The 72,089-nt window shown below is 32.9% G+C and overlaps 3 protein-coding genes, 1 non-coding gene and 1 pseudogene across 4 annotated transcripts in view; 1 reads left to right on the forward strand and 4 right to left on the reverse strand.

Annotated features, from left to right (window-relative positions):
• LOC120082194 (glycosyl hydrolase 5 family protein-like) overlaps positions 1-4,160 on the forward strand; it is a 4,459-nt gene extending 299 nt beyond the window's left edge. The window contains exons 1-3 of the mRNA XM_039037460.1: positions 1-451; positions 528-775; positions 2,914-4,160. The exon at positions 1-451 is cut by the window's left edge and continues 299 nt beyond it. Coding sequence (XP_038893388.1) covers positions 44-451; positions 528-775; positions 2,914-3,949 — 1,692 coding nt within the window. The 5' untranslated portion in view covers positions 1-43 and the 3' untranslated portion in view covers positions 3,950-4,160. The remainder of the gene's footprint in view (positions 452-527; positions 776-2,913) is intronic.
• On the reverse strand, positions 3,997-4,068 carry TRNAT-UGU. Its single transcript has one exon. It is a non-coding gene; the product is annotated as a tRNA-Thr (tRNA).
• A 6,997-nt stretch (positions 4,161-11,157) lies between the features above and the next one.
• LOC120082235 lies at positions 11,158-12,054 on the reverse strand. Its single transcript, XM_039037511.1, has 2 exons — positions 11,572-12,054; positions 11,158-11,404 (listed from the first exon to the last, which is right to left on the reverse strand). The coding sequence occupies exons 1-2, from the start codon at positions 11,752-11,754 to the stop codon at positions 11,222-11,224; spliced, it is 366 nt and encodes a 121-aa protein (XP_038893439.1). The 5' UTR covers positions 11,755-12,054; the 3' UTR covers positions 11,158-11,221.
• Positions 12,055-25,566: 13,512 nt separating this feature from the next.
• LOC120082094 (protein JINGUBANG-like) lies at positions 25,567-27,186 on the reverse strand. The gene has a single exon (XM_039037318.1). It carries the CDS (start codon positions 27,130-27,132, stop codon positions 25,804-25,806), a length of 1,329 nt encoding a protein of 442 aa, XP_038893246.1. The 5' UTR covers positions 27,133-27,186; the 3' UTR covers positions 25,567-25,803.
• A 7,927-nt stretch (positions 27,187-35,113) lies between these two features.
• On the reverse strand, positions 35,114-49,852 carry LOC120081131 (annotated as a pseudogene).
• Between the last annotated feature and the right edge of the window lie 22,237 nt (positions 49,853-72,089).

Below are 72,089 nucleotides of genomic sequence, written 5' to 3' on the forward strand. Positions count from 1 at the left end.
TTTCCAATTATAAAATAATCCCACCTCAGTAGTTGAATTGAAGATGAAGGAAACAACTAGATCGATGAAGGGGTTGATTTTGTTTTGCTCTGTCGCCGCCGTGTGGCTTCAGGCGGCCGTGGGGCTGCCGTTACACACAGATTCACGGTGGATCGTTGACGAAGAAGGGCAGAGAGTTAAACTAAGATGCGTAAATTGGGTGTCGCATTTGGAGGCGGTGGTGGCGGAGGGGCTTTCAAAGCAACCCATCGACGAGATTTCGAACAGAATCGAGTCGTTCGGATTCAACTGCGTGAGACTCACTTGGCCACTGTTTTTAGCCACAAACGATTCTTTGAATTCCCTCACCGTCCGACAGTCTTTCCAGCGGCTGGGACTGGCCGAAGCCATCGCCGGAATCCAAGCCAACAACCCCTTCATCATCGATCTTCCTCTAATAAAAGCTTTTGAGGTAAAATAGGAAGCGTTTTGAATATGGCTGTGAATTTCATGGGTTTGATTGATTTTGAGTATGATTTTCTTGGCAGGCGGTGGTGGGGAAGTTGGGGGAGGGGAAATTAATGGTGATATTGGACAATCATATAAGCAAGCCAGGGTGGTGCTGCAGTAACTTCGACGGAAATGGGTTTTTCGGGGATCAGTATTTCAGTCCGGAGTTATGGATTAAAGGCCTTACTCGAATGGCCGCCATGTTTAACGGCGTGGCCCATGTTGTTGGGATGAGCCTTAGGAATGAGCTTCGTGGCCCAAAACAGAATGTCAACGACTGGTACAGGTAATTTTACACTTCAATTTTCAAATTTTTAATAATTAATTATTTTATTCGATATAAATTTTAATTTGGGAAAAATACCTTTGGGTCCCTAGTTTGTATTTAATTTTTAGGTTTCAAATTGTTACACATCCTTAAGTTTTGAATTTGGTTTTAATTTAGTCCCTATGCTACAATTTTATTGAAAACATTTGAATTTTGCTTCAATTTGGTCCCTATGTCTCAATGTATATATTTTTAATCTAAATATTTCACTAAATACTCACTTTCCGTCTTTTGGAGTTAATTTATCTTAATAAATTAAAAATTGTAAAAAAAATTATAATTAATTAAGTTTTACTATTTTTATCACTTTTAGAATTAAATTTAAAATTTCACTTCTAATTATTTTTAACTAATTAATAAAAATCAACGTCAATGATCGAAAGTAAGTATTTAATGAAAAAATTGAGGTTAAAAATTTAAAATCATGAAATCCATGGACCAAATTGAAACAAAATTCAACTCTCAAGGGTAAAATTGTAACATTTTGAAACGTAGGGACTAAATTGAAACAAAACTCAAAACTTAATGATTAAATGTATAATATTTTAAAACCTAGGGATCAACTAGAAACTAGAGCCAAAATCTAGGGACTAAAAAGGTATTATTCCCTTTTAATTTTATGTCTAATAAAATTGTAAGGGTCTGTTTGGTAAATGATCTAGTTTTATATTTTCAAATTCATGAGTTCAAAAAATATGTATTTGACATACAACTCAGATTCTGTTTCTGAAAACTGTTTTCAGATTCTATGATCCAAACAGTTTAAATTCTGAAAATAACAATTTTATGTTTTCATTATATCCGAATTTTGAATTTTGAATTTTAAAGTGCAAAGTTATATTAAATAAAGACAAAAACACTTACAACTACAATATGACGTGTTATAAACTCAATTCATTTTTTTTAAGTAAAGTATGTATGAAGTAATTTATTATGAATTATATAATATTACAAAATAATAATTATATACAAAAAATTAACATAAAAGATGTTCGTAAATAAATTATTAATATTGATCGTCAACTAATATTTAGTGGGTGACTACAATCAATTTTATGATTTATAAATATAATATCAATCCTATTTCAAAAAATTATTTATTAAAATTAGAATCTAGTTTTTAAATCTGCTACCAAATGCATATATAAAAACACGAAATACAATATTGTTTTCATTGAATCATTTGTTTTTAAATTTCTATTTTCAGATTCTTTATCCAGTTTTAAGCTTTCAATTTTGTGTTTAATAGATTTGTGAATTAAAAAAAAATTGAAAATTTAGGAACTAAATTTGTAATTTTAAAAGTTTAGGAGTTGAATTTTATAATTTAACTTAATTGTAAATAAAGAAAAAGAGCATTGATGGTAGTGATTAATTAAGATGCTAATCGAACCATGTTCAACAAATATAGAATTAAAAGAAAAGTAAATTTACCTATCTAAGCCTAATTTAGTATATAAAGGTGTCAATTATTATTCTAAAAGAAGATAGTTTGATCTTCTATCGATAAATATTTTAACTTTCAACCTATGACGAAAAAAATATAAGTATCTAATTATGTTCAAATGGACAAAATTGTTGCTATCATTGACATCTCTCAGCTCAAGGGTGATTGTAGACATATTTATCATTATCATATATATTATACTCGTATGGATGTATGATATATTATGCTAATGATTGTATAAATATATATCTACTAGTGTTTGGGGTAATTTTTTTTAATAAATAAAAACCACTTTTCTATAAGCATCTTTAGAAAAATTATTAATTTGGATTGTGTTTTGGAATAACTTCAAAAGTGATTTTAGACTATTAAAAACTTTTTTAATGGGTAAAACATACTTTTGTCCCTAATATTTGAACTTAATTTCTATTTCGTTTTTGAATTTTCAATAGTAACACTTTTAGTCATTGATATTTAAATTTCGCTTCTATTTAGTTATTCAAAATATTTCAAAAGTGACATGTCTCGTCTCCTAAATTAAATTAAAAACCTCAAGGTCCAAAATCCACTTTCTAGTCGATTGTTGGATTTGCAAATCATATAAACTAAAAAATTTATTTGAATGTTATGAATATTAATGTTGCATAAGGTACATGCAAAGAGGAGCAGAAGCAGTTCATTCAGCAAACCCAGACGTTCTCATAATCCTCTCAGGACTTAGCTTCGACAGAGACTTATCTTTTCTCAAAAACCAACCCATAAACCTCACATTCACAGCCAAATTAGTATATGAAGTTCATTGGTATGGTTTTTCAGATGGATCTTCATGGGAATCAGGCAACTCAAACCAAGTATGTGGAAGAGTAACAAACAACTTAATGAAAATGTCGGGATTTATATTAGAACAAGGATTTCCTCTGTTTATAAGTGAATTTGGAGTTGATCAAAGAGGAACCAATATAAATGACAACAGATATTTGAGCTGCTTCTTGTCTGTAGCAGCTGAATTTGACCTTGATTGGGCACTTTGGACACTTGTTGGAAGCTACTATTTAAGAGAAGGGGTTGTTGGTTTGAATGAATTTTATGGAATTCTTGATTGGAATTGGTGTAGTCTTAGAAATTCATCTTTTCTTCAAAGGATTTCTGCTCTTCAATCTCCATTTCAAGGTCCAGGATTAGAAGAAAGAAGGCAATATAATGTGATTTTCCACCCATTAACTGGGTTATGTGTGGTGAGAAAATCATTATTAGATCCCTTGAAATTAGGCCCATGTGTTGATTCAGATCCTTGGTATTATACTCCACAGAAGTTTTTGACTCTTAAAGGGACTTATTTTTGTATACAAGCAGAGGAAATGGGGAAGCAAGCAAAACTGGGGATTATATGTACTGTTTCTAATGCTAAATGGGATATGATTTCTGATTCAAAAATGCATCTTTCTTCAAAAGTTAGTAATGGGTCCATGGTTTGCTTGGATGTGGATTCGAGCACGAATGAAATTGTGACCAATTCTTGTAAGTGTTTGGGTCGGGACTCGGCATGCGACCCGAGTAGCCAATGGTTCAAGCTCGTTAATAGTACGAGAAGTTTGGGCAGGGCAAGGTCGATGGTTAGTATGGTTGGTTCATCTTTGGGCAATGTTGTGACAAAATTTGTAGAATTGGGTTATGGAAGTACGTAAAGAAAAATAGTTGAATTGGAAAGAGAGAATAAAAAAGAGAGAAAAAGTGCCCCCATGCAGGATCGAACTACAGACCTTCAGTTTACAATACTGACGCTCTACCACTGAGCTATAGGGGCATTTGATGCTAAAAGAGATTTAAACTTTAAACTGTTTATTTAAATAATTTGGTCTATTTATTAAAAGGAAAATAATTCACTGCTTCTTAGTATATTCAATAGTATCATGAGACTGAGTAGTAGAGGGAATATTAACACAAAATTGAGTTGAAAACTAATTGTTTTTTTTCTTCTTCAGTTGAATATATATGGAAGTGGGAGGATTCAAGGCATTTTGATCGATAGTATATATTTTATCTCAGTTAAACTATGTTCATTTTAAAAAGACTTAATACATGTTCGGGACTATTTAACAAAATTGATTTATAAACAAGTGATTTTATATAATCATTTGAATGTTTGGTTCTACATTTTTAAAAGTGATTTTTCATGACTTAAGGACATGTTTGAGATTGACTTTTAGAATAATTTTTTTGGGTTAAATTGTTTAATTATAATTATTTTTTGTAAAAGTGTAACAAATCATGTTAATATTTGATTCCATACTTTACAAATTATTTAAATTTAATTAAAAGTATTTTTTAAATTATTAATATATATATATTTTTAAAAAAGTAGTTTTAGAATCACCATATTATTAAAAAAAAAACGATTATATTTGAGATTGAAAAAATTAGCAGCAGAGAAAATTATATAGAGATGAAATTTTAAGAGAAAAAATAGAGACCTTAGAGAAAATGTTCAAAGAGAAAAAAAAAAATGTGAGACAAAGGAGAACTTTAGACAGGGATAATTAGTAGAGAGACAGAAATTATAGTGAAATAAAGCTACAGAGATATAAAAATTTGGTGAAAATGAAAAAAAAAATTATGAAGAATAAGTTATAGGAAAATGTAAATAAAAAAAAAAGTTGAAGAGTTAAAAACTATTGAAGCGAGAAAAAATGAGAAATGATTTTTTTTAAAAAAGAATATAATCCAAGGTAAATATTATTGGAGAAAATTATGGAGATGGTAAAAATTAGAGATATATAAAGATAAAAATGGACAAAAATTTTAAAAAGAAAAATACAAATCTTCTAAAAAAGTTTAAAACAAAATAAAGTGAAATAGAAGAAGAATTTTAAATATGAAATAATAGGTTAAAAAAAAATAAAACCACTCGTAATCATTTATCACATGGAATTAAGTAATTTGGATATCTCTAAAATCATTTTTACATTGTTGTCCAACATCATAATTTTAGATAAAAAGTTTTTTTAGACATGTCAACATTTCAAACCCACTCCAAAATATGACCATAATGTTTTTATATCAAATTTGATTAGAAGTTAACAAATTCAAAGTCTAGTAGAGGGGTACACTAGTTTTTGAAAAGGAATTCCTAAAAAGAAAAGAAAATGCAATTTGGAAAAAAAAGGAAAATTCCATAGTTATATAATTAGGAAACACAATGAAATGATTTGGACTAGAATTAAAAAAAAAAAAAAAGGAGGAAGATTAAAGGGCACTACATATATATATATTTTCCAATGCATATAGGGATTTCCCAAATTTGGAAGGACACATGAAAATTCAACAATGGGAACAAATGAGCCAAACTAGTCTTAATGCAATGATCCAAAGAAAAAGAGACAAAAAACAAAACACAAAGGAATGATGAAGTCAAAAATAGGCCACATTGGAAACCCCACCACTTACACAATATAACCTAAATATTCCTTTCACCGCCAACTTGTACTCTTTAAACAAAACCCCCAAATTTCCACCCTCTTTGTTTTTCTCCCTCCCAAGTTATATCATTTCAAAAACAGCCTGGTTTTTTTCAACTTCATCAACACTTCTTATCCTTATGCATCTTTTTTCTTTTCTTTTCCTTTTTTTTTTTTTTTTTTGTGCTTTCATATACTTTCCCACCACTAACCATGGATAATTATTATGAACCATACCTTATACCATTATTATTTGTGGTCCCTAATGTTACTTTTTTACAAGATAATTTTTTTTAGCTCTTTATCTAGTAGCTAGTGGGTGTGAATAGTATAGTAGATATCACACCGAATTATATGTGTTTCACTCTTGAACAAGAAATTTTTCATTTCAAGTGGGAGTTGTGGAGGACGAACATAAGGTTGTAATAAATTTGTCTCCTTGAATTGATTTTGATTCTCTAAAACTAGAATGTGGTTTGAAATTTCTTAAAAAGATATGAACATAGAGAAAACATTTCTAATCTTATTAGGCGGACCCTCATTTCAAAAAAAGTTCAAGCTTTTTGAGTCTATAGCTTTCCTTGTCGGCTTTATCCTTTGTCAAGTGGTGCATATGCTTATGTTGAGTACATGTGCTATCAAAGAAATCGAGCTTTAAGCTCTTGGTTTGCCAACAAGCCATCAATAATCCTCTATCACAATTACTATATGTTATGACATAAACAATCAACATGTATGTAGTTCTCTAATTGTGTGTTAGATGTTAGGAATGATTCAGGCTTTTTGGCTATATAGTATAAAATATTCTGAGAAAAGTTGTATGTTGTTTCACTTGGAAGATTTTGAAGTGCTAGAGAGATCGTTTATTCACCAAAACTTGAATGTGAGCTTCCAAATTGTGGTTGTAGTGGTAATAGAAACTTTTCTCACACACATATTATTATTACCTGGTTCAGGTTAATCACATTTGCACGTAAAAAGAAATAAACTTTTACTACTTTCCTCTACAATTATTTTTACTAAAAGTTACCATTTCTCTAACGTTACATTCCCGTTTTCTTAACATTTTATATTTGCCTATATTGGCAACATTTCATTGATTGTGGATCTAAAATTGATTTCAACAGATTTATAAATTATTTCTCACTTTATTCTATATCTTTTGTAATTAAGGTTTGTTGTTGTTTGTGAACAAGCTTTTCTTCTAAATTCCAATCCTTTTTTACAAATGCACGTCACGAATAAGGCATTGTACTAATCTTAGGGAGAACTAGCTATTAGCAATTCAGCACTAAGTTCGTACCGTATTTTTCTTTCAAGTCTATTTGTAACGACATTTTATTATCTTGAAAAGCAATAAAGTACATATAAATAGCCCTAAAACGTTTATATATGTTGCACCCCTTTTAAACCCCAAACCGAATAGATCCACGTTCAAATCCGAAATAAGTTAAGTTAGTAGATGAATATTACGTTGTTAAAAATAATTATATCACTTCATATATTCACAATACATGTGGTGTGGTCTTACTCTATAGTTTTCAATCTAAGAAAATAGAATATGAAAGTGAATGAGAAATTTCAATGTGTTTGAGCAAGTGGGCAAGTTGGGCAAGGTACCACCACTAAGCCTTTTTTATTTTTTATTTTTTTAAAATTTTCCATATTATTTTAGTCGGTGGGTGTTCCTCCATCAAAGTTTTCCTAATCAGAAACAGACAACAAAATTGATTTTTCATTACTTAATTAATATTACGAAACTTCTATTAGGAATATTCATGTCTTATTAATGTCATTCAAATCTAATTACTAACTAATTATTTGACCTAATTGGATCATTTTCTCTCCTTTAAATTAGTCAACAACATTTGTTTACTCCAACTTGTTTAATCTATTACAGTTCCTATAGTCAACTCTCTCTTAACCTCAAACTATTATATTAATTCAATTGCTTCTTCTAATTATTCATCGCAGTCATAGTATAATTCATCATCCATATACAAATGCATGAACATGCTAATTACAAGTATAAATATTTGCAAATGGACTTAAATCTAATCTATTGATTTTATATATTTTAATTATGCTCTTCCATTATATAAATAAATGAAGCTTCTCAATTAAATTAATTAGTCTACTCGAAATCAAATCTAAAAGGAAAGATGATAAATTAGAATTTGTTTACTCGTAATCATTTGGATTTTGGTATTTCATTTTTGAAAATTGTCTTTATTTTCACACAATTGATTTTCACATTTCCTATATATATGTAAAGATTTGAATTTTTTTACGGATTTTCAAAAACAAAAAGTAAATTTTTTAAAACTATTTTTTTTAGTTCTCATGGATTTGATTTTCAAAACACTCATAAAATTTAGAAAACACAAACCATCGAAAAAGTGACGTTTACAGACATGATTTTTAAAAACGAAAAACAAAAAAACTAAGGTCTCATTTGGTAATTGTTTTATTTTTGGTTTTTGGTTTTTAAAAATTATGTCTATTTCTTCCTCATTTCTTACAATTATTTGTATATTTCTTAAGAACAATGGTTGAGCTCTTAGCTAAATTTCAAAAACAAAAATAAGTTTTATTAAAAGCTGCTTTTTTTTAGTCTTCAAAATTTGGTTTGATTTTTTAAACCATTGGTAAAAGAGTAAATAACAAAAGAAGAAATTTAGAGGTGGAAGTAATGTCTATATGTTTAATTTTAAAAAAAAAAATCAAATAGTTACCCAACGAAATCTTAATAATAATTTGAATGTACTCGAAATCAAGTCTAATATAAATTACTTATGTCACATAGACACCTTAAGTTGTGGTAATACATTAATATACAATATAATATGGTAAATTAGTAATTGATTTGAAAAATATATATACATATTATTTGTTAAGTTGCATTTTGGTAGACAAGGTGACACATGCATGCAAGATTCATGCAAGCATGTGGCCTAAGATGGATAATTAAAAGAACCAAAGAGCCTGAAGCTCCTTGGTGATATATGTTAATTAAACAGCAATCAATGAAAAATAATTAATAATTAATAATTATTTGGACGTTTCCCACTTTTCCTTGCTAATTAACAATTAATTAAGTGATAAAGTTCATCAATCAATGGAAGATGCTTGAAAGTCGAAGCAAAATATTTAAGTACATGGATATATAAAACGGTGAAAGCTAGAGTACAAAATCCACTTTCTCCAAGAGAGATTGGCTATTAATTAATATTAAATCATTAATAAAATGGCTTGAAGTTTTTAGGGAAACTCAATCAACAGCAAAGTTGACATTAATTAATTAAATTAGCAGCTTCACTCTTCTCTTCATCACATTTAAGATATTACATATAAATAAATAATATAAATAATTGTAACAATATTTAATCATAAAGTTCGGAGTGGGTTGGTGGATTGAGTTGGCCACAACTTTTTCTTATAACTTTTAGCAACGATTTTTAGTAGTAGAAGACCAAATTTCTTGTATTGTTATAAGATGCATTATTCATATACGATGACGAATGTATGTATATATAGTGTTTATAATGTATATATTAGAGTATTGATATTGTTGTTATCAATAGATTTAGAATTAAAAGACATAATCAACTTTAAGCAAATCCGCATGTTATCAAGTAAAAAAAAAAAAAAGGACAAAACTCGAGCTAAAAATTGTACCACACCCCAAGACTCAATTAGACATGTGGAAAAGGAGAGTTCATGCCAAAAGCTCAAACGAACATGTTCAACCTCAACCAAGGCTGATGCCGAATCTTTCTTTCCAATGAATGGGGCATGCATCCGACCCACATGAGCCTGGGGAAGATGAGAGTTTGGGCCAAATACCCAAACTGGCTTACTTGACCTAGGTTGAATCTCACAATTTGATTAATGAAACATTTAAATGCATGGTACAACTCATGGGCTTGAGAAGGGATGATCTGACTCTGAAACCTTGATTTAGACACCCTAGGTCAAGGTTCTCCCATAAATACATCATTATAACAGCAGAAGAAATAAGTTTATTCCCTTCCTTAAAACTCTTGCTAAAACTAAAAGCATTACTTAGGCATTAGAGATGTTGTGACAAATACAACACTGATGTCTAGATTCTCCTTATTTTGGAGGTCACGTCTTCCCTAAATTACAAATTCACCATTGATGTCATGTGAAGATCAAATGTGTTTTTTCATATCCATATTTTGGTATCAATAGATATAATATTAAATTTACCATAATCTATCAATTTAAGCTTTTAAATTTGATGGTGATTTATATGGTATATGAAAGACTGTTGAAAAGCAGTTTGTATATTTAAAAATATTTTGAGAACATTCTTCAATGAAAAGAGGGAAAACAATATACAATATAAAGCCATACACAGAGACACGTGTAGGCAACAAATATGAGAAAGAATAAAAAAAACCTGAAAGGTAAAAACAAGAAAATAGCCCAAAAAATACAAGAGAAGAATGACCTTTTATCATCCCCCTCAAGCGAAACTATGTAACTCTGAACATTGAGCTTGGTACATAAACTGATAAAGTGTGAAGAAAGCAGCGGTTTAGACATTATATTAGCTAATTGATCTGTAGATGGAACAAACCAAACTAGAAGTTATTTGCGAAGAACCTTCTCGCAAATAAAATGGTGGTCAACTTCAATATGCTTTGAGCAATTATGAAGTACTAGGTTAGCTGCAAAGTAGGTAGCATTGATATTATCGCACAAAAGCATAGGAGGATGAAGTGCCTAAACACCTATTTCAGGAAAGATGGATTGTATCCAAACAATTTTTGCAGCTGCATTCGATTGCCCTCTGTATTCAGACTCAACACGTGATCTTGATACAACTTTTTGTATAGTTGATGACCAAGATACTAAATTATTACCCGAAAATACACAACAGCCACTAGTACTCCTACTATCATCAGGGCAATTTGCCCAATCAACATCTGTATAACAAAGAAGAGAACCGTGTAAAAGACAAACTGAGGTTGTTGGTGGACTTTATATACCTCAATATGCGTTTGATGGAATTCCAATGCACTGTAGTAGAAGCATGTAAAAAGTGGCAACCTTATTGACGACAAAACTTAAGTCAGGTTGAGCCAAAGTACAATATTGAAGAGCACCCACAATGCTTCAATATTGCTTTGGATTCGACAAAAAATCACCATTATTGATGGATAAAACATTACCAATGACCATCAAGGTTGCTAGAGGTTTACAGTCTAACATTTCAAGTTTCTTTAAAACATCATTAAAATACTTAGTCTGACAAAGATGTAGAGATGAACTATCACGACAGATTTCAATGCCTAGAAAGTATGAAAAATCACCAAAGTCTTTAAGAGCAAAGAAACATTCAAGGAGCTAACAAACTTTTGAATGAAAGGAAGATTGTTACCAGTAACAAGTATATCATCCACATAAACAAGTACAATAACCAGAACAAAATCAACATTGTACATAAACATAGATGTATCGAACTTTGAAGCTTTAAAATTCCAATCTAAAAAGCAAGTACTTAATTTCATAAACCACTCTCTTGGACTTTGCTTGGGCCCATATCAAGCCTTTTGTAGCTTGCACACACGATGGTTGCATCATATAAACATCTTCATGGAGGTCACCGTTTAGAAATATGTTGTGGACATCTAGTTGTTTGATGACCCACTGATGCTGTACAATAAGAGATAAAACAATACGAATAGTTACAGGTTTGATAAGTAGGCTAAAGCTCAATGTCTCAAAATAGCCAATGTCATACTCTTGATCAGAACCTCTAGCCACAAGTCGTGCAGGTAATGGTTGAAGTTTGATTTTACAAACCTATTTACAACTTATACCTTATACTCATGAGAGCTAGGAACAAGTGTCCATGTGTGGTTGTTAACTAAGGCTTTATATTCTTTTTCCATAGCATCTCTCCATGCAACACTCTTAACAGCCGTCTTAAAATTGGTCGGTTCAGATGGAATGGGTGAAGGCAATGGAACAGAGGATAACCAACATTTTGGTTTGATAATCATTGCATTAGATCGAGTTATTATTGGGTGAATGTTAACGTGTGAGGTTGGAGCAATAAGAGAGGATGAAGCAGAAGGAGAAGAAGTAGAGGAAGAAGGTGAAGTGTGAAGGAAGAAGATGCCAAGGTTGGAGAAAGGGTAATTGGATCGTTCGACTGGGATAAAGAAGGTATGCAGGGTAATGGTGATGATTGACAAGACTGTGTAGCTTAAGATAGGTCATGAACAGAGTCCAAAATTGGAGAAGGAAAGCCTGGTGGATAGGAAGGTGTAGAAGAGGAAGGGGGTGTTAACACCAAGGACTCAAACTGAATAGGAAGAGAAAAATGGTGGATAAGAAAAGGATTATGAAAGTAAAAGTAATGGTCAAGATAGGATTACTTTGTGGGACCAAACGAGAAAGAAGGTTTTGAACAAGGAAAAAGAGCTTCATTAAAGACAACATGTCGTGATACATACACGCAACCAATGGAAGAATCAAGGTATAAATATCCTTTGTGATTAAGACTATAGCCCACGAAAATACATTCTTTTAATCGAAATAAGAGTTTATGGGAATTATATGGTCATAAGAAAGGAAAACAAGTGTAACCAAAACTTTAAAGCAACATATAATCAGGAAGACAACCATAAAGCATTTGACTTTTAGAACCCAAAACTAGAGTAGGAAAATGATTTATGAGATAAAAAGAAGTCTAGAAAGCAAAACTCCAAAAAGACAAGGTAAATTCGAGTGAGCCAACAAAGATAACCTAATTTCAACAATATGCCTACTTTTTCTTTCTATCCGACCATTTTGTTGAGGAGTATGGGGACAGGATACCTGATGAATAATGCCACTAAAAGAAAGAAATGAAGAAACTTTGCAAAACTCACCTCTCCAACATGTTTGAAGGCATTTTATCTTCTTATCAAATTGAGATTCAACAAGATTCTTAAAACTAAGAAAGCAAGAGAAGGTTTCATCCTTTATTCTTAAAGGATAGAGCCAAGAGAAATGAGTATAATCATCCACAAGAAGTAGGAAATAATGAACTCCATTAATAAAAGTTTGAGGGGAAGGCCCCCATGTGGGGGTTGATGCCATAAATCTCGTGAGTTTTATAGTTTGTAATTGTAATGTACAAACAATTTTATTTATTTAATAAAACATGAGATATTTTATCCATTTAGTAGCATTAACCCACAAAACCAATAAACTAACATCCGAGGTTATCTTTTGTAGCTTGAACATGTATGTAGAGTACAGGTGGATCATGTTTAAGTAATAACCTAAATGGTCTATGGTAGATGGATAAGGCTGGATACCTTATCCTAGTGACACTACGAATATGACCCGCTTTGTAGATGTTACAACTGTTATAAAGTGCTACAAATGATCTCATCCTAATCATTCTTATAGAGACATGTGAGCAGGAGTGTTATATACAAATGGGTTTATATAAGAATGGACCATGAAATGAATAGTCATTATATAACGTCGTTAATAATAGAGACTTACATTTCATCAGGATGACCAGGACATGACCTGAATCCTAAGTGAATTGTGAACTCCTGCCTATGATGGCGATTCTTTGATTTGTATGGGTGAGAGTGGCTAGATCGCCGACTTAATAAGCCTACCATTTTGGGGATTCGTCTTATTATGGAGTTGAGAACACAGGTACATAAGATGAAATTCACTCATTCCCTAATGTCAGGGTAAGTAGATAAATTGCTCCCTTAAGGGTTGATTCCAGGGCTTGAACAATGTGGCGCCACACCCTCTCTTGGCCCAAGATGGGTTTGGTCATAGTTGGACTATGACTTATTGTTCATTAGAGGAATCAATGATACTTAAGGAGTAATGTAACTTTAGGGGCAAAATGGTAATTTTGGCCCAGCTGTACTTACGAGCAATTTATGAAGGGTCATCGCACTGTTGACTGGTTATATCCAATGGACACAGAAATATATTTGTAGTGTGAAGAAAGCAACTGTCGGTCTTTAGTAGAATGACCGACAGTTAATGAATATTGGATAATTTAATTAAAAAAGTTGAATTAATTATCTGAGTACCATTGGAGCTTCAATCTACAGGTCTATAAGGTCCCCTCTTAGCTCAACAGGGATTACTGAAAATCAATTTTAGATTAATTTGAATCTTTCCAATTATTGAGGAAATTAATTATATTTGATATGATTAATTTAAATTAATTATATATGATATAATTAATATAATGTATTTGATACGTTATAATATAAAGTTTATATGAGAAGAATTAAATATTTAAATATGATTCAAATATTAATTATATGGATGAGATTCATATAATTAAATTTAGTATAAATGTGATTTATATTAAATACCATGTATCATTGAGAGAAATTAAAACCATAGGTTATATTGTATTTGATACAATATAAAAACTATAGGTTATGTGTTATATTTGATATAACATATAGTTATATATACATATAATAAGTTAGCTATTATATATATATAAATTTTATTATTTAATTTTAATTTAGTTTTTGAAATTAAAGGGAGGGAAATAACTTCCCTCCCTTAAATTCCCTCAGTTTAATGTGGTAAGTAGGGTGGATTTTTCAGAGATTTCATCTTCTTCTCAGGAGATTTCACAGAGACAGCGTGTGTTGTGTGATTGATTGGATATGCCAAAATTCTCCTAAGAAACTTTTTCTCCTCTCTAAATCTTTCTTCCCTTTTCCCAAAAGAAATCAGAGCCCAAAACTCCTGAGGATTCTCTTCCCCTACAGAGAATATAGAGGAAACTTTTGTGGTGGTGTCCTCATTGTCGATCCTTTTGTACGTGATTGTTCGTGATCGAAAAGGAGACTTTCTTGAAGATAGTTGTGTTCTTCAAGGGGAAGTGTTTTCCTAACCCTTCCTTCTATTTTCTAAAGCATGTTGTAATTTAATGTTGAGACTATTGGGATTGATGCCCTAAATCTTGTAGAGTTCTGTAGTTTGTAATTGTATTGTATAAACATTTTGTTTATTTAATAAAATGTGAGATGTTTTATTTGATATTTAGTAGTATCAAACCCAAAAATCAATAAACTAGCATCCAAGGTTATATTTTGTAGCTTAAACATGTATATAGAGGCATACAGGTGGATCATGTTTAAGTAATAACTTAAATGGTCTGTAGTAGATGGATATGGTTAGATACCTTATCCTGGTGACACTGCGAATACGACCCGCTTTGTAGATGATACAAATGTTGTACAATGCTACAAATGATCTGATCCTTATCATTCATGTGGAGACATGTGAGTTGGGGCATTCTATACAAAGGAGTTTGTATAAGACTGGACCACGAAATAACTAGTCTCATTATATAACACCGTTCATAATAGACTTATATTTCACCAGGATGACCATAGGTGACATGACCTGAATTTTGAGTGAGTTGTGAACTCCTGCCTATGAAGGCGGTCCTTTGATTTGTATGGGTGAGAGTTGCCAGATTGCCGACTCAACAAGCCTATCAATTTGGGGATTCGTCTGATTGGGGTGCTAGGAACACAGTTACACAAGACGAAATTCATTCTTTCCCCTAGGTCGGGATAAGTAGATAAATTACTCCTTTTAAGGCTTATTCCAAGATTTGAACGATGTGGCGCCACATCCTCTCCTGGCTTGAGGGGTGTTTAGTCATAGTTGGACTATGACTTATTGTTCATTAGAGGGATCAGTGGTACTTGAGGAGTTAGATGTAGCTATAGGGGTAAAAACGGTAATTTTGGCCCAAATGTACTTATGAGCAATTTATGAAGGGCTATCACACTGTTGATTGGTTGTATCCAATGGACACAGAGATATATCTATAGTGCGAAGAGTGCACCTGTCGATCTTTAGTGGAGTGCTCGACAGTTAATGGATGTTGAATAATATAATTAAATATAATTAAAGGAATTTAATTAATTATTCAAGCATCATTGGAGCTTCAAGCTACAAGTTCATGAGGTCCTATCTATAGCTCAACAAGGATTACGTGAGAATCAATTTTGGATTAATTTGAATCGTTCAAATTAATTGAGGGAATTAATTATATGTGATATAATTAATTTAATTTAATTATATATGATACACTTACTATAATGTATTTAATACATTATAATATAAAGTTTATTTGAGAGGAAATAAATATTTGAATATGATTCAAATATTAGTTATGTGAATTAGATTCATATAATTACATTCAGTATAAATGGGATTTATATTAAATATCGGGCATTAATGAGAGAATAAAAACTATAGGTTATATTGATTTGATACAATATTAAACTATAAGTTATATGTTATATTTGATATAGCATATAGTTTAATATACATTATATGGTAAAGTAGTTATCATATAAATATATATATCAATGTTTTATTAAAATGGGGTGCTAATGGATCTACAAGAGAAAACAAGGAACTGATGGGAAAGTACAAACCTTCAAGGCTTTACTATTGGCAAAGGGTTATACCCAAGTTGAAGGAGTCGATTATGAGGAGACCTTCTCACCTGTTGCCATGCTGAAGTCTATTAGAATCCTTTTGTTCATTGCTTCATATTATGACTATGAGATTTGGCAAATGGATGTCAAGGCTGCCTTTCTGAATGACAATCTTTAGGAGACCATTTATATGGAGCAGCCCGAGGGATTCATAACCCAAGGTCAAGAGGAAAAGGTTTGCAGGCTTAATCGGTCCATTTATGGACTAAAGCAAGCTTCTCGATCTTGGAACATAAGGTTTGATACGCGATCAAATCTTATGGTTTTGACCAAAATATTGTTGAGTCTTGTGTATACAAGAGGATTGTCAACGAATCAATAGTTTTTCTAGATCCTAATCATTGGGAATGATGTAGGTCTACTAACTGAAGTTAAGAACTGGCTAGTAACCCAATTCCAAATGAAAGATTTGGGAGAGGCTCAATTTGCTCTAGGAATTCAGATCTTTAGAGATCGAAAGAACAAAACACTAGCTCTGTCTTAAGCATCATACATTGACAAGATGCTTGTCAAGTATTCGATGCAGAACTTCAAGAGAGGTTTGCTACCTTTTAGGCATGGAATAATATTTTCCAAGGAACTGTGTCCTAAGACGCCTCAAGAGGTTGAGAAAATGAGACGGATCCCCTATGCATTGACTGTTGGTAGCTTAATATATGCGATGTTATATACTATATCTTACATTTACTATGCAGTGGGGATAGTAAGTAGATATCAGTCTAATTCAGGATATGATCACTGAACCGTTATTAAAAATATCCTCAAGTATCTAAGGAGAACGAGGACTACATGCTTGTGAATGGTTCTAAGGATCTAATCTTTACAGGATACACAGACTCTGATTTCTAAACTGATAAGGATTCTAGGAAATTCACATCAGGATTAGGGTTCACTCTTAACGGAAGAGCAGTAGTTTGGAGGAGCATCAAGTAAGGGTGCATTGCTGACTCCATCATGGAGACTGAGTATGTAGCGACTTTTGAAGCTGCTAAGTAAGCTATTTGAATCATGAAATCCTTGACCGATCTGGAAGTCGTTCCAGACTTGTCATAGCCCATCATACTTTATTGTGATAATAGTAGTGTTGTGGCTAATTTCGGAGAGCCTATGTGTCATAATCACGGGAAGCATATTGAGCGAAAGTATCATCTCATCTGAGAGATTGTGCATCGAGGGGACGTGATCGTCACTCAGATAGCTTTGGAGCACAACGTTGCTGATCCATTTACAAAGGTCCTCACGACTAAGGTGTTTGAGGGTCACCTGCAGAGTATGGATCTATGGGACAGACCACGTTTAGACTAGGGTAAGTGGGAGATTTGTACTGGGTGTGTTATGCTCTAGTTTATTGTTTGTGTACTTTGTATATTAGTTTGATTTATATATTGTACACCCCACTAGCTTTAGGTCAAGTAGAAGATTGTTGAGGTTAATGCCTTAAATCTCGTAAGGTTCTATAGTTTTTAATTGTATTGTACAATCAACTTATTTATTTAATAAAGTATATGATGTTTTATTTCATTTTGAGTTGCATTAACCTCAAACCAATAAACTAAAATCCAAGGTTATCTTGTAGCTTAAACATGTATGTTAGACATATGGGTAGATCATGTTTAAGTGATAACCTAAATAGTCTGTAGTAGATGGATATGGCTGGATACCTTATCCTAGTGACACTACGAGTATGGCTCACTTTGTAGATGTTACAATTATTGTAAAATGCTACAAATGATCTGATTCTGATTATTCATGTGGAGACATGTAAGCGGGAATATTCTATACAAAGATGTTTGTATAAGATCGGACCACGAAATGTTTAGTCTCATTTTATAACACTATTCATAATAGAGACTTACATTTCACCAAGATGACCATAGATAACATGATCTGAATCCTGAGTGAGTTGTGAACTCCTGCCTATGAAGGCGATCCTTTAATTTGATGGGTGAGAGTGGCTAGATCGCCGACTCAACAAGCTTACCATTTTTAGGATTCGTCTGATTGGGGAACTGGGGACACAGCTACATAAAAAGGAATTCACTCTTTCCCCAATGTCGAGATAAGTAGATAAAGTGCTTCCCTAAGGATTGATTCCAAGGTTAAAATAATGTGCCGCCACTCCCTCTTCTAGCTCGATAGGGGTTTATCATATTTGAACTATGATTTATTGTTCATTAGAGGGATCAGTGGTACTTAAGGAGATAAATGTAAATATAGAGGCAAAAAGATAATTTTGGCCCAACTGTACTTACAAGCAATTTGTGAAGGGTCATCGTACTGTTGATTGGTTATACCTAATGGACACATAAATATATCTGTAGTGCCAAGAGTGCAACTGTCGATCTTTAGTAGAGTGCCTAACAGTTGATAGATAGTAAATAATTTAATTAAAGAGTTTAATTAATTATTTACGTACCGTTAGAGCTTCAAGCTATAGGTCCATGAGATCCCTTCGGTAGCTCAACAAGAACAAATGAGAATCAGTTTTTGAATTAATTTTAATTATTTAAATTAATTGAAGGAATTAGTATATGTGATATAATTAATTTAATTCTAATTATATATAATATAATTACTATAATATATTTGATACATTATAATATAAAGCTTATTTGAGAGGAAATAAATATTTGAATATGATTCGAATATTAATTATGTGAATTGGATTCATATAATTAAATTTATTATAAATTAGATTTATATTAAATATCGTGGTTGAGAGAATTAAACTATAGGCTATATTGTATTTGATACAATATAGAAACTATAGATTATATGTTACATGAGATATAACATATAGTTATGTATATATGTATATGTATAATAAATTAGTTATTCTATATATAGATATATATTATATTATTTTAAATTAAAATATTTTATTAATTCAATTTATTTTTTAATTAATGGGAGGAAAATAACTTTTCTCCCTAATAATCTTTCAACCCATGTAATGTGTAGGGTTGGTAGTGGAGGATATCTTCATCTTCATCCTATCAGATCCATGTGAAACAGAAGTGTTCTGTATTTTTTTCCTGCAATCTCATTCTGCCTTCAAAAGTAAAAATTCTCTCAAATCCCTTCTCTCACAAAAATAGTCAGAGCCCCATTCCTCTTGGATTCTCATCCAAAGAATATTGAGGTAGCCGTTCGTGGTGGTGTTCATTTGAGGGAATTCACGTGAAGATTAGATCTTGAAAGGTAAGGGTTCTGAAGTCTATTATTTCACCACTTCAACTCGTTTCTCATACTATTCTCTCTCGTCTTTCGATTTTATATCCCTCGACGATTGCACCTCTATACTCGAAACTCAACAAATGATACGATTCTCGATGCATGGTCACTAGATACCTAGATGCATGGTCACTCGATACATGTGCAATTGACACGTGTATACTCGATCATAGCCACGTTATACTCGATACTCGATTAATGTATACTCGATTATTTTGAACGTTTTGAATTCTTAACCCGTTTGAAGTCTATTATTTCACTACTTCAACTTGTTTCTTATTTTCTCTCTTCTTCCGATTTTATATCCCTCGACAATTGTGCCTCTACACTCGAAACTCTTTCAATTCTCTCTATATCAGTTAACATTCATTTCTTTGTTTATATTTTGGTATCATTCGTCTTTTTGTTTGTTATATTTTGGTATACCCGATACTCGATCAATACGATTTTCATTTTGGTTTCATATCTTGCATGTTTGGTTGGAATTCAATTTTTTTTTTTCGATTTTCATATTTTTGGTATTCAAACCTTCTAGAGTTTAGGGTTTGAGTAGGATAAGTCATAAAGGTGAAAAATATGTTGCATAGAGTAAACAAATTGATATTGCACTCTCTAACTGCAGCAATAGTGTGCGAAAACAAAATCTCCAAACACTGGAATTGTATGCAACTACATTTTCAAGTGTTAAGGTTGACGATACCATCTAATCCACCTTCCTCGACATGAAATCTATAACAATCGATTGGATTTACTCGGTGTCGCCTAGCTCTTAAACTCATTATTTCTTCTGCATACTTTGAATGTGTCAATATACTATTTGACCACATTGTTCCCCTCTCATAAAACCAACCTTGAAGTAGACCTCTTATGTATTCTAGCAACCAAGGTATTGGCAACACTCGGGCTTCTTTGGTAATAACATTGAAGCATTCGGCATTATTGTTGGTCATGTTATCATATCGGTTCCAAACTGGTAACACTGTGTCCATCGCTGAATATTAGCATCCTTAAATATCTTGCAAGTGAACCATTGTTATAATTCACTATTTAGACCCAATGGCGCTTGAATTCTAATTCTCGATACGTTCTGTAAGCATCGTTAAAAAAACTTCTAATGGACTTGTCCTTGAAATATCACATCCGTCCATTTTAATTACTTGAATGACCCACTTACAAGTCGGGTGTAAACACTGAATAGTATACAATTTTTTGTTTGATTTTTTACCCCGTAGCTCAAAGTTATTCTTAATGGCCAACATGGCTAACCTCATTTTCACATCACTTTTACTAATGAAAATTTGACCTACTTCAACTGTATCCCCCAACCCTACAAACAACTGTGGTTGCATGATCAAGTCCCCCATTCTAGCATTACTACTAGATGGTAGTACAATGCATAGATTTTGGTGAGGCACACTCCCAACAAAATAACCAAAATCATTTGACAAAATTATAGTTGGTTGTTCTTCATTCACAATAGAAGGACCACTCCTTAAAACAACTTAGGTTGGTTGTTCTTCATTCGTAGCCTCTTCTTCTTCTATCATCAAATTATCATTTACACATGTCCCAACCTCTTCTATTGTCACATTCGGATGCAATACATTCGCTATATTAACATTGATGTTTTCGTTTTTCAGTGAGACACCCGATGGACAAAACATCATTCTCATTGACATCCGCTCCATACATGGGTTGGTCTTCTCTCTTTGGGTAATCAAATGTTACCTCGCGATGAATTTCTTCAATTTTCTCAAAACTTACAAATACCTGCAGTCTAGTACAGTCATACTCTGAGAGGAGAAATTTAACATCAACATCGTCCATTAAGCATACTGAAGGAGAATCAATATCCATCTTATATTTTACCCTTATTATAATCTTGAACTCTATTGAACTAACTTGCATGATCTCATATACTGAGTTACCAATTCATTATATGTCAATGTGCTTGAAACTAGCAAATGCTTCAAATGGCCTCGAATATAGTGTTCTTCTATGTCGTCCCATGTACCACCATAACGTAAGAATATATACTTCTCCATCCTTTAAGAAAAAACAATACAAAAAATGAGCAGTTAGGAAAATTAGTTATTGTTAAATACTCGCTATACTCGATCCTCGATATACGCTCTTCGTTACACGATACTCGATACCTAGTACTCGCCCCTCGATACTCAGTATTCTTAACTCGATGCTTACTGTTTCATAGCTTTCTTTCCCTTTATCCCCACTCCATTGGAAGCTACTCGCATGTCTTAGTGCACAAACTCACACTCACTCGTTCTCTTTGTTACATTCATACGTCTCGCACAACGTCAAAAAAGTAAAAAACATGAGCAAAAAATGAGAAAAAAAACTAGCACATTTACTTACTTGAGGTGTGAGACAGTATATTGAAATGATTTGAATGCCTTTATAACTTGACCTCTGTTAAGAAAAGCAGGTTTTGTGAAGTGGGTTTTTTGGAGGGAAAGAGAGCTCAATTTTCTCTTTTGTGTTTCAATTCTATTTGTTCTTAGTTAATAAAAAAAAATTACTTCACATTTCAAGAATAGTGAGAATTGTCAGAAAAATCCCCAAGTTATGTATTTTCGTACAAGAGCATTAACTACAGTGCATATCCTTCGACAGGTGCAAGCAATTCAAAATGAACAAGTATACATTAATCGAGTATCGAGTGCGGATGGTTATGATCGAGTATACATGTGTCAATTGCACACGTATCGAGTGATTGTGCATCGAGGATCAAGTTCCTTGGTAGTGTCAGGCGCGTAGGGTGCATCTCAGGGGCGAAGCGGTAAAATCATATGTGGATGACATCAGCAGAAAACCATTTTCATTACTTTTTCTATAGGTGGCCATTTTTCATTTGGGCCTCCCAAATGAGGCCATCTGTACAAAAAACCCTTTTGAGTGTGTAGTGCCGGAGGAAAAGGTTGACGATTAGGTTGAGTAGGTTAAGAACGTGGGGGGGAGAGTTGAGTAGGGGTTATAGTTGGAGTATGTATGGGAGTAGAAGGAGTCACGACTAATGTGACTAAATTTCAGAGGTAGAAGATGACAAAGATGACAAAGGTCCTTCTCCAATCGCCATGAAAAGAAAATTGATGAGCTCACGACTCTGATACCATAAAAGACTATTAAAAAACAGTCTGTACATTGAGAGATATTTTGAGAATGTTCTTAAATGAAAAGAGGAAAAACAGTATACAATATAAAGCCATACATAAAGACACATGTAGACAACAGATAGGAGAAAGAATAACAGAAAATAGCCCAAGAAATACTAGAGAAGAATGACATTTTATCGGTATAATTGGAGTAAAGTCTTAGAGTTCGACATTTTATAAAATTATTTTCTCTTAAATTAATATTGAATTTCACTTGTTAGCCGTTTAACAAATTAAAATTTGAATTTTTTAGGAGATACAAGAGGGTAGAACCAAATTTGTAACTTAAGGCCACATATCCAAATATCTAAGGCTGTGGATGAGCTTCTCAGCCTTTTCTAAAATTTCCTCTTTTCACAGCACTAAGGAAATCGAATTGTAAGTGAATATAATATATATATATATATATGGTGTGTTGCAATGCAACCACAATTTGAGTTGGTTGAATCTTACCCGCACGAAGAGTTTTGTACTGCTTCCCAAGTTGTAATGCAAGTTGAATAATGGGATGGGCAAGGCCATTTATTTATCTCTGGACATTGGGAGAGTATATGAATGAATGTTAGAATTGCGAAGATTATTATTATCATTTGTTACGAAATCGACAATTAAAGAAACGTAGAAATAAAAAAGATTAACACATAAATATACGTGGTTCACTAACATTGTATTGACTACGTCTACAGGCAGGGAGAGAACAGTGAAGAATATTTTCAAAAAAATTACATCAAACGGCGTTTTTAGGGTTAGAGAGTTTATATAGCGCACTACTCTAAACCATAGGGTCATAATCGTAAATAACTACAAATAAATAAATAGGCTAAATACGAATTTTGAATAACTACAAATAAATAAATAAGTAAATAACTACTCTAAACTCGGATAGCAAGACCCCATACTTAGTTGTTCGAAGCGCCAACAAACAAATTCAAAGCATTTCAACATCGTTAATATTGAAAATTGAAAAAGCAATAAAAAGAAGATTATATTGTGGGGTGGCAAGCCAGCTAGAAGGCAAATTGGCCTGAGGGTACATATATCTGTCCTTGTTTCCACAATTTTCATTATAATCTTTATTTTGAAGTTTCTTTTGTCCATTTTCTACCCCAAAAAATCCGCATATGGGGTCCCTGACTCCCTCTCTTCCTTTTTTTCTTTGAGTTTCAAAATCAAAGTCTTTCACCCATCCATTTCATTTATTTATTATCTTTGCTTCTTCTCTCTTTATAGATGTATATATCAACTTGCTTACTTTATACGATATACGTATATATTGAGGCCCCCCCTTATGTATACGGTATACTTCACCACCTACCTTGTATACGTCCATGGAACTACTAAGCTAATTCAATTTAACCTTTGGTTTTTTACTACATTAAATTTAGAATATGTGAAAATTTGATGAATCTAATACAAAACAACTTAAGGTGTATATAACGTCGTAACACTATTAATGACCATAAATCTCACATAGAGGTTCACAGTATATTCATTTCAAATGCAAGAAGTACACACTCGTACAATAAAGAGGCTAACCCTACAGGAAAGCAAACACCCAAATATATATGAACGACTATAAGGATAACTTCTTAAAGGAAGAAAATCTTCATCGAGAAATATATGGAATTTTGTTCTTGTAAATCCGAAAAAAATAAAAAAAATATTTTTTTTTCCAAATAAAAACTACTCAGATTGAAACATGTGTTTGACATGTCACATAACAAACTATATGACATTTTGTCGATAAAAAATTTAATCAATTCAACAACACTAACAATATGAATATAATAATTTAATGACGTAAGACTTGAGGATAACATATCTACACGAACCCGAAAAAAAAAAAGTGAGATTCTCCTTAACAATTTATGCTAACTAGAGGAGGGAGAAGTAATGGAAAAAAAAATTAGCTAAGAACCTATCGTGTCATACACAATTTTCACAAAATGTAATATAATGTTTACCTTACTCTACATATGATGGATATTTCTTTTATTTATAATAAATGTTTACATTATTTGTTACTAATTACAACCAAATCATAATTTGATTAACAATGTAGTTTTAGTAATAGTGTTACTTCCAGCTCTCAAATATCTATAAAGTTGAAGGTGGACTAAAAAAAGAGTAATTAAAGTTATATTTGATAATTATTTAGTTTTAAAAAATTGGGATTGTTTTTCCACAATATTTGTTATAATTATTTCCATGTTTCTTAAGTAAAAGAATTGAATGGCGTGATGAAGGCACTAAAGACGTGTCAATCTAGTTGAGATATTTGGGTACGATTATTGATCATTGACCTTTAATACTCTTTATAAAAAAATAGAAAATTTGAATTTTAAGAAAAAATTTATAAAAAAAAATACATTTAACATCATCTTTGAAAACACTGGTAGAAAGAATATAATAAAGTAAAGAAACCTAAAGTGGAAGAGATATTTATCAACTTATTTAAAAAAAAAATTAAAAACCAGAAAATCAAATGGTTAACAAGATTAAAAACCTATTATATGAGCTTAGTCTCACTAATGACTGAAAAAATTTATTCATAGTAAATGATTTTTTCAAAAAAAATAAAAAAATAAAAAGGAAAGAGAGAGCTACCTAAGTATGAGTATGAATTATTGGATCTAATGAATCTAAATATCATTATTAAACCTACAAGTTTGATTAAGTCAGTAAACATTTGAGTCAATTTAATTATTTTGGTTGAATATATATTATTAACCAAGAAAAGGTCGTTCTTTCTCTTATTTATTTCTAGAACTACGTTTAATGTAGAGTAATTGACATTATGGATTTATATTGTTGGTTTAAATATTCATTAATTCTTTAAAAACAAGTGAGAGATGAGTTGATGAAGACCCCAAAGTAAACACGTGAAATTTAAATATTGACAATTAAAAGAATACTACCATTAGCAAAAGTAAATTAACAATAATTACAAGTTTCGAATTTAAGCATTAATAACCAGAAAAAGTAGAAATTACGAATCAAAGCCTTATGAATTACCTACCAAACCTGCAAAAATTCACACTTAAAATTTTCAAAACAATAAAATAGGTTTTTTTTTAAAAAAAAAATGTACAAAATTTTGTTCCTAAAGTGCAAACTTGATTATTCCAATCCATTATCTGCAATTCGTAATATTCGAATTCCGCAATGGACTGTTAATATTCGAAAAAGAAATTTTCCAAGCTTTAAGCTCTCCATCAAGGCTCCCACTACACACAGATACGACACCGTTTAACATCTCCTCCGGCTCCGACACAACCACCAGCGATTTCACCGGTTTTTTATGACCTTCCAGTACTGACAAACAATTATAACTCCCATCTGCTCCACGTCGCCACACCCTCACCGTCCGATCTGCGGACCCACTCAACAACAATTCAGAGACGTAGATCAAACACAGAATCGCATTTTTGTGACCCCTCAATGCTCCGATCACCGCCATGTATTTCGCGCTGTCTTCTCTTTCCCAAACCAGAACCGACCGGTCGCACGCCCCGGAGAATAGCAACGAACCGTCGTCGTTTAACGCCAATGCATTCACCGCCGATTTGTGCTTCTCTAAAGTCGCTACAAGTACATGTCGTTTCTCCGTCTCCGGTTTCTCCCACACTCGGATTTTCCGATCGGCTGAACCGGTGTACACAGTCCCCCTGGCGGAAACAGCCACCGCGTTTACGGCGTCTTCGTGCGCTGCTTTCACCGACTCGATGCACCGGTGGTTGGAGCCTCGCCAGATTTTCAAACTCCGATCCCAAGACACAGAGTAAATCGAATCGTTGTTGACGGCGAGTCCAGTGACAGCGTCGGCGTGTTGAATCCAGAGGACTTTTTTGTGACGACGGACGTTGACGTAATTCTTCGGGAGTATAAATCGGCGAAGGCGGTCGTTGACTGTAGGGAGAGTGTTGACTAATTTGAATTGATTGTTCTTCTTCTCAGGTAAATTCCAGACGCGGATTTTGCCGTCTTGATGAGAAGTGAGGATTTCGCGGTGGAGGAAGGCGATTCCCTTAACGGAACCAGAGGAGGAATCTTGAGCATTGAATGTTGTGATGTGGGAGAAAGTGATTCGATCGTAGACGTTGATTACGTGAGCGGTGGCGACGTAGAGGTAAGCACCGTGAACGGCGAGATGGGAGATTGGGAGCTTGAAAGAGGCGACGGGGAATTGAGAAAGAGTGACGTTGAAGGAATCGGTGGCGGTGGGGAGTTTCTGAAGAGATGGAATGGATGGTAGAGATTGAAGGGAGAGATTGCTCTGGAGACTGGAACAGCTCGTGTCGGAACTAGGAGTCGACGACGATGATGAGTTAGCCGACGTGTCGGAAAGGCTGCTGGCGTCGGAAATTAAATAGGAGGAGGAATCGGGCGGTTTATTATTACTGGGTTCGGCGGAAGAAGCGGCGGCGGTGGAGCAGGGGAGTAGCCAGGATCGTACCCTCATGCCGGCGAGTGAAGAACAGAGGAACCAGGGGAAGATGAAGAAATGGTGATGAAATGGAGTTAAGGGAAAGGTATATATAGAGGAAGAAGAAAGGGGTAGAGGATGGCCATTGAGAAATTGCCACGTGGAGATAAGCTATTGTCTTCACGATACGGTGCGTCCGAGGTAAGAAAGAATTAAGCCTATTCACTAGAGGGTCAATTTTGGAATAAGAAAAAGGGTGTAATTTCTAATTTCTTGGGTCAACATAAATGGTAAATCTCTTGGGTCAACATAAATGGTAACTTTATTCCAAGCCCACCAAAATAATAATACCATTACGGCTAATAATAACAAATTAATTATTAATAGTATCGTATGAGTTACTTTAAATATTTCTGCCTAGATTTTGAACATTTATCGTGATAAAAAAATTTCATATATTACTGAAATATCTCCACTTATCAGATATCATGTCAAACTATTTTAAAAATAGGTTAGAAACTTGTTAACTTTAATGTGGAACCCACAAATATTTATGAAGTCAAATTTATAGTGTGAATAAGGGGAAGTATTATGTTCTTCTATAATACTAGAAAAAATCCATTGATAATTATAAGAATGTATTAAGAGCGTGTTACTTTCCATACTATCTCTCACGAGGAAGAGCACAAAGGCAAGAAGGAAAAATTTTAGCGCATGATAACACGGAGAAAGATATATCACTATATTGAAGTTTAGCCAAAATTTGAAACCCAGAATAGAAAGAAAAAAGACACGGACAATGTAGCATATAAAAGTGTAAGTCAACTAAATAAAATGAAGCGAATAAAATTTTAAAAATTCAAATGAAAAAGATAAAGTGAGAATTTTATAATATTGACGTTGAATAGAGGTTGGATTCCTCGTCCAACGTATGGTAAATAATAAGAAGAATAAAAAAAGAGTTGGTGGTGAGGGTAAAAAAGAAGGGTAAAAGTGAAGAAAGAAAGGGAAGATAGGAGGAATTGAAGGACAAGTTGAAAGGCAAGGAAGACAGGAAGGTCATAGTTAAGCTAATTGCAAGTGGGCGTTGAAAGGGAACGCGGCTATGGGAATAATGAGTGAGATGGGTCTCTTTTCTTTGAAGTTTCGTATACATATATTATCTGTGTTCTTGTTTTTGTTTTTTTGGATGGCGTCCATTTCAACAAATTCCACCTCAGGATCAAATTTAATTATAATATTATACTTTTAATAACTTTCTCAATTTCCAATTTTATGTTTAATAGATTTTTTATAGTCTTTGTAAAGGTGTAAGTCCGTGACTTTTTCGATTTGTTTGCTATTTTTAAGAGTTCAATGACCTATAAGACCCAAAATTGAAAGAATATAGATTTATTAGATACATCTTAAAATTAAAAAATCTATTTGATACCGATACAAAAGTTTAGGATCTGAGTGACAATTATTTTGTTATTATTTTTATGTTTTTGAAATTTATGCTAGTTTTCTCCAATTTTCTTCATATGGTTCACTTTTTTTTTTTTTTTTAAAGACACATCTCAATTCTTCGTCAAAATATAATAACAAAAATAAGTATTCAAAAACTATTTTTTAAGGTCCCGTCTAGTAGTTCATGTTGGCGGTCTAACAAAGAAGCGAAGTAGTGGTCTCTTTCTTTCCATTATGAATGACACGCTTCGCCTGCTCTCTCCTCGTGTCCACTCTTAAAAGTGTTTCAAAAGTTATTTTGTTAATTTTTTTTCCCAAAATGACTTACTTTGAAAATTAAACCCTTGAAAAGTTATTCCAAACACACCTTTAGTTTATTACAATGATTTGCATATTCTTTAAGTACAAATGTTGAATTCTTAGCCAAGTTTAAAAAAATAAAACAAGTTCTTAAAAACTATTTGTTTTTAGTTTCCAAAATTTGACGTGATTTTTTAAAATATCGATAAAAGGTAAATAACAAAGTAAGAAATTTAGAGGTAGAAAAAATATTTTTAAGTTTAATTTTCAAAAACCTAAAATCAAAACCAAATGATTATCAAATTAGACCTTAATTTTCAAACTTGGCTTAAGGCTCGTTTGGATTGATTTTGAAGCGTGTAAAAATGATTTTAAAGCAATTTTAACGGCTCTAAGTATTTGGTAAAATTGATTATATATTAATTTTTACCGAATCACTTTTTTATTTACTTCTATATTGAGTAAAATCAGGTAATTAGTAGCTTTTAAGAATAGATTTAAATTTGCCACCTTCACTAACGAACTTAAAACTCTTTATTTTATCCTTCTAAAAATATGCCTCCACTAACAAACTTTGTTGCATGTAGGTAATCTTCGACGGTTATAAATGAATTTTTGACTAGCCAAGAAGACAAATGACCCTGCATCTTTTTTATCTCCCCCCTTTTATTTTTTTTTTTTTTTTTTTTTTAGTATTTTCTAATGTTAACTTAATTTTGAATCAGTAAATACCATTTTTAGAGTATGGACAAAAAAACAAAAACCGGAAGGTTCATAAGTATTATTTCAATGAAAATAGTGAAGAGCTTCATAATTCTTATATTGAATCACAATAATATTATTATTTTTCATATTTATATGTTTAAAATTAAGATATTATATTTTTTTTTTTTTATATTTATAAGTTTAAAATTAAGAGATTATATTGTTACAAATTTGATGATAAGAAGATTTACTTGAACTTTTATTTTCTTATTATATATTTTCATTATAATTGAAATAACTTTTAGTTGGATATTATTTATTATAATAATCGTTTCTCCTAATATTTTATTAAACAAAATAAATATTATATAAAGTATTGTAAAAGTGTTTAAAATAATAATATGTCTACTTTGGTCAATACAATTAAACGACGACAATTTAGTATTTACTTATCAAATATTGTAAATTGCTCTTTCATTTTCTTAATTGAAATTTATCGAACACTAATCTACTTAATTGTAAAGCTGATTATCTCAATTGACAACATTTTTTTAAAAGTTACAACAATTCTAAACTAAGTCTTAATGTTTTAAAACACAGATAAAAGATAGACAATATATATAACATAGAAATTTATAGGGGAAAGAATTTAGGTCACGTTTATCAATTCGTAATGAAAACTAGTATAATTGTAACCAATTCTTTGACAGATCAATCGTAATCGACTTCCATCACAAATGTTCTTAGATCACTTTTGATCGCATTTGCCTACAATTAAGAATTTTGTCAAATTTACTGTAATCGTTATAGTTACACTTACCTTTGAGAGTCAAACCGTAATGGTAACGGCAACGACATAGTAAATGTGTCAAAATTCATAGTTTTTTCTTTGAGTAATAATAATGGTAATGATAACCATAACCATAATGATAACGGTAACAATACGATGCAATTTTGGTGCAATTCAATTGATCACCATACACTCTTCATTCATATTACATTACTTGATTATAAATTTTCAAATGGGATTTACTTGTCAGTATGAATGCGAAACGTCAATAAACACTAACAAATGTAAAAAAATGAGTCCCACTTTCTAAATTAACTTTCTTTTATTGTAATACACCTTTCGAGTGACTTTAGAAGCTTAATTTCAAAAATTAAAATTAAAGAAGAAAAATCTTTAAAAAAAATCTAAAACAAAAAAGACCAAACTGGACCCTAGGAATTAAAATTGTGACTTTAAACTTTAATTAATTAATTTATAAATATAATGTATTTATGATGATGATGGGTGACATTCAGTTTGTTGATGGTAGCCAATGGGTTTCTTTTCTTTTTGCTTTTTAACATTTTGTCCCTTCTTGGATTACTGTTTTTAGCTGACTTATCCATTTTATATCAAAACACAGAGGACAATGTAATATTAAATAAACTCCAACTTGTACAATGTAAAAGTTATTTTGCTTTTGCTTTTGCTTTCTTATTCTAAGAAGAAGACGAACAAAAAAAAGTTACTTTTGGTTTATTCCACCAAATTATTTTATATAACAACGTAGGATTGTTAGCTTTCTTAAATCCGTATTTAGTGTTGGAATGATTGAAAATATCTTAATATATAGGTTGGTCTTATAATCCTTTCGACTTCATTTGATAAATATTTCGTTTTTTGTTCTGATTTTTAAGAATTAAGCCTATTTTTTTCCTATTTTTTACAATGATTTGCATATTTCTTAAGTACCATGGTAGAATTCTTAGCCAAAATCCAAAAACAAAAACAACTCTTTAAAAACTATTTTTTAATTCTAAAATTTTGGTTTGATTACATGGTTTAAAAAAGTAGATAGCAAATGAAGAAATTTGAAAGTGAAAGTAGTGTTTATAAGTTCAATTTTTAGAAATAAAAAACAAAAAACCAAATGGTTACAAAACAGAACCTTTGTTTTTTGTTTTTAGTTTTTGAAAATTAGCATATTTCCTCCTTATTTCTTACAATGATTTGCATATTTCTTTAAGTACATTGGTCAAATTCTTAGTCAAATTCCAAAAATAAAAATAATTTTTTAAAAGCTACTTTTTTTTAGTTTTCAAATTCTGCCTTGATTTTCTAAACCATTGATAAAAAATAGACAATAAAAGAAGAAATTAAAAGATGTAAGTAGTATTTATAGACTTAATTTTTAAAAATAAAAAATAAAAAACCAAATGAACCATAATCTTATACTTTAGTCATTTCCATTCTAATTCATACTATATTTAAAATGTATTTGCTTCCTTAACTTTTAAAATATTTAAATATTTATCTTAGTCCCTATATATATTTCTTTAAGCTTTTAACAATTCTATTTTACTTCTTAAAATTTAAACAATAATTTGATATTACTATTATTTTGCAACCTAATATCTATCCATTCAAATCTCAGGATCGACTTTTGGATGGTTATAGATATATATTATCGAGTTACACTTAAAGTTAACCACCCAATTTTTGTTTCAACCAGTTTATTTTGCTTCAATATATACCAACATCATCACATTAATAGCAAAATTTGTTATTTCTAAAATCTCATGAGCTAAATAATTTGTTTAAAAGTTCAGAAAATCAAGAGAGTTTTTAATAAAAAAAAAAAAAAACTAAAATATATATTTTATCAAGTGAACGTTCAAAAATCAAAATGAGATTTAAATTATCTTTATACTAATAAATTACTCATAGATATCTCAATCGGTTTTTTAAATCTTTTAACACTTTCAAAAGAGGATAACATTATAGAGTATTCGAACTAGAAATCTTTTAATTTTAATTGTACATTTATCATCTACAATCTAGAGGACGAATCTATTAATTAGAATTAAATGATCCATATATTTGTTTTTTTTTTTTTTTTGTTATAATGAAAGCTACATAATTTGCATATTTTTAATGGGTAAAGTTAAGTGAGTAAATTAAAATGTCTTCCTTTAAGCATGACAATAATTTCTCAAAATGCATATTTTTCTCCAACCACTCATTTGTTTCCTCAAGTTGGCAATTAAAAAACATGATGGATGTAAGCAAAATTGCTTTTCAATAACATTATGACAATCTTTGATTTGTCAATGCCTTTTTTTATAATCTAATATAGATATTGGATTTTGGAATTTCCCTCCTACACATCATAATCATATTTGGATTTTATAGGATAAACCATATTTAATTTTGTTATAATCTCTTTCTATTTCATATAATTAATCTTGATTTATTATTTCCATACATATCTAGTTGGATGATGTAATTATTTATTGCATTGGGACCTTTTCTCAAGGATTTCTTTTTTATGATTACTTTTTCTAGGAAATTGTACATATAAAATAATAAATAATAAAACCTTTTTCCTATGGGTTTTAAGTTTAATTTCTATTCCGTTCTAAATTTTAAAATTTTATTTTTTTAATTTTTAAGTTTTGAATTTGGTTTTAATTTAATTTTTAAATTTTTAAATATTATAATTTTACGTTTGAATTTTATTTCATTTTTTTTTTTTTTAAATTTCAAAATGTACATTTTTAATCTCAATTTTTTTTATTAAGTTAATATCAATATTCAATCTTTAATGTTAATGTCAATTAATTAATTTAAAAAATTATAATTAATTAAGTTTCACTATTTTTATCGCTATTAAAATTAATTTTTAAATTCACTTTATAATTATTTTATAAGAGTTTACCAAAAAAATGAAGGTTAAACGCATAAATCTTGAAAACGAGGAACCAAATTTAAACAAAAATTCAAAACTTAAAAGACTAAGTAACCGTTTGGATTGACTTGAGAAAAAATATTTTTTAAAAAACTCATTTTTATTTAAATACTTTTGATAAAAATCGTTGAAAATACATTTTAAAAGTTATTTTGAGTGGTTCCAAAACATATTCTAAACGCACTCTAAAAATGTAGCGACCAAGAACATAAGAATAAAAAGATATTGTTTTTTGCAAAAGAATTAATAAATAAAAGCAACTTTTTCCCCACACTCTATCAAATGGTCAGTCATTTTCTGTGGAGATAAACCCTATGAGCAAAGGCCCAACATGATTGTGATATAATACATTAAAACATACAATTCAAACAGAAGCTTGGCCACATTTATTCAATTTAATACAAGAGGGACCTCGCTGTAGCATAGGGGGACGACCATTAAACAATGATATAATAGCACAATGAGACCAAAAAATATACATTAATTTAATTTTCTTGTGAAAATAGTTTTTTGTAGTTGTGTAGTTGTATCAAGTGTTTGTTTTCATTGAATTTAAGTACTTGATTATAGGGTTGAAATGAATTGCTTTTTTAGTTGAGTTTAGAGATTTCTAGAACAACCTAAATTATGTTATGTCCATTTTGAGCTGTCACAAACTATAACTATATAATTCAGTCAATTAAGATAGTTTTCTCCCCACTACATGCTAATTCATATACATTAATTTTGTAAGTGCTTTAAAAAAAAAAATTAACTCTCGCAAAATCATTGCAAATAGGTCCCAAATATCTCTCATCAGACTTTCAATAACGATAAACTAGACTTAGAATACTTTCAAGTCCTAATTCATATTCTACGAGATATTGTCGTCTTCCTCATTTTCTACTCACTGTGTTTATCAGCAAACTTTTGTAACAAACTTCTTAGTTAATTGCTAATATGTCTTTAATACTATAATTATTTGCTAATAATATTTCTATCATAGACAATCACCCATCGTTAGGTGAACTAAACAATTCTGTTCATATAAGTTTGGGCAAAACACTGTTTACATGCTGCAGATGATAGTATATAGTGGGGAACAATGCTTTATGGGTGTGTTTTGTTTTGTATATTTAGCTCAAAAAATATGTTAGATTCCTCTGAAACTCAACCCCATATGAAAGAACAAAAAGTTTCAGTACTATACCTTTTGTTTTTACTTTCGAAATAAAGATCCCTTTTTAGACAATTAAACAAGCCACTATTCATCATCCTAGATTATGTCAAATTTTATATATGTTTACTAATCAACATTAATTAACCATCAACATGACTTGTTTCTTAATACATTTTGTTAGAGTGTTGATATAATATTCAATTTATCTTCAATCATCAACTTAAGCTTTTAAATCAATCGAAATGAGAGGTTTGTAATTGAACCGTCTTCTCTGAGAAAAAAAAAAAAAAAACAAACAAAAATGAAGTGTCGGCGTTGGATAGGAGGAGAAAAAGATGATTTTTTTTAGAAGACAAAACGTGATTGAGAAGTGATGGAGAAGATAATGAAATAATACATAGCTTGTTGTCTATATTTCTATCACATGCACACAGGGTCTCATGGTAGGCTCCCCTCCATCAACATCTTATGGTTAGGATTTATGAAAACTTAAACTCGGAGTCATCTACTTGCATTTACTGTCATAGACTTTGATTAATGGAGATGATTGACAAATACCGCAAACGTGATCAAATTCACTTGCGTCTATGATTGGAACGACCTTCAAAGTACTTTCTAAACAAGCTCTACGTTATTTACATTCATTTGTATGTATAATCTACTGATGTTAAAGACTGTTTACTGAGTAAAAATGACAGAATTTGAACTCTTATTGTAGAGGGAGTGATTGACTTTTCAGCTGGTTAATCAGGGAGTAGTATGCTCCACTTTGTCCATGTCCAAGTAGAGCCAAGTCTGATCCTTATTCAATAATCTTACCTTGTTTTATTACAGCTATTGAATCTGCTTTTTGTATAGTTGACAATCAATGAGCGATGACGGGGCTTGTTCTACCAATCATCATCTTTTCCAATGCTTCTTGGACTAAAGTCTCTGACAGGCTATCCAAAGCACTGGTTGCCTCATCAAGTAGAAGGAATTTTGGATTTGGCTCTTGCTAAAGCTATTCTTTGCTATTGACCTCCTGATAACTGAATACCTCTTTCTCCACATTAAGTCTCATAGCCATCCTTCATAGAACTGCAATAATAGGAAATGAAAGAAAATGATTTGGTGAAAAGAAGCTAAGGGTGTGAAAAATGAGATCATGGTGATTAGTTAAATTAACCTGTTACCTAATGAACTCATGAGCATTGGCAAGTTTTGCAGCCTTCTTAATTTCGTTTTCTGAACGTTCGTCTTGCCCAGATAGTATCTTCTTGCGTATAGTTCCTGTGAGAAGTGCGGGTTCTTGACTCACTAGAGCAATGTGTGACCTCAAACTTCTAAAATTATAGCTCTTGATGTCTATTCCATCAATGAGGACTGCACCATTTTGAGGATCGTAAAATCTTTCGATCAGTCCGACAACAGTAGATTTACCCGAACCATTGAAGCTTCAAACTCAAACCTGAACTCCATGATTGTTTTACATACTCCTGCTTTGGGGATTCCATTGAAGCTTCAAACTCACTCAAAATCCTATCTTGAGAGAAAATGCAGCAATAGTTCTGTGGTTGGTAATGGCTTCACTAGCTAGTTGACTGCCTTCACCCTGTGCTTTCTTAGCGTTCTCAGATATACTTCTCATCAGAACCTTTCTTGAATAGAAGCTTCCAATCACAAGTGGCTGCATAGCAATTGCTACAATGGCTACTCTCCATGTCACAAGTAATCCAAGCACAAATGCAAATGTAGCAGTCGTAAATACCTGAACCAATAGTGATGTTCTTTCTGCTACAAGAGATCTAACTAAGTTTCCTTCAACAGCTAGTCGTGCACATATCGCAGCACTCGTATTCTCATCTTGATCAAACCATCCAATATCAAAGTTCATGATTTTTTCAAGCATTTTTCCCTCACCCTCTTGGTTAAATTTTCTCCCATGATTGCAAAGCTGTAACGCTGGACTAAATTTGATATACAATTAAGAACTGTTATGCCCAAAAATATGAAGCAATAGAATCTAATGTTTGATTTAATTGCATCACTGTCCTTTAGGAAGTAAACTGAGGCGATTGTTCCTAAGCAATAGTAATTAATATATTGGTTGAGTAACTCCAGTGCCTATAGCACCCATACAATCAGGTAATGCTTGTTTCCACTCAGGTGCATTCAATCGCCAGAGACGCCATTGTGAAGGAGATTGAGGAGAACTTGAGGTATTCTTCAAGCCTTCACAATAACTGTAATCACTAGAATCGACATCAACCGAGTATGGACAGGACATGCTGATGGAATATACTGGACTGCTGTGCCAGATTGGGCTACTTTGACAAACTGATATCTGGTTTATTGGTGTCAAGGGAGTTTTGGCGGCTCCTACTATTTTTTGAAGATTTGTCTCTCTAGTAGAATGATATAAAAAACTATCAACTTCATTTTCCATGTAAGATTGCTGCATTTTCACCATTTTTGCTGTAAATTCCTTCATTATTTTTTTGAATTAACTTCTCATGAGAACCAGACTCTACCACTACCTGACTGAAGAACAAGAATCTGATCAGCCTTTTGGATAGTGGAGAGACGGTGCGCGATTACAATGGTAGTCCTTCCACGTGAAGCTTGGTCCAAGGCATCTTGTACGATTCTTTCAGACTCTGCATCCAAAGCACTGGTTGCTTCATCCAATAGAAGAATTTTGGGATCTCTGATTAAAGCCCTTGCTATGGCAATTCTTTGTTTTTGGCCTCCAGACAATTGAACACCAAATTGCCCCACCTGCATTGCTAAATTTCTCAACTCAAAATTATGACGAAGCCATGAGACCAAGTAAAAGAAGAAGGGAAAAAAAAGTCATACTTGAGTCTCATATCCACTAGGTAATGTTGCAATGAAATCATGAGCATTTGCAGTCTTAGCTGCTTTCTTAACAAGTTGCATTGAAGCTCCTTCCTTACCAAACAAAATATTTTCCTTTATGGAGGTTGCAAATAGAATTGGCTCTTGATTGACTAATCCCATTTGAGATCTCAGCCATTTGAGCTGAAGCTTCTTTATCTTATGACCATCCTGACAGGGTCATAGAATCCCTCCAATAAATGAATCACAGTGGACTTGCCTGAGCCACTACCTCCAACAATGCCTACTGTCTCCCCAGCCTTTACTTTGAGATTTAGTCCTGGAAGAATAGGGGTTGTGTAGGAATATATCAGCATGTAGCGGAAGCAACAAGGATCAATAAGCATTCTAATTCATCAATTTTGACTATAAATAAAATATGCTCATACAATAATAAGAGGGTTTCAAGTCATACCTTTGTAGAACCTCTTGAAACTCGAATTTAGCTACAAATCTTCTCCAAATCTTCTTGTGAACCACTTCAAGGTCTTTTCTACTATTCTCTTGGAGCCTTAGATTGAGTTGTGGGACTCAAAATAAGCTTGAATGAAGGAAATTTGGAGAAGAAGTTCACTGATGCAACTTGAAGAATACCTTCTTCAACCTTTCAAGTTTTTAGCAAAACTCAACAAGTACATCAAATTTTGCATGCTCGATTCTCAATCCATTTTTTCCTATTTATTGCAAGACCATCATGTAAAGAAGAAGACTGCATGGAGATCTCTTGAAGCCTTAGATTAAGTTGTGGGACTCAAAATAAGTTTGAATGAAGAGAATTTGGAGAAGAAGCTCACTAATGCAACTTGAAGAACACCTTTTTCAACCTCTCAAGTTTTCAGCAAAACTCAACAAGTACATCAGATTTTGCATGTTCGATTCTCAGTCTAATCTTTCCTATTTATTGCAAGACCATCATGCAAAGAAGAAGACTGCATGGATAGCACCTCATACTTGGAAGATTGAATCAAGAATAAGATAGGAAATGAGTGAGCTATATGGTTGGATAGTCCCATTTTTCCATTTTGTTTTTTCAAATTTTGATTTTCATATTGATTTCCAAAATCAATTTTGTTTACAAAATTAAAACTTTATTAATTTTACCAAATTAATTTTTTAATAAAATTAATAATAATTAATTAAATAAATAATTTAATTAATTTCAATTAATTTAATATCAAATATTAAATTAATTTTACATAAATTCCACCAACATGAATCCATATTCATGAATTTAATATTTAAATCATATTTAAATATTAATTGATTCTCCAATTCCGTTTAAATCTAAAATTAGACGCATCATTGTATCACATATAATTACTAATTCCCTTAATTATAATTTGAATGTTTCAAATTAACTTATCATGCCACTCTAAGGCTAATCCATTTACGAGCTAGTAGGGGGATCTCGTGGACCTACAGATCATGGGCTCCAATGATCTGAGATTAATTGGCTAAACTTTTTACACCAAATTAACCCCCATTCATTAACTAATGGGTCACTCCACTAAATCCCATAGTTGCATTCTCCTCATTGTAGATATATTATGTCCACTCGATATAACCATGATTAGTAAGTTAACCCTTCACAGGTTATTCCTAATAACGGTTGGGTTAAATGTCTGTTTTACTCCCGATATTACCTTTTGTTTCTTAAGCCCCACCAATCTTGTAATGAACAATTGGTTTGTGATATGATTAATAAACCGAGTCCCTCTTGGGCCAATGATAGGGTGGGGCCCCTTGTTCAAGACCTGGAATCAGCACTCAAGGAAACAACCTCTCTACTATCCCTAAAAACGGGTAGGAGTGAATTCCATCTTGCACCCTATGTCCCCAACTATTTATCCATTCTTACCCCTAAAATGGAGGTTTATTGAGCCGACACTGTTGAGTCAACCTTCACCTATACAAATCTAAGGATAATCTCGAATAAACAGGAGTTCATAGTTAGCTCAGGATTAAGGTCAAGTTATCTAGGTCATCGCTTTGAAATAGTCAGTCTTAAACAATACACAGCGTTATAAAGTAAGAGTGACTAATTTCATGGTCCGATCTTGTACAAACTCATTGCACAGGACGTCCCCACTCCTCATGTCATAACATGTACGAATTAGGATCACATCGTCTATAGCATTTTACAACTCCTTGTAACAACTACAGAGTGAGCCACATCCAATAGTGTTACCAGAATAAGGCACCCAACCTTATTCATATAATATAGATCGTTTTGACTATTTACTCGAACCTGATCCACTTTTATGTCTCCACATAAAGTTTAGCACTCATGTAATAGTCATAGATCTTTTTAGTTTATTGGATTTATTTCTAAAACGAAATATGCAATTCATATATTCAATAACAACTTATTGAATTTTTAGAATAAGTTTTATTGTTTACAAACCACGAGTTTTAGGACATAAAACCTAACATGTTGTAGGTCCGGAAGAATAGGAAAATTCAACATCTTTAAATTCAATCTTTCCTCTTAAACAGTCCAAAGATTTTCCTCTACCATTCTCAGAATCTATGGAAGGAATGGGGTTAGTCATCTCGAAAATTTGGGAGTGCATTCATAGCACACCTGAATAAGAAGCAAAAGCACATATAATTTTTTTCAAACACTGATGAAATTTTGGTAGGTACCAAAAGGAAAGAAAAAAAGAAGTCAATTACTCACAGTCCACCAAAAATGATACGTATTCCAGATATCAAAATGGCTCCACATGTTTCTCCTCTTTCAGTGACAAGAATACTGCCTACCCATGCCTGAAATGCCCAAGCTGCATATATCATTGCCATACTGCCCATCATAAGTCCTCTCCCAAGGCCTTGTTTAATGCCAAAGTTCATACTTTTTTGAAGTGCATGACTGAACTTAGTTTAGAGCTCTCCTACATATGGATACACGATGTGGATCGAAGAGATCGCTTGTTCAGCAATGCTACCAGCAACCACATAAGGATCTTTGGCCTTGGCATCTAAGTTCTTGTAAACATTCCCAAATCCAACCCCTGGAATAATGAACATGAAAGAGAATGGAAGGGCAGCCAAAGCAAGCTGCCATGAGAGCACAAATGCAACAGGAATGCAGAAGATAAAGCCTGAGATGTGAGCCAGAGAGTTTGGTATCTAACACAAAATGAAAATCTAGATTAGATTGATGCAGAAGGTGCAGAATGAAGAATGAAAAGGTTTGATTAAGGAGTTGAAACCTTTTCAGCTATGGTATCTTGGATAGTGTGGCAATCAGAAGTGATGGAGGAAACAATAAGAAATAGCTTGATTGTTGTCGAAAAAACTATCTTCTTGTCTCATAACTGATTTTAGGTACTCCATTCTCATGCTCATTGCGGGATGTCTGTCTTTCTGCCGTCCTGGTCCAACACATTCCCTCTACAAATCATAAACATAGAGGTTTCAGTATTACCTTGAAAAAAGCAGTTAAAAACAAGACTCCACAGCTTCTATTTGGCTAAGTTTAGCTACAAATGGTCTAACATTACACGAAGTTATCAAACCAAACCAAAACGGATTGGAGGTGCTTATGACTTTAAAATCACATTTGAAGGACTTACAACAAACACAGTGTAATCTGAGTGTTGGAATCCCTTAAATCTATTATTTGGAGTTCCGAATTGTATTTGTATTATATGTTAATTTGCAATTATAGGCTTAAGGTTTAGAGAAGTATCATATATAAACCCTCTAAACCTATTGGTGCCTTTGCTCGTGGAGCTAGTTAATACATTGTTAGTAAACCACATAAATTTCTACGTCGATTTTTATCGTTTACACTTTCTCGTTTTCTTTACTTGTTGATTACATAACACTCAGTTTTGCATAAGCCATGGATCTAACATCTTAACATCATAATGGAGAATTTTCTAGTACTATATAATTCTATCTACACCTTATATTCACAATTCGATATGCGATTAGACCCATGTTAATTTTAAATATTGTACTAGAAATTTGATAGAAACCAACTTGGATAGAAGAATTTTATTGTATTCACGATGAATTAAACGATGAACTATATAATTACTAGAACAAAGAAAAGAAACTAGTGTATTGCTTCCCCTCACACGCGAGAGAAAAGCTTCAATGCCCAAAACCACTAATCACAATATTTTTCCTGACCTCCCTGTTCCCACTCCCCTCTATTTTAAACAAAACATTCTTCTAACAGATTAGAAGCCTCTACTTGTCGTGGTCCCCAATTTCCTAACCGACGTATTCTCATCTTTTCCCAAATTACCCTTCTTTCTTCTTCTTTGATACTAAAATAAAATTGGTGGCCTATCATTATCTCCCCCCTCTACATTTACCTTGTCCTCAAGGTAAAAAGTCGAAAATTGCTTCTGGAAATCATCCATCGTCTCCCACGTTGCCTCATGCCTCGGAAAACCCTTCCATTTCACCAAAATCTCCCGTCCTTGTTGTGAAGAGTGAGGACGATAACCCAACACGTCCTCCGGTTCAGTCAGCCATTTATGGTTTTCGTTCACCAAAGGATCCACTATTTGATTTTCACCCTGCTGCCCCACCACTTTCTTTAGTTGGGATATGTAAAAGACAGGATGTATCGCTATAGTAGAGGGAAGTTCCAAATTATAGGCGACCATTCTAATCCTTTCAATGCTTTGATACGACCCAAAGTACTTGAGATACAACTTGACATACCTCCTTTGTCGTACCGAAATTTGATGATAAAGTCGGAGCTTCAATAAGACCTAATCCCCTACTTGAAATTCCACATCCTTTCTCTTCTTATCAGCATACTTCTTCATCTTGTCTTGAGCCATTCGCAAGTGCTCTTTAAGAACTCATAAGGCCTCATCTCTATCTCTTAACTGCTGGTCTAAAGTAGCATTCGAAGTACAACTATCACTATAATAGATCAAAGTTGGAAGGAGTCGTCCATATACAATCTGAAAAGGAGTCAGGTCGGTTGAAGCATTATATGTGGTATTACACCAATATTCAGCCCAGTGCAGCTAATTGATCCACTCCTTTTGCCTTTCCTCATAAAAGCAATGCAAATAAATTTCCACACTGTGATTGACTACTTCAGTTTGACCATCCGGGGGTGATAGGCTGTACTCCGATAGAGTTTGGTACCCAAGATTCGGAATAGTTCCTGCCAAAAATGACTAACAAACACCTTGTCTCGATCTGAAACAATGGACTTTGGAATCCCATGTAGCTTAACCACTTATCTAAAAAATACATTAGCTACGATTTCAGCATTCAAGGGATGCTTTAAGGCCAAAAAATGAGCGTACTTACTTAATCTATCCACCACCACTAAGATTACATCATGACCCTTGGCCTTAGGCAACCTCTCTATAAAATCCATTGATATATCAGCCCACACCATATCAGGAATTGTGAGTGGCATTAGCACACTCACTTGAGACAAAGTTAGAGTATTGTTCCTTTAGCAAACCATACATTCCTCCACATATTTTTTAACATCCCTTTTCATTCCCTCCCAATATAATTCTCCGGATAATCGTTTATAAGTTCTTAGAAAATCAGAATGTCCCTCAAACACAGAATCATGATATATATGCAAAATAGTAGGGATAAGAGTGGATGTGCTAGATATAACTAACCTCCCTCAAAACTTCAGCACTCCTTGATGTAAAGAGAAATCTTGAACCCCTTTCTCTTTCTGTAGTAATCTAATTTTGATACACTATAACTTGTCATCCCGTTCCACCTCCCTTTGGATGATTTTCATGTCTATCAATGTAGGGGCTATCAAGTTAGCAAGTTGGATATCGGATTCTACCCGAGACAACGCATCAGCTGCCCCATTTTCCAGGCCCAGACGATAGATTACTTCAAAATCATACCTGAGTAACTTAGTAACCCATTTCTGATGCTGTGGTTGAATGGTCTTCTGCTCCAATAGAAATTTCAAAGCCTTTGGATCTGTTTAATCACGAATCTTCTCCCTAACAAATATGGCCTCCACCTTTGCACAACCATTACTACAGCCAACAACTCCCTTTCATACAATGGCTTGGCCCAGTCTCTCATTGATAAGGTGTGACTGTAGAAAGCAACCAACCGGTTCTGTTGCACCAGTACAGCTCTGATCCCATATCCTGAAGCATCAGTCTCTACTTCAAAAGACAGACTAAAATCTGGTAATGCGAGTACTGGCAGTGTCATCGTAGCCTTTTTTAACTTCTCGAATGCCTACTGAGCCTCCCCTGACTACTGGAATGCCCATTCTTTTAATATCTGAGTCAATGGAGCTGCAATACTCCCATAATTTTGCACGAATCATCGGTAATACCCTGGCAGTTCCAAGAATCCCCATACCTCCTTGATAGTTCGAGGTGCTGGCCATTCCAAAATAGCTCGTACCTTCTCTGGGTTCATCTCTACTATCTTCCCCGAGATTATATGCCCCAGATACTCCATGCGCTCCTTAGAAAACTGGCACTTCTTGCAATTAGCATACAATTCGTTCTCCCTTAGAATCAATAACACTACTTCCAAATGCTGCAAATGCTTTTCCAAACTCTTACTGTACACCAAAATGTCATCGAAGAATACTAACATAAAGGTGTCTTAGATACGGTTTGAAAAGGGTATTCATCAAGGCCTGAAAAGTGGAGGGAGCGTTGGTTAACCCGAAAGGCATTACTAAAAACTTGTAATGACCTTCGTGGGTTCTAAAAGCAGTATTCTCGATGTCCCTTGGATGCATTCTTATCTGATGATATCCCGACTTCAGATCCAACTTAGAGAATAACTCAGCTCCATTTAATTCATCAAACAACTCTTCTACCACTGGAATTGGAAATTTGTCTGGAATGGTTGCATTATTAAGGGTTCTGTAGTCAACACAAAACCGCCAGCCCCCATTTTTCTTTCTAACAAAAAATACAGAACTCGAATAGGGACTTATGCTTGCCCTGATAATTCTCGAGTCTAACATCTCCTCACTAACTTTTCCATTTCAGCTTTCTAATGATAAGCATAACAAGATCGTAATTCTCGAACGAGCAATCGAAAGGATTCTGGAGTATCTAACATTAATTGGATTCATCCCCTTCTTCAAGTGTATGTGATGCTCAATACTCCGGCGTCGGGGTAGTTCCTCAAGCCTTTCAAACACATCTTCAAATTTAGTCAATAGAGTAGGTATTGATTCTGAAATGGTATAGACTTCCTCTAATTCATACCACTCAGCCATCGACACGACTTTTTCCATCATTCGACACTCCACTAAGAATCCTTGATCCTTCTCCGTCCACGAACATCAACAGCTATGCATCTTAGAGTACATTACAGCATGCTACAAAAGAAAAATACTAAGGATCAAGAGAACTTACCCTTGAAGAACTATTCTTCTCGTTCCCCGATGTAATAGCACGATCATTCACCAACACGAATGTCATGCCTCAGCAATATCCTCGATTAAGAAAAAACAACACTCATCCCTCGAACAGTATGTAGACACCATTGGTAGGCTACCTTGGTATTCTCGAAGTGAGAATCCAGGAGGTGTAGGCTCTGTGCGAATTTGGTAGAGGGCAAGAGGATGTATACGATCAAGTAAGTGAGAGAAATAAAAAGTCTATCATATAGACAAAGGGTACTCAATTGTTTAGTAAATGAGGCAGTCGTGAGCTAACTTGCTCGTCGTTCACTCTCTCAAAGAGGTATCATATAACTCTCTTTTTTCACTCGATTGATTGGTATGCAATAATCCGATTATTCAAAAAATGAAAACTCTTTTCATTTTATTCTTCAGTTGTTAAAACTGAAAATAACCTCCCACTTGCACGGTTAATGGAGAAAAAAAAATAACCAACAAACAATTATCTCATAATTGTTTTTATTATAGATAAATATAATAACTAATTTATCATATTATATTTATATCCTATAGTTTTAATATCACATCATATGTAATATTTAAACCATAGTTCTTTTCTCCTTTCTTTAATATAAATCATATTTATATTAATTTCTCCAATTAATATATCTAATACATGAAATCAATTATATCACATATAATTGAACTAATTTAATTATATCATATATAATCAAATTCCCTCTTGTTAATTTGAACACTTCAAACTAACCCAAAAACTGATTCTCAACTTGAATCCCTTGAGCTACCAAGGGGACCTTATGAACATGTAGCTTGAAACTCCAACGGTGTGTGAATAACTGACTAAACTCTTTAATCACGATATCCACCACCCGTTAACTATCAGACACTTCACTAAAGACCAACAGCTGCACTCTTATCACTATAGATATATTTATGTGTCCATGAGATATAACCAATCAACAGTACAATAACCCTTCACAGATCGTTCGTAAGTACAGTTGGGCCAATTTACCATTTTGCTCTTGTAGTTACATCTAACTTCTTAAGTACCACTGATTCCTCTAATGAACAATACATCATAGTCCTCCTATGAGTGAACACTTCTTGGGCCATAAGAAAGTGTGTGGCGCCACATTGTTCAAGCCTTGTAATCAGCCCTTAAGGGAGCAATCTATCCACTTACCCCTGCTTCAGGGAAGGAGTGAACTCCATCTTGTGTATCTGAGTTTCAGCTCCCCAATCAAACGAATCTCCAAAGTGGTGGGTTTGAGTAGGCAATCTGGCTACTCGCACCCATGCAAATTAAAAGACTACCTTCATAGGCAGGAGTTTCTAACTCACTCAGAATTAAGGTCATGTTACCTATAGTCATCCTAGCGAAATGAAAGTCTCTGTCATGAACGACGTTATATAACGAGACTAAACATTTCATGGTTCGGTCTTATACAAACTCCTTTGTATAGGATATCCCTGTTCGCATGTCTCTACATGAATGATCAGGATCAGACCATCTGTAGCACTTTACAACACTTGTAACATTTACAAAGTGGGTGATAATGGGCAGAAATGCACGTTATTACAGCGCAAAGTTATAAAACAATGCAGGATTGCGTTGATAAAAGTATACAATATTGCGTCAAAAAGCACAATATTGCATTAAAAAGTATTAAGTTCACAACATTGCGGTCACATACATCAATCACATCAAAACAGTTAACTTATGTATTTTTGTGCAGAATATGCGTTGACGCAAGGCGGAAAATGCGATCCAAAAAAATCAACGGCTGAGTGCATCAAAAGATTGCGTTAACGTAAGGCTATACGATCATTTGCGCTCACAATTATCTGCTCAAGAAGGTTGCCGCATAGAGCCGGCATATCATGATGGGCGCATTTGGGTGAAAAGCATATTAAATCACGATGGGACAGAAAGCTGATGACGGTCGATTCCAAATTAAGTTGACAAGCCATTAAAGAACTACTGTAACTGTCTCTTATACACATCTAGATGTGTATAAGAGACAGGCTTAGGAAAGCACTGGAAGCTCCAAGACAGAGAGAGGGCCAACTCCTATGGAAGCAGGAACATCTTTGAAACCGAATAGAGATTTACAATGTAAAAGCCTCGATCAGCAAGGAAACTGTCTCTTATACACATCTAGATGTGTATAAGAGGTCACCTTCAGTGAAAGAGTTCAATAGTTAGATAATTTTTCCCTTTAGATAGAAGTAGCCTTGTTCTTAGTTTTCTTTACTTCAAAGGCGGAAGCGAGTGAAGGGAGATTATACCGAGAGATCGTTCCGATGAACTTGGAAGAGTGCCGAAAGCGTCGAGATCAGAGAGAGGGCCAACTTCTATGGAAGCAGGAACATCTTTTGAGCAGAATAGAGTTAACAGTGTAAAAGTCTTGGGAAGCAAGGAATTGCTACCAGGCTCTCTATCCTTATCTTCCATTGTCATTTTGTACTCTGAACTGATTTATAGAAATGGAATCTACATCTTTATATTTGTTCACTCTGTGTGTGTTACACATGAGTAGTTGAATCTGTCGAGTGGGTTGAGAAGCATTTAGCTAGCACAACAGGGGATCTTCATTCTATGTGATTATCTTACATTATGTATGCGTCATTCGTCCATTAGAGATACTCGGGAGGGTAGTCTAAGGATAGAATCTAGGCTTGGAAAAGTCAGGTTAGAATCTAGGCTCGGGAGAGTCAGATTAGAAATGCATAATCAAGAGATAGGAGCTTAGGAATAAGTAATGTTTGCTATTAACGCATCGCATGCATCCTAGAGATAGGTTATGGTTGAATGCGGTCACCTTGTCCTTGTGTGCATCTTGCATCATAGCATAGGCAAGAACTAGAGACTTAGAAATAAGCTCTATAGACATTGTCGCATTCATCGCATACATCCTAAAATTAGGAGCTACCGCATTTGCATTGGAAATGATTTGTTGTCGCATGAGTATAGTATGATCGCATAGTTTGACGCATTCTTTGGAAACGCTAGCTAAAGACCTTCTCAACCCGTTCCACCGCATATTCAGTGTATCTATCGCATAATCATTCTTATCTCAAATTCGCCGCATACTTTTTATACTTCAAACAACAAACCAACCAAATCATTAATTTATTTGTTACTGCAAAGTAATCTAAAAATTATTACTGCATACTGTTTTCCTTAGTCCCTGAATTCAACCCTAGACTTACCAGAAAACTCAGTAGGATTTATACTTGGGTTATGCTGAGAAAACTTGTTGCACAACGCATTTTCCATCACCGCAATTTCTTTCATTATTTCACCGCATAAAATAACGCATCAGCAGGCTGCATCCGTAATGTCACCAAGATAAGATTTCCCTTCTTTATCCATATACTACAGACCATTTCACTTAAGGCATGACCCACTTGTATGTCTTTACATATATGCTTAAGTTACAACGATAACCAAGGATCTTAGTTTATTGGTTTGTGGTTAGTGCAACTAAAATATCTCATATTTCATAGACAGTGAAGAAAATATCTCATATTATTACATCACAAATATTTGTTCATACACGTGTTTACAAACTACAGGACCCTACGAGATTTAGGGCATCAACCCCAATAATCATTTGAGCTAACCCAACTGGTTCCCAACACTTATTCTCTGCCTTGATCATAGAGCAAGTCCATTCATAAATGTCTCCTCCAACACTTCACTCGGAAGATGCAGTAATGGAGCTACCAGATTTTGATAGGCTTCTACTGTCGATTCTTGCCTGATTGCTAAGATTCTTCCACAGATTGATCCTTCCCTCAATGATCGAAATCGAACTAACATCCTCTGTTTTAAGTCCTGCCAATCTTTGAATGATTCTCTCCCTTCTTTGGATTGGTACCAGTCCAACGCGGCTCTGTCAAAACTGATCACCACAACTGTCATTTTCTCGGATTTCGTCAGCTTGTGGATATAAAATTATCGATTAGCTCTGAATAGCCATGAATCAGGATCACTTCTACTAAATACAGACATCTCAACCTTCTTGAATTTGCTTCGGTCATTCACCAACTCATCTACTCCCGATTGAGTCGTATTATTCAACACATTCGGAATATTGTTATTTGATCTTTCAGTCATCTCACTCCTCGATCCCCCTTTTTCTTCTATCGATATTGCCTTTCTTTTCGCCATTTCGGCTACATACGAAATGAGCATCTTCTGATGTTTTTCGCTTGCATTCCCAATCAGTCGATACTCTTAGCCAACAATGCTAAATTCTCCTCAATGGTCGGTAATTTCTGCATCTCTACACCAAGACTGGAGATCTCCTGATCTAACAGTTCCAACTTTTCTTCAAATCGTTTTTGAGCCATTACTTCCCAGGTGTGAGCACTGATACCAATTTGATAGAAACCAACTTGGATAGAAGAATTTTATTGTATTCACGATGGGCTATACGATTACAAGAACAGAGAAAAGAAACTAGTGCACTGCTTCCCCTCACACGTGAGAGAAAAGCTTTAGTGCCCAAAACCACTAATCACACTATTTTTCCTAACCTCCCTATTCCCGCTTCCCCTATTTTAAACAAAATATTCTTCTAACAGATTAGGAGTCTCTACTAGTCATGGTCCCCACTTCCCCAACCAACGTATTTCCGTCTTTTCCCAAATTACCCTTATTTCTTCTTCTTTGATACCGAAATACAATTGGTGGCCCATCAAAATTTTACCAAAGCGAGCACAGACTCCAACACCAACAGCAAAATAAAGCAGCCTGAGTGTATACTGGAAGTAAACAAATACATAATACATTACAACCAGTAAAGTGCAATCCAAGAAACTATCATAAAAGCAAGTGTAGAATTAAGAAATTAGCTTGTCCACAACATGATTGGAAAAAGAGTTAGAATCAGAAACAGAATAGTGATTGATCATACCACTGAGAACAAGCATAGTGTGTGGGGTTGTAACCCCATCTCCAATACTCCCTAAAGAACCCAGTAAAATCAGCAACTTATCCACCCAATCAACATATCTGAAAAGCCCAACTTTCTTCATTCCTATAATGCCTAACCAAGAAAAAATACAAAGCCACAGAACAATGCCCAAATCCCAATTCAGGTCCAAAGTTTTCTTCAAGAACCACTGAATTTAACACTGAGGAGGCGCCATTTTGTCTTGAATCAAAACTTGAGTTCAAAGTATATGGCATCCCACATGGCAGAAAATGAAACCACCAACTAGTTGGCTTCTTCATTACGATTTCAGTGGGAGGAGTGAGATGAAATAGAATCAATGGGGTTAAATACTCAGAGCATAAAGAGCCAAGTTTAGTTTCTTTTCACTTGCCCAACTGCATTTAAAAATTAGCTATATAGAAACGTACGCAAAATGCCAAATTTTGTGTTGCTAGCGAAATGGCATTTGCGGTAAGCACAGAAACAAGGGCTTTGATTTTTCCAAGTTTATACTTCACATTTTCAGGGCACTAAAATTCGATTAATTGGGCTTTCAACCTGGGCCAGCCTTAAATTTAAATTACAAACGAATATCAGTTTTAGAATTGATAATTAAATGTATAATAATATTTTTAAATAATTAATATATTTTTAAAATTTTTAAATAATTGATATTTCGCTTTTAGATTTAAGGCTTGTATCAAAACATCAACAAATTCTTTTACATTGTGCTATATTTGTAACCACGGCTTACTTTTTTACTTTTTTTTCCACCCATGCATATAAAACACTATGCTTTATTTATATTTTATAATTAAAATAAATACTATCAACCATAAATTATTTCATTCTTTTTTACTATATTGTAATTATTTTTATTTTAAGAAAAAAGATATTCAAATTCAAATTAATATTTATTTTATAAAAATTCTTAAACTAATGAACGCATCTCAGCACCCCAACCTCAAACACAGATATATAAACTCAGACAAATCAATTTTACACTCAAACACAGATATATGAACTTCACAGATGTATGAACTCAGTATAATTCGGGGTGGAGAGATTAGAATTTTAGGTATGAATTTATCAATTGGGTTGTGCTCATATTTGGTTGTTTATCTTATTGAATTATGTTTACCAATTTGTGTCTATTGGTAATTGTAAGTCTCATGTAGGTATTGATATGAATCTTCCAAGACATCTAACTATCGATTATATCTTATTTAATAATTTCGATGTAATATTTTTATTTTCTAATTTTATCATTTCTAAAACATATTAAAATAGGATATTTTTGTCATTTTACTAAGGTTTATGATGTGACTCACATTTTACTAAGGTTTATGATGTGACAAACACATTAAATCGACCATTAGGTTGTACAATACATATTTTGGATTTTGAATTTGGGAATGATAACTTTCCTCTGAATAGATGACAAAGATACATTACCAACCTTTACAATTCTTAGATCTAAGGTTGCATGCTTGAGCATTCAAGTAAAGATTGATCAATTTGCTTGTGGAATGTTCAAACCTCGGGTAGAGGATTAGTTCTTCTTATCTCTTGGTCTTCGATCAAAATATAATCCAAATCTATTCCTTCCCTTTGGATTGATCAAATTGATTTGAGAGTTTTAGAATTTGATATTAGGGGTTCAGCAAAAGAGTTTCTAATTTTCAAATTGCTAGAGTTTTTATATCAGTATATTTTGGTCCTTAATCAAATAAAAATTCGTGATTCTTTTATTTTTCTTTGTTAAAATTCCACCTTGATCTTTGTATTCAAAGTTTTGATTCATTTTGATTATTATATTTTTAAAATTCTAATTTTTGAAAATACCTTTCAATAAATTTTAATATACTACCCTATAGTTAGTTTTTAGTTAATTTTTCTTCAAACAATTTAGTCTTTATCAACTTACTTTTTATAAATTGTAAAATTATATTCACTTAGTGTCTTCCTATAAACCACAATTTAAATTTCAAAGTAAAATAATATTTGTTACCGTTGAAAACAAAACTATACAAGTCAACAATGTGTTATCGTATTTAAATATTAATACATATAATTAAAGTATGGATATGTGGATTAATATTTTATCATATAATTTTATTAGACCATAGTTTTATAGATTTAATGGGATAGAAGTTGGATTCCTAGTTAATTAGGGTTTAATAGAAACCTTTAGTGTTTCTTGAATCTAACTAGAGAGATCCGATTAAAGGAATTCAGAGTTTTGGTTGAGAAAGATAAAAGTCATCTTGAAGTTATAAGTTATCATCAATCTCTCAATGGAATCCGGTATATTAATTATTCTTGACAATTTGACATGAATAATCCTAAGGTTAATCTATTTCATATAGATCTAAACTAATTATGCTATTAATTGGTATCAGAGCGTGAATTTCATGTTAGATTGTTGGTTTAATTTTCTTTTTCATTGAAATTTTGATTCAATTTTGGTTTTGGTTAAAGAATTAAAGATTATTTTTTTTTTAAAAAAAAAAAAAAAAGGTTGACACCCTCAATGCGCATAAAGTTCACGCCGGCAACATCCGATCGAAAGGTCTTGCCGACGGTAGATGCACCGTCTGTGTTAGTGATACTGGTGGCTTTCGGTCAATTGCCGCTGCAGGTGTTGTCGACCATAGTTTTTGGTCAAATGCTCATTGAAGGTCTCGTCGGCAGTGGATATTGGTCAATTGCAATTTTCTTAAAAGAATAATTTGACTGAATTTTTTACCGGTGGTTTTCTTGTTTCTTGATTTGGTATTTAGTAAATTTAAAATCAAGATTTCTAATTAATAATTTTGTAATTTAAATCTCAATTTTAATTGATAATTTTGTGAATCTGGTTTTAATTTGAGTGAAGATATTGTCCATTTAAGTTAAATTTGATTAATGATGTTGTGTATTTAAGTTTAAATTTGATTAATCATATTGTGGATTTAAGTTTAAATTTGATTAATCATATTGTGAAATCAAGATTAATTGATTATGTTGTGGATTAAATGTAAATTTGATTGACATTTTGGTGAATTTAAATTTCAATTGATTGATAATGTAGTAAATTCAAATTTAAATTTAATTGATATTTTAGTGAATTTAAACTTAAATTAGATTGATGGTATTTTGTGATATTCACATATTTATGATTGCATTAAATGTATTATGTGTATCCAATTATTGGGTGAATTTTCCTAAAGACTATTTGGCATTATTCTTCAATTATTTTTATACAATAATACTATTATATTATTGTATCTTATATTTTAAATTGAATTGGTCAAAATCATATGTGACCAAAGTAGTCTCTATTATCTAGAATAGTTTAATTATGAAATATAAGATGTGCATATTCATGAATTTATGTAGATAATTATCGGCCCAAAGAAAGATAATTATTTGGCCAAATTGTAGGTATGCATGTGGTAATGAGTATTTAACAATTATAAGAATTGCTCATGTGAAAAATAGTCCGTCTTTTTGGCCGAGTTTATTGTCAATACTTAGATTACCATTTACAGTTGTTGGCTTTTTTATCCTTAATCTCAAATTAATCAATTTTAATTAATTAATATTTTGATGATAACAAACCTGCTTTTATTTATCAACAATTGAGTGTTTTGAAATATGTAGAGTTCGGAACAACGGTTCCAACGCAATTTGAATCACCTAAATTGAATCTCAAACGAAGAATATATGACCATCTTAAAAGAAAATTTTCGAGATGATGACGTGGCATAATTTTTCTCATCAAAGTGAACCAATTGAAAGGTGACACTTGGAGCAATGAAGGAGTGACACAATATTGGCTTTTAATTTTTGGATTGGTTTTAAAAAGAAAATGAATGTAAAGTAAAATGAATTTAATATTATTGTATGTTGGTGTCTAACGACTAGTTTTGGACACATGGTGAGTTTTTGCTTTTTGTTGGATTTAAAAAAAATTAAAAAGAAAAAGAATTACTATTATATTTTGTTTGTGTCTAATGCTAGTTTAGTTTAAAATCTCCACTATTGATTTTTCTTTTCCAAGATTCAATAGTCCAAATTAAATGTGGTTTTCAACCATTTTTCCTCCCTTTTAAACTCATTTCTTCTCCAAATCAGAACAACGATTATTATTATTTTCAATCATCCATAACTTATTAAGCCACCATTGTTGCTCTCTCTCCAAGCTTCAATTTTCTTCTTGAGAGAGATATTTTATGTTGTGAGGATTGATTTATTGAGTACTAAATTTGTAAATCCACTCTTTTAGAGAGTTCGTTGAGTGTGCTATTTATTTTTCTAAACTATTGTAAGAGTTGCTCTTAATCCCAGAAAGATTCGTTGTAATATTTTGATCCTCAACCGTGGAAAGGATCAGATTTGTTCTTGCGCCCGGAAAAATAACGTTGTACGATTCGACTTGGAAAGAGTCAAGTTCGTAGTGATATACCCAAAAGGAGTTTAAGAAGTGGGTGCAAGCTGGGTTGTACCGAACCATTATAAAATTTTCCCGTGTTAACTTCCCTATCCCTCTCCTACTTAAGTTTGCAATTAATGTGTTATTATACTTTATACATAAAATTAATTACAATATTTGTTTTTGAAGTTAATTTCTCATATTTGTATATTTTGATCGGTAGTTCTTAAATTTCTACATTCTCATTAATCTTGTTATTAGAATCAAATTGAGTGTTTTAAAGTAGTATTATTAACATCTTGATTATTTTGAGTTGAATTTATTTGCATGAATTTATTATTTAAATTAGTTAACAAAATATTTGTTAATTTATTTAACTGGACCCACATTAGGTAAAAGTCCTAATTAGTTTTAAATTAACCCTATTCACTCCGGTAGGTTGCCATACCGATCCTACAATTGGTATCAGAGCGAGGAACTCTTCCACATAAATTATATGTTAATTAGATGTTTGCTCTATCGTTGTGTATTTCTTGAAAAGTTTTGAGCCAAAAGGATATTGAGTTTAAAATATGTTGATTATCCTTTAGATGAAATTGATTAGACTTTTTATTAAATGCCTTTTGAGCATGAAGTTATGCATATTATATGGTTTATATTATTGAATGAAAGTCACTTAGAGTATTTTATTTGTCCTATATTAAAAAGAATTGAGCATTGAGCTTTTTTTTTTTTTTTTTTTTTTTTTTTTTTTTTGAAGAGATATTAAATTCTTTTCCATAGGTGGAGTATTTATAAAATGGGTACTTTCTTGAATTTCGGTAGCATTTTGTTGAAGATCGGTAAAAAAGCATTTTTGCTGATACCATACTTATTGATTGGCTGATATTGATTTGCTATTATTTGGTATCAGTATTCATTTTCAACAACTAGTGTTTATTTTATAATATTTGATATTTTGGTATCTCGATTAGTTATTTCTTTACTTAAATGATTTTATCTTATTGGTTCTTATTGATTTTTTATTAAAAGGAGAATGCTTGATTTTAGGGGAAGTTATACACATTTATATCTTTTTATATATGAATTTCATGTTTGAATGAAATTGATTTCCTTATTCCTTTATTGTTATGTGTCCCTCTTATGCATATTGTTTATTCTTCAAGGGGGAGTTATTGTATTTTGAGTAAAATTATATTTTAAAAGTTTATTTGATATTTCTACCCGAGTTGATTTATGTGTTAAATGTCTTTTTGTCCCTTATTAATGGGAAATGTTCAATTGATTTTAAAAAGGGGAGAAAATTGTTAAATTGGTCTTAAATTTATATGACGCCTCTTGAAGTTATAGTGTTGTTGCTTATTTGTAGAAAGCATGCCGATAGAAAAAGAAATGAAAAATTATGTGTAATGATTTTAGGATAAACATTAATGTCACTATGTTATTTTTATTGTCATTTTTTTTATTGATTCCAATAGAGGGAGTAATAATAAGAAAAATGAAAACATGTTGTTATTAAAACAATTCATTGTTTAAAGTTGATTGAAATTATGTATATGTGTTGTTTGTGATTCAAGTTCATATTTCATATCACACTACTTTGGATTTCATTTTTCTTGTGTTATTTGTCATCATAAAAAAAAAGGAAGATTGTTGGTTTTTTGGCCCTTAATATCAAATTAATCAATTTTAATTAATTAATGTTTTGATAATAATAAACCTGCTTTTATTTATCAACAATTGAGTGCTTTGAAGTATCCATTGCATAGAGTACAGAACAACGAATTTGAATCAATCGAATCTCAAACGAAGAAGATATGACCGAAACAATCTTAAAGGAAAAATCCCGATGACGTGATATAATTGGAGTAATGAAGGAGTGACACATGATGATATTTTGATTTTTGGATTGGTTTTAAAAAGAAAATGAATTTAATATTATAGTATATTTGTGTCTAACGGCTACTTTTGGACACATGTGAGATTTTGTTTTTTGTTGGATTTTTTTTAAAAAAAAAGAATTTAAAATGAAAAAAAATTAATATTATATTTCATTTGTGTCTAGCAGCTAGTTTAGTTTAAAATCTCTACCATTGATTTTTCTTTTCCAAGATCCAATGGTCCAAATTAAATGTGGTTTTCAACAATTTTTTCTCTCTATTTAAACTCATCTTCTTCTCCAAACCATAAGAACAATTTTTATTATTTTCAATCCTCCATAACTCATTAAGCCACCATTGTTGCTCTCTCTCCAATCTTCAATTTTCTTCCTGAGAGAGATATTTTATGTTGTGAGGATTGATTCATTGAGTGCTAAATTTGTAAATCTACTCTTTTAAAGAGTTTGTCGAGTGTGCTATTTATTTTTCTAAACTATTGTAAAGGTTGCTCTTGATCCCAGAAAAAAAATCGTTATAACATTTTGATCCTCAACCGTGGAAATGATCAAATTTGTTCTTGCGTCTGAAAAAAGAGCATTGTATAGTTCGATTCTAAGCCATGAAAAGAGTCAAGATCGGAGTGACATACCAAAGAGGAGCTTGGGAAGTGGACGTAGGTCAGATTATGCCGAACCACTATAAAAATTTTGAGTATTAATTTCTCTATCCTTCACCTACTTTAAGTTTACAATTAATGTATTATTATAGTTTATTACATGAAATTAATTGCAATATTTGTTCTTGAAGTTAATTGCTCATATTTGTCTATTTTGATTGGTAGTTCTTAAATTTTTACATTCTCATCAAATTTGTTATTAGAATCAAATTGGGTGCTTTAAGGTAATATTATTAACTTCTTGATTATTTTGAGTTGAATTTATTTGCATGAATTTATTGTTTAAATTACTTGTTAACAAAAGTTTGTTAATTTATTTAATTGGGCCTATATTAGGAAAAAGTTTTAATTGGTTTTAAATTAACCTTATTCAGCCCTCTAGGGTTGCCATACCGATCCTACAACAGTTGGTATCTTTGGCCAAAGGCTAGACATCAATGTTGTGCTAGGTATCTTGCCCACCACATTTGTGAAATTATTTTGTCATATTCTAATTGTGAGTATATGTTTTGTTGTTTATTGTTTCAGTTGGTCTTACTCAAATATCTGGAAATGTGAGTTTAATCCCTAAGTTGAATGGATCGAATTTCAAGATTTGGAAGGAAAGCCTGGAGATACTTCTCGAGTGTATGAATCTGGACCTTGCATTGAGAATTGATAAACCTACTTCTACCGAGGAACAGTTGAATACTACTAATATAGAGAAGTAGAAACGATTAAATTGCATGTATTTGATGATCATTAGGTACTTTATTCCGGAGTTTTTTCGGGCTCTATCACAGAAATTGAAAATGCCAATAAGTTCCTTACTCAAATTGAGAAATATTTTGCTAAAAATGAAAAAGGGGAAGCAAGTAATCTTTTGACTTCTTTAATTTCCATGAGGTATAAAGGCAATGGGAACATAAGGTATGGAAATGTCCAATCTCGCAGGTAAATTAAAGGCACATGATATAGAGATAAATAAAATTTTTCTCATACATTTGATACTTATCTTTTTTCCTGTGAAATTCACTCAGTTTAAGATAAGCTATAATACTCAAAAGAAGAAATTGAGTATTAATGAGCTTATCCCACAATGTGGCAAGAAGAGGATGGGATTAAGAGAAAGGATAGAAAGTGCTCTTTTGGCAACTAACGTTCATGATAAGAAGAAAAGGAAACCTACGAATGATGCAGAAGGGACATCTTAGTAGAATAAGAGAAAGAAATAGATAACTGAAAATCCTTGTTTTTTCTACAAAAAGGAAGGTCACTTCAAGAAATATTGTCCCAAGTATACCAAGTGGCATGTAAAGAATGGTAAACTTCTTACTCCGGTTTGTTCTGAAGTTAATTTAGCTTCTGTACCTACAGATACTTGATGGATAGATTATGGTGCTACTACTCACATAAGTATATCAATGTAGGATTGCCTATGGAGCCAGTTGCCAAATGATGCTAAAAGATTCATAGTAGATCCGGTTGAAGCTATTGGGAGTTTTAGATTACATTTAAAAACTGGTTGTTATTTGGATTTAAATTAGTTTTATTGTACCGTCATTTAGATGGAATTTAGTTTGTATGTCCAGTTTGGATAAATTTGGTTTTTCTTGTTCTTTTGGAAATAATAAAGTTTGTCTTTTTCAAGATTCCAAGCTTATTGGTATCGATTCTTTAATTGATAATCTATATATGCTTGATTCTTTTGCTTCATATAACAAGATCTTGTATATCTAATTCATGTGGTAAAAAGCGTAAACTAAATGAGAATTCTGCTATGTTATGGCACAAGCGTTTAGGTCACATCTCTAGAAAGAGAACTCAAAGACTTGTGTCAGATGGCATTGTCGATTCCCTTGATTTAAGTAACTTTGACATTTATATAGAATAACATATGCTTAGACGTCTTAAAACTAATACATATAGACATTTGTGGTCCATTCCCTATGGGTTCTTGGAATGGTCAACAATATTTTATTATGTTCATAAACGACTATTCAAGATATGGGTACCTATATTTAATTCATGAGAAGCCTTAATCTTTGGACGTTTTCAAGTCTTTCAACACTGAAGTTGAATTTCCACTTGGAAAAAAATTAAGACAGTCAAATCTGATCGTGGTGGTGAATATTACGGTAGATATGATAGATTAGGTGAACAATGTCCAGGCCCTTTGCCAAATACCTAGAGCAATGTGGAATTGTCTCGCAATACACTATGTCGAGCAAACCCAACATGAATGGTGTGGCAAAAAGGGAAGTAGAACACTTAAGGATATGGTAAGAAGTATGATTATTCATTATATAATTATTCATTCTTCTCTACCAAAATCCCTCTGAAGTGAGGCACTAAAGATTGCAGCATATATCCTTAACAGGGTACCTAATAAAGCAAGCTAAAACCTCTTATGAGTTGTGGACAGGAAAGAAACCTAGTATTAGGCATCTTCACATCTAGGGTGTCCAGTTGAGGTTGGGTCTTATAGGCCTAATGAAAGAAAATTGGACTCAAGAACTATAAGCTGCTATTTTATTGGGTATTTTGAGTGCTCTCGGAGTTTCAAGTTTTATGATCCCACTTTTATATTATTGTTTGAGACGGAAAATGCTAAATTCCTTGAGGATGCTGAGTTTGGGGGGAAGATAACATAAGGAAAGTTATTTTTGAAGAGCAATTAGTTTCTTTTTCTAATGTGGTTATAAATGATTTTCAGGCTCCAATTCCTGACTTAACCATTGAACCAATTATAGAACAAGACAATATTGAAGTCCCCATTATTGAACCTGAAGTTCAAATTCAACAACTTCAAGAAGTGCCATTAAGGAGATCCACAAGAAAAAGAAGAAGTAAAATTCCAGATAATTATATTGTATTTCTTCAAGAACATCTGGATGATATGGGCGTAAGGGAAGATGATCTAATCTACTTTCAATAAACTCTACAAAGTTTTAACTCTCAAAAGTAGATAAATGCTATGGAAGAGGAAATAAAATTTATGAAATAAAATGACGTTTGAGAACTTGTCGAATTTCCTTCTGGAGTGAAACCCATAGATTGTAAATGGATATTAAAACCAAAAGAGATTCGCACGACAATATCGAAAGATGTAAAGCTCGTCGTGTTGCAAAAAGTTTACTTAAAAGGAAGACATTGATTACAAAGAGATTTTCTCTCCATTTTCATCGAAAGACTTTTTCAGAGTAATCATGGCATTGGTAGTTCACTTTGATTTAAAGCTACACCAGATAGATGTAACAACTATGATTCTCAATGGAGACGTTGATGAGACGATTTATATGGTGCAACCATAAAACTTTGTATCTACTAATTCAAAGTCTATGATGTGCAAATTGAAGAAATCAATCTATGATCTCCAGCAAGCCTCTCGTTAGTGGTATCACAAATTCCATGAAGTAATAACCTCCTTTAGTTTCAAGGTAAATATAGTGAAAATTGTGTATGTCACAAGTTTTGTGGGAGTAAATCAATCTTTTAGTGTTATATGTCGATGATATACTCATAGCAAGTAATGATGTAGGTTTATTGTATGACACTAAGAGGTTTCTCAAAAAGAATTTTGAGATGAAGGATCATGATAATGCTTCTTTTGTATTAGGAATTGAAATACTACGAAATCATTCTCAAGGTATTTTGAGATTATCACAAGTGAACTATATTGAAAATATTTTGAGTAGATTTGACACGAAAAATTGTGCACTAAGAGATACCCCTGTCACTAAAGGTGGTCAATTTCATTTAGATCAATGCCCCAAAACTGTACTCGAGACTATAAAGATGCAGAATATTCCTTATGCATCGGTTGTTGGAAGTCTAATGTACACTCAAGTATGTACATGTCCAGATATTGCATTCATAGTTGGAGTGTTAGGCAGATACTTGAGCAACCTGAGGATGGATTATTGAAAAACAGTCAAATGGGTTATGAAGTATTCACAAAGAACAAAAGATTATATGCTCACTTATCGAAGATTAGAAGTTTTAGAGATCATTGGGTATTCTGATTCTGATAATGCTGGATGTCAAGACATTTTGCGATCCACTTCAAGCTATATCTTCATGTTGGCGGAGGAGTTGTATCCTGGAAAAGTGTTAAACAAATACTTATGGCTTCTTTTACCATAGTTGCGGAGTTTATAGCATGTTATGAGGCGTCCAATCATGGAATATGGTTGCGAAATTTTGTCACTGGGCTGATAATAGTGGTTGGCATAGAAATGAAGGGAAACCATCGAATATTTTTGTGCGGGAGTGGGGATTGATCCCATTTTTCGTTTTCACAGAATTTTAGAAATATAGAATAAAAGACAGAAAGATTATGCATTATATCTAAAAATTATAGCATGCATTTGAGGGAAAAGGGAAGAAATATACATTACCTTTGAAGAACACTTCTTCACGTTTCCCTCGATCTAGATCGCCATCTCTTCTCCGATCAGGACATCACGATAGTTGGAACCTTTTGTATTCTCTAGAGTTGAGAATTGACAGGAGTTGTGGGTTCTACTCTAGATTTAGAAGAGGGAGGCGAGGTTGAGAGGGAGAAGAAGAAGCTTTCTTCTCTGTGTATTTTTGGGAGAGAAACTGAGAGAGTTTTTTCAGTTTCTCAAATGGTGGAAGAAGACAACTAAACTCCCAATCCCACACTGCACATTTTTCCTGAGAGAATTAGAGGGAGAGAGTAACTCCCTCCCTTTAATTAAATTAAATATAAAATTAATTTAACTAAAATAATATATATATATAATAACCACCATATTATATATATACTATATGTTATATCAAATACAATATAACCTATAGTTTTATTATCTCTCAACAATGCATAGTATTTAATATAAATCATATTTATTCTAAAATCAATTAAATGAATCTCATCCATATAATTAACATTCGAATCATATTCAAATATTTAATTCATCTTAACTATTTATGGTATTTAATATAAATCATATTTATATTAAATTTCATTATATGAATCTCATTCATATAATTAGTATTTGAATCATATTTAAATTCCTCTCAAAATATTTTATATTATAATATATCAAATACATATATTAATTAAATCACATATAAATAATTTAATTAATTATATCATATATAATTAATTCCCTCAATTATTTTGAACATTTCAAAATTTCAAATTAATCCAAAATTAGTTCTCAATTAAATCCCTATTGAGCTACAATAACACCTTATGGACGTGTAGATTGAAGTTCCAATGGTATTTGGACAATTAATTAAATTACCCAACTTCCATTAACTGTCGGTCACACCGATAGTTGCACTCTTCGCACTACATATATATTTCTATGTCAATTGGATATAACCAATCAATAGTGTGATAACCATTCACAAATTGCTCATAAGTACAGTTGAGCCAAAATTACCGTTTTGCCGTTATAGTTAGATTTAGATCCTTAAGTACCACTGATTCCACTAATGAACAATAAGTCATAGTCCAACTATGACCAAGTCCCTCTCGAACCAAGAGAGAATGTGGCCACATTGTTTTAAGCCCCAGATTCAGCCTTTAAAGGAAAAATTTATTTACTTACCCTAACATTAGGGAATTAGTGAATTTTGTTTTGTGTAGTTGTGTTCCAAACTCTGTAATCAGACGAATCCCCAAAATGATAGGCTTATTGAGTTGGCAATCTGGTCACTCTCACCCATACAAATCAAAGGAACACCTTCATGAGTAGGAATTCACAACTCATTCAGGATTCAGGTCATGTCACCTATGGTCATCCTAGTGAAATGTAAGTCTCTATTATTAACGGCGTTATATAATGAGACTAACCATTTCATGGTCCGGTCTTATACAAACTCTTTGTATAGGACACCCCCGCTCACATGTCTCCACATGAATTATCAGGATCAGATCATTTGTAGTACTTAACACTTATAACATCTACAAAGCAGGTCGTATTCGTAGTGTCACAATTACCAAGCCTTATCCATCTACTATAGACCGTTTAAGTTATCATTTAAACAAGATCCACCTGTATGTCTCTACATACTTGTTTAAATTACATAAAATAATCTAGGATCTTAGCTTATTAGATTGAGTGTATGTGATAACTGACATATGCCAGTTATTATAAGCCTTTTATTTAGAATTATAAGGGCTAACAAGTAGAAAACGCGGTGATAATACTTAGAATTTGTGAAAAATTGAGTTTTGCGTCGATTAGCACCTAAATCCTTACTGACCCCAATATTATACGTTACTTCATGCCAAAGTGTCTATTTTTGTAGCTATCGCAGAAATCAAACGCATGCGTTGGAAATAAGCAATCGCAGACAAACGCATGCGCTGAAGCCAGGCAATCGCAAAGACAAACGCATGCGCTGAAAGTTGGATCGCATGCATCCATCGTATGGAAGTTGCGGTGATCGAATGCGCTCATCGCATGAAAGTTGCGGTGATTAATTGGAAATTGCGGCCACGGAGTGACAACCATAATAAAAGAATGATCGCAAGATGGGTAGAACGCGTTGATACTTCAGCTGAATCAAGCTCAAACGCATACCTTGGGAGTATCAACAAGATAAGAGGATGTGACATTGCCCATACCGCGACAAAGGCAGTAGTGAGACATAACGTAATCATGATAGCTGTCGGCGTTTAAACTCTATAAATAGCCCTTTGGACGTTTATTTCAAGACATCTGAACTTCTGTCTCAAGGAAGAGGTTTGCGATCACAGATGAGAGCTTGAGCAAGATTTTCAGTGAGAATTCTTCACCTCCCCGAACCAGACCGAGTGACGATCGGAGCTTTCGCCAGAGATAAAGCTCGAGAGAGACATCTCCACCATTCAGCCATGGCACCACCAACAGCCTTGACGCAGAGTTCTTCATTTCTCTTATAATCTCTGTATTGTATTACATTTTAGCTTAAGTTATTAAGCCATTTTTGTAATCAATGCATATCTTGATTCCTTCATTATCGTCTTCTTCCTCATCTTTATCTCTATCATTGTTTATCTTCAGCATTTATTTATCAAAGGCGATCACATACTTAATCGTGTAGCCTAGAGATAGGACGCATGTAGCAACCCACCAAGAGGTGTGCATTGTGGGAGTATAGTGAGCTAATCCTCTTTGCTTGGTGAAAGGCTGTAGCAATGCTTGTCTATAGGATGTTGCAATGTTTGTCTATAAGTTAAATAGTCGCGTCTAACTGCCTGAGAAGGTAAGAGATGGAACGCACAAAAGCAAAGTATGCATTGTTTCTAGAGATAGGCACAATCTTATGCTCGATGCAACCATGCACTATAGAGATATAGTCATGCGGCTGACCACCGAGAGGTGTGCGATGCATTAGTGTGACAAGCTGGGATTACTCGGGCGATTTAAGATAATAAACATTACTATGCTTTAATGGTTGTTGTGCATCTACCTATTCTCATCGCAAGTCTTCTACTGCTCAAGCTGTTTAGTTAGGAGTAGGAGTAGTGTGTAAATCCATTAAACTTCTTCTTTTTATTTTTATTTATCACCTCAAACGCATTGCTTCACAAGCATTATTGAGTGAAAAATTCCTGTGTTCGACCTCGGATTACTCGAGAAACTTGCGTTCGCATTATACTTGGCGCGAGCGTAAGAAAACTTATGATAGGAATGCGTGGTCATTGCATACTAGATTAACACATTTTCATTCCGACGTATGACCTCAGACGCATGGGCGTAAACGCATAGCTTAAGCCATGTCTAACGCATGATTGCATGTAAAACCCCATCCGTCCCTAAATTTTCCTTCCAACAGTATGCTCATAAAATAACAATTATTTTATTAATAACAATTTGTTTATACAATGTTTACAAACTACAAGAATACAAGAGATTTAGGACATCAATCCCAACAAGAAAGACCACTAAAATTATTTTGTGATAATAAGTCTACAATAATGTATTCCAACAACAACAAAAGCAATATGAAGTCAAAGCATGTAGACGTGAAGTTTCTGGTTGTTAAAGATAGAGTTCAAAATGATCAAATTTCGATTAAACACATAGGAACAAACTCGGTGGCAGATTCATTGACTAAAGTTTTACCACCTAAAATTTTTCTTGAGCATGTTGCTCACATGTGTGTTAGTCATTTTTCTGATTCCATGGTTTAGTGGGAGTTTGTTATTGAGGACGTTCTTAAGAATGATCTCACAAGAATTTGGACCAGTTGGAAACAGACATGATCTACATCACTTCGTATGTAGTTTCCATGTTATCCATCCATACTTAATCTATGTCATTGAATGTATTGGAATTGGTGATCAAGGACGGTTGAATTACAACAGTAGTGACTAAAGTTGCCTTGATTCCGTGCTAATATAGAAGATGGACCTGAACTAATGGGGAATTCTATTATGGAAATAACGTGTGTCTATGTGCGCTTAAGGTTTATGGGATTTAATTAATTACGTACATAGACATAGCCCAAGTGGGAGATTGTTAGACGTATTAATACTAGCAGGAGTTTGTCCATTTCTACCAGTAGATGTCAGTGCTGTAATTGTTGAATTGGCGATCTTTTTCAAAGAATTGACTGCAAAGACATTAAAAAGTTGAGACTTTGAATAAACTACAAGAGTCGATTGTGATAATTCTTTGCAAGCTTGAGAGAATATTTCCTTTAGCATTCTTTGATATTATGGATCATCTAGTTGTTCATTTAACGAAGAAAGCCAAACTTGTTGGACCTGTCGGTTATAGATGGATGTATCCAATTGAGAGGTATGATTCTTTTTAGATTTTTAATTAATCATTAAAGAATGTTAATTGGTCAAACCACTTCATAACATACTTACATGTATAGAAGTTTGAGAACAATGAAACAATATGTAAGAAATAAAGCTCGTTCTAAAGGTTTAATTGCAGAAGTGTTTATAGCAAACGAATCATTGACATTTTGTTCAATGTATTTACATGGTATTGAAAAAAAAATCAATAAGACAGTTTGAAATGATGATACGATAGACTATACTACATCGGAAATTATTGGACATCTACCTATATTTTCATAAAAAGCACGTCCAATCATTAGTTCACGTATGAAAGAATTATCAGGTGATGAATTACAAAAGGCTTATTGATATGTCTTAAACAATTGTGAAGTATTAGATCCATACATGAGGTGTGTACTTATGAGTACTCTAAACTTCATTACCTTTTGTTTTATTGACTAATGATATTATATCATAGGGAACACGAGATTGAGCTAGAGAACGGAAATGTTCCTAATGTTGTTGAGATGCATGAAGCACACTTTGCAGATTGGTTTAAATATAAAGTATGTTCTTTGATAACAACCATAATTTTATAGTGACTGAGTTTTTAATCCTGTTTAGATGCAAACACAAATTCAGTCAACATCTAATGAAGTTTTGCGTGAGTTATGTGCACTTTCACGTGGCCTTGATATTCGAATTAGTCATATACTAGGTGTATTACCAATGGTGTGAGATTCAACTCAAAAGATTGAGATGATCGTTGCACAACTCAAAATAGTGGAGTTTGTGTTTTTGGAGGACATGATAGTGAAGGAGCCAACTACTATAGTATCCTGACTGAAGTGATTCAATTAAATTATGTTGATAGGAAACAAGTAATTCTATTTTGGTGTGATTGGTATGATAAAAATCCCCAAAAAATGAATATGTGAAGATCATCATTTTACAAGCATAGATACTCGATACTTTTGTATAAAAATGAATCATTTATTCTTGCATCTCAAGCACAACAAGTATTATGTGTTGATGATATTCAGTTAGGAAATGGTTAGAAAATAGAAATTTATGGGATCTGCCTAAAATATAAGTTAATGAACCCAAAGTAGATGTACATAAATGCATAGATAAAGTTGGATATTTTGAAATGCAAACAATGCATAGAAGTGACGTAATCCCAACTTTAGTTTGTGAAAGTAGTGATTTGATTGAGATAATTTTAGATTTTGATGAACAAATGGAAGACGTATTAGAAGATGATGAGAATGAAGATGGTGAGGAAGATGAATAAGTTGATGAAGATGAGGATGATGGAGATGATGAAGACGAGGAAGTTGAGGAAGACGATGAAGAAGAACGACAATAGATTTGATGTGTGTGCATAGTTACTATATTGAATATTTTTATCTTCATTTTTATAATTAAATTTTATGTCTAAAATATAATTTTATGTTCTACAGGAAAAGATGTCATCAGATAATGAAGAAAACATTGTAGACATGAGTAATACACCCACTAATAACCAAGCCTGTGGTGAGGAGTTGGATTGCATCATGCGATTAAGACCAGTGGAGGAACACTTCGTATCTCATGAGATCCAAACCCTAGGAAATTAGTTGGAAAAATTGCAAATATGTTTAGTACTAAGATTGGTACAATAGTGAAGCGGGTTATGATGCGTTATTTTATGATGTGGAATTATGGATGAAATGCGATAATGGAGTTGCGTTGAGCACTCAAGTTTTCTTAGTGGAATCCAAGTGTAAACCCCATTGAGTTTCCTGGTAAGTCCAGGGTCGAACTCAGGGACTTGGGAAAACGGTATGCGGTGATAAATTTTTCAAAAAACTTTGTGGTAACCGGTAACTCAAATAGTTGTTGGTTTATTGTTTGCGGTAATAAAAATAAACAAATGCGGCGGAGTTCGAAAAGAGTTGATAAACGGAAGATACAATGAGTATGCGGTGAACGGGTTGAGAAGGGTTTCGGCTAACACTTCCTAGGATGCGTTCATGCTATGCGATCATGTAACTCACATACAATAGTAAACCACCTCTCGGTGCAAATGCTACGGCTTCTAATGCTAGAACACATGCGATATATGCGATAAGTCTATAGGACCTACACATAAGCCTCTATTCTTATTTATGTGATGACAAAATGACACGCACACAAATAATGTGACCACATAATATCATACCTATCTCTAGGGTATATGCGATGCAGGTTGACAAACAGAGCTTATCTCTAAGTCCCTATTTCTTGTTTATGCCGATCTAATCTCTCTCTCTCGAGTTTAGATTCTAACCTAGCTCTCTTGAGTCTTTAGGTTCTTTCTTTAGACTCTCTCTCGAGTAACTCTAAAGGGGTGTTGGGCACAACATAAAACAAGATAATCGCATGTGATGAAGATCCTAGATCATGTTAACTTAGTTCTTCTCAATCCATTCGATTAGTTTAGCTAATCATGCGTGCTAAGAGAGTGAACAGATGTAGAAAAGAAACTTCCATTGTATAAATATAAAGTTGAAGTACAAAATAACAATGCAAGAAAAGAATAAAGAGCCTGGTAGCAATCTCTTGCTTCCCAGGCTTTTTACATTGTCTTTCTACTCGTGTTCAAAAGATATTCTCACTCTCGCAAGAGTCGGCCCGCTCTCTGCTTTTACATCTCAAGGTTCTCTCTCGAGTTGCACTGAGCGATCTTTTGGCGTCTCGACTCTTCTCTTGCTCCGCCTTAAAACAAAAAGAAAAACTATGGACAAGGCTAGAACTGGTGAACTTCTCGTTAACTAGTTAACCCCTTTTCTGAAGGATGCCATCGATATTTATAGAGCCTTCGGGGTGAAAGACGGCATCTCTCTTATGATTGCACGGATAGGATGGCTTTAATTCTCTGACTGATGCGTCAAATATTTGTCATCGAAAAGATGCATGTAGTTGTTATCGTTAGCGGCTTGTCAACTTAATTCGGATTCGACCATCATCAGCTTTCTAATCCCTCCGTGATTTAATTATGTCTTTCACCAGATGCACCTACTAGTTGCAAGCGACTCTAGTGGCCAATCCTTCTGAGCAGATGTTTGCGAGTACAAATCACCGCAAAGCCTTACGTAATGCTACACTTGACCATTGATTTCCTTGTGATCGCGCTTTTTTTGCCTTGAGTCAATGCATATTCTGCATAAAAATACACAAATTAATTTTTTCCATGCGATGGATGCATGTGACCCGCAATGTTAAAAACTTAATGCTTTTTAACGCAATCTAACATATTTTTATCAACACAAACCTTCATTGTTAAAAGACTTAGCACTGTATTAACGTGTATCTCTGCTCGTTATCAGGTATCCCCCTTGACTTGTAAAGGAAAAAAAAACATATTCTCGAGGACATTTACACCACTATATATAGAACGACTGTTGGTAAGTTAATTTTTTAAAAAAAAATATATAGTTCATGACTGAATTACGATGAAAATATTAATTAATGATTTTTTTAAAGAATAAGTTTGACATGGATTACTCTCAACCACAATATCATAAGCTACATTAAATAACGAGATTGGTCGATTTAAGGACTGCAAAGTGAGATTATACTACAATATATAAAAAAAAATTGGGTGATCGCAGAGCAAGCTCATCAACAACACCGTATAAAGGTGTTACAATTGAGAGGAATGGGAATTTTTGTGTGATAAAATGGGAGTCTCCTGCATAGAAGGTATTATTAATTAATTTTTAATCATAAGTAAAAAAAAAAAAATTAATTATACAATCTAATGTAGTAAAAGTAAAAAAAAAAACAAAAAGTAGTAGAACAAACTCCTTTTCAATCATTGTGCTGAATAAAATCATTTCTATCTCATCAAGCTGAAAAGGTATGATATTATACTTTATCCATGGTTACCTATATTATATTGCTTACAAATATTGAGTATTATTTTTTAAGATAAGGGATGTGGTTTACTTAATGATATTTCATAGTCGTTATTATGTGGTTTACTTAATGATATTTCGTATGAGGGGAGTGATTGAGAATTTATGTTTGTTGTGACATGATGAGTTTTTTGTGATAATTAGGGTTGAAATTATGTAATTAAGTTTGTCATAATTATGTTCTAGACCAACTTATGACTCATAATATAAAATGGATTGATCATTTTATATAAAGGGAGTTAGATATTTAACTTTGAAGTAGTTGAGAATATGTGAATTGTATTTGAAAATAATTTGATATATATCTAATTATGTGTGCATGACTAAATTGGAGCTTGTTGGTGATGACTACATTTTAGACTTTTTTTTTTTTTTAAGATCACTAATTGTAGACTTTTTTTTAGTGGATATGGTGGATTTTATAAACATTTTTTTAATATATATAGTACGATTAAGTTGCACTGCAACATATTTTTTTAAATATTATTAAAATTTGCGACATAACTAAAACGTCACAAGATTATTACATCGAGAACATACAACAGCAAGCAATGCAACAAAGATAGAAACTTTATAGTGTTCAGAAAACATCTCATATTGTGACTTTTAGTAAACATCGCACAATGTGACTTTTCGAAAACGTCGCATTGTGCAACTTCTAAATCAATGTCGCATTATGTGACATTTTGAAAACGTCACATAATGCGACTTTTTCATCAATTCATTGCATCCTGCGGCATTTCCTACCAAAAAGTCGCAAAACATATTCAGCAACTGACCTTTCGCGACTAAAGCATGAGATGATTTAAATTAGTCGCTAAACATTTTTTGCAATAAAATTTGTTTTTAGCGACGAATATTTTTAGTCACAAAAGGCCATATTTTTTATATTGATTAAAATAATAATACGTATAATTAAAGTATGAGATATATATGTAGATTAATATTTTATCACATTTGGTTATTTTATTAGATTGAGCGCTATTATGTGATCTAATTAATTAAGACCTCAGATTCCTAATTGAGTATGAACTTAATGGGTAGAAACTTATTCCTAATTAATTAGGATTTAATGGAAACCCTAATTGAACTAGTATAAGGTAGCTTAAGGCTATGGTCCCCAATATACCAAAACAATAAACACTCGATCTTTATTGAATCCTATCTAGAGAGATCCCACTAAGGACACTCGAGTTTTAATTGAGAAAGACAATATTCATCTTGAAGCTATCATCATCTTGAAGTCATCACCAATCTCTCAATAGAATCCGATATATTAATTATTTTTGAAAATTTGGGCATGAATGATCCTAGGGATCAATATAGATTTAAACTATTTATGTTAACACAAAAAATCAAAATTTAAAATAATATGAATGTTTGGTTTTAAAAAAAAAAAAAAAAATCTACATATGGATATTAATGAATCAAAATGTAAGTTTGAAGATAACAGTCATACCTTTTCGTCGAATAAAATAAGTTTTTTTCTTCCTATTATTATCAAGGTTTCTGTTCGCACGAGATTTCAATATAAATTTATTTCGTGGAAATTGAACTTTGTATTTGTATTAATTTTGTGGAAGGTGAGTACAATCTCTAATACATAATGTTTTTATGCTTTCAAAATAAACTATAGTCGTTAAGCTGGTTGATCTTTTTGAATGATCGACCTTTGAGCTTATTGATCTTCCTTTAGGCTTGATGATCTTCTTGGACAATCGACCTTTGGGCTTGTTGATCTTCTTGGATGATCAACCTTTGGGCTTGCTGATCTTCTTAGATGATCGACCTTTAGGCTTGCTGATCTTCTTAGATAATCGACCTTTAGGCTTGATGATCTTTTTGGACGATCGACTTTTGCGCTTGTTGATCTTTTTGGATGATCAGCCTTTAGGTTTGATGATCTTCTTGGATGATCGGGTTTTGGGCTTGATGATCTTCTTGAACGATCAGCCTTTATGCTTGTTGATCTTCTTGGATGATTAGTGTTCGCATGAGGCTTCCGGAGAAACTTGTTTCGTGAAGTTGAGCTTAAGTTGGTTTTGATGTTGATTTGATGCGATGTGGTTCGATCTCTAATACTTGATCCTCTGATTCTCTTCCGGTTGAATGCGTACACTTGATGTATAGAAGCGGAACGCGTGGATGTTCTTGAGCTTGGAGTCTTGGAAGAATACTTGTATCTTCAAGGGGCTTCAGCCTTCAATTGTGGTCAGAATGCTTGTATCTTCAAAGGACTCCAGCCTTCAAGCGTGGTCAAAATGCTTGTATCTTCAAAGGACTTCAGTCTTCAAAATGTTTGCATCTCCAAAGGACTTCAGTCTTCAAGTGTGGTCAGCTTCAGAAGTCAAGGAGTCTTGTCTTCTGATGGTAGAGAATTCCCTTTATGCTCTTTGGAGTGTAGAATTGTTGACCCCTCCAAATGGGAGAGCTTCTCTATTTATAGAGTTCGCAGGTGGGCTTAGACTTGACCCTTGGATTAGAGGAAGTTGAATCTTCAGCTTGTAGGTACGGTCAGTTTGTTGAAATCTTCTAATCTTTAAAGCTTCAAATAGTTCAGATCTTTAGTTCTTCAGAATTTGAGAATAAATGGGCCCAAGCCCAACTTTAGCCCAAACCCAATTTGAGAACTTCAGTTCTTTATAGAGGTTTTTCATGGGCTTACATGGACTTACTCAAATTGGGTTTGGGCTAAAGTTGGACTTGGGCCCATTTGTTGTTGGGCCAAAATACTGAGCTTAATCTTTAATTTTGACCCAAAATTTCACCATGGGTTTGAATTGGGTTAGGCCCAAGCGACTTT

This window comes from Benincasa hispida, chromosome 7, assembly GCF_009727055.1.
Source record: "Benincasa hispida cultivar B227 chromosome 7, ASM972705v1, whole genome shotgun sequence".
Taxonomy (NCBI): Eukaryota; Viridiplantae; Streptophyta; class Magnoliopsida; order Cucurbitales; family Cucurbitaceae; genus Benincasa; species Benincasa hispida.

Bases quoted from the DNA above. Each gene is read 5' to 3' on its own strand.
- LOC120082235 (XM_039037511.1), bottom strand. From the start codon at position 11,754: ATGATTATCAAACCAAAATGTTGGTTATCCTCTGTTCCATTGCCTTCA. The intron at 11,405-11,571 runs GTATAAGTTGTA...CTTATTGTACAG, and splicing joins CTAGCTCTCATGAGTATAAG to CATCAGTGGGTCATCAAACA.
- LOC120082094 (XM_039037318.1), bottom strand. From the start codon at position 27,132: ATGAGGGTACGATCCTGGCTACTCCCCTGCTCCACCGCCGCCGCTTCT.